The following is a 72089-nucleotide window of genomic DNA, read 5'->3' on the forward strand; positions in this document are numbered from 1 at the left end:
TTTACAGAGAGGGAAACTAAGGCACAAAGCAGAGTCACATAACTAATCTGACTCCAGAGGCTGGGTCCCTAGCCATTCCCTGGATAGATGAAGGAAGACCCCAGGGTTCCATGCTCAGTTTAGTGTGGAATCAGTTAGGTAGAGATGGCCCATCGGGGAGTTTAGGCAGAAAGAACCTGAGAAAGACTGGGGGTGCCAGGGAGAGCATGGAAAGGGGCATTTAAGCCTCAAGGAAGCTGTAACCACACCTGCACCTTGTGCCTTGATACTCCTGAGGACCTCTAGAGCTGGCAGTCAGCCTGGGGGAGAGTAGAGAAATTCCTAAAAGAGAACAATTTTGTTTTTGCCTCCAGGATGGGGGGCCTGACAAAGAAATTAATTTTAGTTGTCAAAAAAAAAAAAATGGAGCAGTAGTCTTTTGATTGCAGCCTGCAATTTTACATGCATACTAGTATGCTCTGGTTTCTGCTGTTGTGAGTAAATAAGGCATTCTGAAGGAAGCGGGGTTAAAATATTAGATTTTCAAGTCACACTACCCTGGGTTTGAACCTTAACTCTGTCATTTAGTTGCTATGTGGCCATGGTGTGAGCCTCAATTTATCATCAACAGAACAGAGATGGGAGTAGTAATGGTTCTGACCATGCCTACCAGACAGGGTGGTGTGAGGATGAGGCCCAGCTCAGTGCCTGACATAGGGCCACTCCTCACTACCGTGTAACCTATGTTTTCAAGTGTCTCCATTCAATGGTGGGATAGATGAGAATGACTTTATTGTTTCTAATCATTGCCCCTAACCCAGCTACGTGACATATTCCATCAGGAAACACAACCTTAGAAGTTCAGCTGAATTCTATAATTTACCAGTTCCTTTACTAAAACTATCACTTTAGTTTTTTTAGGCTCTGTCTTGTACATTTTAAAACATCAGTCTCCTTTTGGATTGAAAGCCCTTTTCCTGCTCTGGCCCTGGGTCAGGCTTGAACTATGATTCTGAGGGTCTGGAGGGAAAGGGAGGATGTTCTCGCATAACCTCTGCCCTCGCCACCCCCTCCCTGCATTGGCTTGTATAGGGGGAGGGGCAGCAAGAAGGAGAGGAAGCACGGTCCATGCCTCGTCCCTAGACCTGGCGAACTTGCAGACTTCTCCCTAGTTGCCCAGTGCTGCCATTGCCCCAGAGTTCTATGGGCTTTGTCCAGTTGGCCTTGCAAGGAGCCTATTTCCCAGCACGCCCCTGCATGCTGTTGGTCCCTTCCTTGATCTGGCCACAACTTTTAGCTGACCTCACCATAATACTCTGCGTGGGGACCTCTTGGTCCCCATGATAAAGAATCCTTGCTCCTCTGCCTTCCTGGGCAAACTTCAGGGCCACGAGGCATGTATGACATCCAACCTCTGTACTTCTCAAGAACTAGGGACTAGGGACTTAGAACAGGGTGTTCCTGGCCCTCTTCTTTCCTGGTGGACTGCACTATGCCATCCTACTCTAGTTCCATCATTCTCTTTCTGGTTACACAAAGGAATGCCAGCAGATCCTCCAATTAGCAGATGGAATTCTAATCTCTTTTGCCTGCAGATACCTGCAGTCACCAGGAAGTCTTCTCTCTGGGCCTCCCTTTTCTGGCTCTGGAGGTGGGAATACAACTCCTCATTGAGGGGAAGAAAAGAAAAGGAAAGGAAAGGGCCTCTCTTAAAAAATCTGGCACTGTCCCAAAAAGTGACTTCCTTTCTCCATAGCAGTGGCATTGATGGAGATGATGAAGGTGATGGTGATGGAGGTTATGAAGGTAGTGATGGAGGTGTTGGAAGTGATAAAGGTGGTGGTGGTGGAGGTGATGGTGATAGGAGTGATGAAGGTGATGGTGGAGGTGATGAATATGGAGACGGTGGTGATGGAGGTGATGAAGGTGATGGTGGAGCTGACAATGGTGGAGGTGATAGTGGTGGTGGAGATGGTGATTTTCCTGAGAATTACCCCAAAGACAGCCCTGAGGTGGCTGTTCCTTTGGATTCTCAAAGATCAAATCCCTGCACCTAGAAGATGGGCATCAATATCCTTTGTCCTTAGCAGACATTTCAGAAAAACAGGAAAAATTCCACTAACCCTTAACACCATCTTGTTATATGATGTGTAGTGCTACCAATAAAAATAGTTCTTTCACAATCATTGTTAAAGTGGTACTGGAAATATGGTCACAGCCTCTTCTTGTGCTGGATGAGAGGTCTGTGGAGTTTGGGGTACAGGCTGTGGTCCCAGAGGAAACACAGGTAAATGACCAGAAAGAGGCTGAACCAAGGCCCCTGGCCTCCTTAACTCCACAGTCTGGTCAACAGGGTGAAGCAAGCTGGAGGTGATTAGCTGGATGAGGAGGGAATTCCGACTCCTGGTTTTCTTTACTAGTGCCTTATGATAGGTTACTTTCTTTCTCTACAACCAGGACTACCTATAAGCCAGGGTTTCTTGACATCGATACTATTGACATGTGGGGCCAGATGATTCTGTGTTGTGGAGGCCGTCCTGTGCGTTGTAGGATGGTTAGCAGCTTCCCTGACCTCTATTCACTAGATGCCAGGAGCACTCCCCAGTTGTAACCCCAGATGTCTCTAGGTATCACCAAATATCTCTTGGGAGGGCTCACCCACTCCCAGTGGGCACCACTGCCATAGACCCTACTAAAGCTAAGGCTGACCTTTTTCCTGGGAGAGTCTGGGTACTGACGTAGCAGGTACAGTATTTTTGAGCCATGTATTAAAGATGCATATCAAATTTAACTTACTTTGTATTTTTGTTCCGCATTCTTATAACTCATTTCTGTATACTCCCTTTTGAGCCTTCATTCTTCCGGATGACATCTATGGGAAAACTCCCTCTTTTAAAGTTTAAAGCCAGTCAATTCAGGATTCTTGCATTCTCTTTCCACCCCTGTGTTGAACAAAGAAGACTTAGGGGGTTAAATATTATCATGGCACTGATTGGGGAAGCGTGAGGATGAATTTCTCCTCTTATATAATCCTTCTGGATGTTTCCTTCATGGGTTACCAATGACTTAATAGGTCACCAGTGAACCTCATGGAACCAACAGTCATATCTGTCCTTATCTTATTTGACTTCATTTGATTCTTCCTTGTCCTTAACAAAAATATTCCCCTGGCGTCTGTGACCCTTATAGACTCTGGGTTTCCTTCCCACCTCACTGGCACCTCCTTCTTTGCCTCTGTGGCTGAATCCTCGCTCTCCTCATCGCTGAATGTCAGAGCCCCTGGGAGCACAGTCAGAGAACCATGTACCATCAGCTGAGTTCTTCAAACCAAAGATCACAGAGTTATCCTCAGCCAGGCAGTCCCACCACACTCCACCTGGGGGCATGTACTTTTGACTCTCTCTCCAACGCATGACGGGAATCGGTTCACTGAATCGCCACTGCCACCACCTTGGTTCAGTTTGCCTGCATTCCCACAGCGGCCGCCTACCTGATGTCTCCTCGCCCCTTCTCTTACTCTCCCCCCGCCACGATTCACTCACTACACGACAGCCAGAATAAGCTTTAAAAATATGCAAATCATCAGATTATGTCACGCCCCTTAAACCTTCCAGTGGCTCCTGATCACAGGAGTGACATCCCAACTGCTTACCCTGACTCACAGGTCCCACCGGATCTAGCTCTTGGGGGAGAATGATGTCCAGCTTCACCCTCTAACCACCGCCCTTTGCTCTACTTCACGCCAGTCACCCTGCCATCCCGAAGCGTGGGGACTTGCAGGAGCAACCGTGGGTCTTTCTCACAGTTCTGTGGGTTAGCTGGGCTCTGCATGGTCTCTCCAGCAATGTAGCCGGATCGCTTTACATGTTGGGTCAGAGCTCCAGGAGGGTGAAAGAGGAAATTGCCAGAATCTTAGGCTCAGAACCAAAACACTGTAACTGCACCACATTCTACTGGTCAAAGTAAGTCACGAGGTGCCCACAGATTCAAGGGGAGGAAAATAGATGAAGAGGGGAGGCAGGTGCGGAGGTCCTATTTTTTCCTTGGGGCCTCTGCACGTATCTTTCCCCTTGGCGCTGAGTGTCCTTCTCCTTAAACTCAGGATAGCTGGCACCTTCTTCCTAGTCAAACCTCAGCTCCCTCTGAGCTGATGTAAGAGTTGACCACGCAATGAAAGATGCCACCAGTTACTCTCACAGTACCCTTTGAACATGCTCTGCAGAGCATTATCACTCTTACTTTATCAATTTGTTTATCTACTTTTCACTAGACTCTGCCCTGGACTGAAAGCCCCATGAGGGCAGGAACCTGGCTGTTTGGTTTGCCCTGGAGCTTTAGCCCTGGCGGAGAGGAGGAACAGGGAAGGCAAAGGCCCCCAGTCGATACGTGCTGGTAAGTGAATGCCAGAGGCCTCTTCACCCTGCAGAGGTGAAGAACCTATCTTTCCGAATGACACAGACTTGGGTTCTGCCCCTTCCTTGCTGTGTGACTGTGGGAGAAGTTACCTAACTTTTCTGTGCTGTGGTGTCTAACACAGTAAGAAATAAGGGAACCCACCTCCTCCTCAGAGGAAGTGTTAGGATAAATGAGAACAATCAAACTTATCAAGGGACCTAGAAGTCCTCATTATGTTAGTGGAAAATCTAATTGAGTCCCTCCTCTTTACTTCCTTTCTGTGAGCTCCAGAACCAGGAGAGAAAAATTCCAAGTAACTCTAGAAGGTAGGAATCACATTACATTGTGATCTTTAAAATGCTTTCAGGTGGCTGCCTGCTGGCTTCAGGCAAGAGTAGGTCCTTATCTTGCGTCCAGTGGTGCAGGGCAGCCTGGCCAAGGTCAGGGAAGAACCAGAAGGTGTTAAGCCCACTCTCTCCTCAAGGAGCTCTGTGCTTCTGCTGCAAGGGCCCCCAGACCACTGAGGAGTTGTTTTCAGATCTGCATTCTGCCACAGGCTGCACTTGACCCTGGCTTCCTTACTTTTATTAAACTGTTTGGCCCATCCCAATTAGAGCCTTTGGAAACCACCGTACTCAATTTACCACCTAATTACTCTAACCTTGTTTGTTTAATGAAGCTTACCTAATGATTCCGGTGATTTTTATGAAATGTTAGGTGGAGATTTTACTTTTCACTTTATAATTTGCGATTTTTATATTAATGTTTTATAATCTTGGGTTCTTAATCATGAAGTCATAAGCAGCTTAATTGATTTGAAACTAGCCATGCCCTGAAGTGTGTACATGTCAAATTGATTCAGATTGATCCAGTGAGTTTAAATAAAGCTTAGGCCAGAGAACATGATGGCACCTGATGGAAATTTTCCTGAAGTGCTTAACTTGGGTGACTCAATTACACTGCCATCTCAACACAGTAAATTATTGGAGAGATACCTTTTTTTTTTTTTTGCATTTATCACTGCTGAGAAGATAGGACAGTTTAAAAAAAAAGCCTAGGAAAAGTTAGACAAGTGTAAAATGTTCTATTCATAGTTCTTCCTTCTGGAAAGCTGTGGGGAGCTCACATTTTGAGGGCATGATGACTTGAAAAAAAAATATATGTATATATATTTTTTTGTGAGGAGGAAATGAGTATATATACATATATATATATATTTACATGTTTTGTTTCAAAGCCTGACAGTCAACATCACCATCTTAAGTTGAAAATGGTTGGAAATTAAAGGCTGATACTAGAAGCCCTGGAAAAACACCAAAGTTATTTGGGATGAAAAAATAAAAAAATTTCCCTAAGGGATGAGCAGTAATGGCCCTTTTCTATAGAAAACTTTCCGTGAGCAAATGAAGTCACAGGAGAAATCCTCAGTTACCCAGAACAGGGTGAGTTCTATTTTGCATTGCTGCCAAATGATAGGTCAGTTTAGTCCTATGTAGCCCTAATTGGCACCCCTACCCTCCAGAGGCTGCATTCTTTTACCTGTCTCCCAGCAGCCTTCAAAAAGGTGTGAAACCCTTTTTGGGCTTTGGAAAATATCAGACGTAATTTCCCAGTGGATCCCTGTAAAGCAAATGAAACTGATTGCTGGGTACAGAGAGAGGAGCTTGACTCCAGGAAAGATGCAGTTCCCGGGGCTCGGGGCTCCTGGAGGTCCCAGTGGTGAACAGTCACACAGAATTTTTCCGTATCTGATCTCTCCAAAACGGTTTTCCTTTGCAAGCAGTTCCAATGGTTCCTGCCTTGCTTTTGTATCTATCATTCTAGTTCTTGCTAAGTCTGTCATTTTGCTTTACTCTCTCTTTTCGAGTCTTTGACGAAATGCTTCTTGGACTTGACCATCCGTAGACAGTCTTGTGTACCCAGGGCTCACTGCTACTACTCACCTTAGCGGGGACACTGTGGGCTTGTGTTCCAGACCATGCTTCCCCCTGTGTGCCCCTTGGGGACAGCATCTCTGTCTGCTCTAGTTGCCCCTGTGTGCCCACGGCTGAGCACAGCATTTGATAGCGCATGCTCAGTACGAACTTATTTTTTTCTACAAAGTGCACAGCCTTAGGTGGTATCTTGAAAAGTGTTTACTCCACAGTCACCATCCCCCATCAAGACAGTGAACATTTCCAGCCAGCCCAGAAGATTTCTTCATGCCCTCTCTCTCATAGCCCCAACTCTACTCATTCTGGAAGTAACCACTGTACTTTTATCACTGAACATTGATTTTCCTTGTTCTGTCATGAAAATGCATCTCTCGGATCTTTGGCCATGGGGATTGACCTACAGCCGATTCTGCTGGGCTCTGAAATATCTCACCTCCTTTGTGGGAGAACGCACTTCCCGCTGGTACTCCTTCCTCTGACTGGGCATGGCAGGAAGGCTGGTGCAGGGCAGTTCCTGGGAGATGGGGAACTCCTCTGACTGGCAGTTCTGGCTCAAGGACTCCCCACCAGCCTTGCTGAGCTTCCTTAGATCTACACGGTCCCTTCCGTCTCCCCTTCCTTCTCTCCCCCCTCTCCCTCACAAGGAGCAGACCTGCATCACAGTCTGATGGTTCCCAGCCTTTCCCAGCGACCTCCTTATTTCCCCTCAGGGATGTTTGCCCTAATCATCTCTTGGACATTTAATCTTGGCAGCTCCTTGGAGGGCGCAGAGTAACACAACTGTTTACTCTTCTTTGTAGGCTTCTTTTGCTCATCATTAGGGCACTGATTCTTCATGTCGTTGCATGTGGAACAATTCATTCTTCTTCTTTATTGCTATGTAGGCTTCCATTGCATGAGGATGCCAGCAAATCAGTTAGGTCTTCTCCCCTTGGTGGGCATTTGGTTTGCTCCCTGGTTCTGGCTATTTTGGATAAAGCTGTTATGGACATACTCGGAGTGATCCTCTGGTGGGCATATGTCTTCATTTCTCTCGGACGTGTACTTAGCTGTGGGATGGCTGGAGTGTAGAGTAATGGATGTTTAGTTTTAAGAGATACTTCAAAACAATTTTCCAAAGTGGTTCTACCAATTTACTTTTCCATGCTCATAAAGTATTTACTGAATGAATGCACTCAGACCAGAAGGGTCTTTTTATTTATTTATTTTATTATAATTTTTTTCCAGAAGGGTCTTTTTAGAACATAACTTTATCTCAGCTGCTCACACACACAAGGCTTTCTCTGGTGCCCCACTGTTATGGATAATGTCCAAATTCTAAACTTATAAGCTGTAGAAGGCCTGCATGTGTAGCCCTTGTGTGAATCTTCAGTGTCATTCTCACCACAGCCAGCACTAGTACTCAGCACTCAGCACCCAGCACCAGCACCCAGCACCAGCACCAACAACATATACTTCATTTACATTGAATCTTTCATCTTCAAATATGCTGTCATCTTTCTCTCCTCCAGGTTTTTGCACATATTGGACCCTCTGCCTTGAACACCTCATCTTTTTTTGTAATTATTTTCCTACTTTGTCTGGTAGATGAGTTAGAAATGCTTTTGATTGCAAGCAATGAAAAAAAATTGGACTTAGAGGCGTTCAAATAGTGGCTTATTTTTTTGGTCACATAACAGGAAACGTGGAGGTAGGCAGCCCCTAGCATGCTGCAGCAGCATAATAATGACAGGGCTGGCTCTGTGTGTTTTCTTTCCTTTTGTCTCCACCCTGTTCCCTCATGGTTATAAAGTGGCTACTGTAGCTCCAGGCGTTACACCCACATTCAAGGCAGGAAGAATGGGAAAGGGCTAAACCAGCCTTTTCTGTCTCTTCATGAGAAAAGTAAACCTTTTTTTTCCCAGAAAAACTTCCAGCAGACTTCTGTTAGAGTTGCATTGGCTGAAATTGGTCATGTAGACCCCTCTGGCTTCAAGGAAGGCCAGGAAGCTACTACCTCTTCAAGCCTCCATTGTGGAGGACAAGAGGAAGAAGAGTTTAGAAATGGCTATTGAGTGAACCTACCCATGATGTGTTCTTCATGAAGCCAACTCCGACTCACCCTCCTGGTCTCAAGCTGGCTGTCCCTTTCTCTTGGAAGCCTTCTTTGATCCCCCACCTTTTAAGGACTAATTTAGATGTTTCAGCATCATACTGATCTCTCGAGTTTTCTCCAGTCTTAAATTTATTTGCTGAACCTCACCTTGACGTATGTGTCAAATCAAGTCCTTAAAAAAAAAAGAAATGACATAACTTATGATAAAATATATACATGGATCCCACCTGAATCCTCACTTCAGCCAAAGTTTTATCTGTTTTATTATCCAGTCTCCGTGCAACTACAAAGCCCACATGGCTTTCCTCCCACTGGATGAACTCCCAGCAAAGTGTTGGTAAAGTTGTACCCAACATTTGTACCTGTTAAATACCCACCAATCCAGACTGGATACTTACAGCCTTTCTTTTTTTTTTTTCAAAGATTTTATTTATTTATTTGAGAGAGAGAGAATGAGAGACAGAGAGCATGAGAGGGAGGAGGGTCAGAGGGAGAAGCAGACTCCCTGCCGAGCAGGGAGCCCGATGCAGGACTCGATCCTGGGACTCCAGGATCATGACCTGAGCCGAAGGCAGTTGCTTAACCAACTGAGCCACCCAGGCGCCCCAGCCTTTCTTTTTGATTGCTGTTTGAAAGCTATAAAATCCCCTCTTTTAGGGTCAGTCTAGTTTAGCAGGTAAGTCCTTGGACTCTGGACTCAGAAGACTGGGGTTCAAATCTGGACTCTTCATTACCGAATACATGGCTATGGGCCAGCCCCTGAACCCCCTGCATCCTCAATTGCTTCATCTGTAAAATGATGATAATAACAGCACTGACCTCCCAGGGTTGTTGTGAGGAGGAAATGAGTTAGTTCTGGAAACCCTGGCATAGGACAAGGGCTCAGTCCCCATCGGCTCCTTTATTCCCTCTGAGCCATCTTTCCATCTGCTGCCCCCAACCATCCCTCTCTCCTCTCCTCTTCTTTAAACTCGGTTAGTGAAATGCCTAATGCAATCACTGCCTAAATCAGTGATATTACATCTCCTTGGAGAAATCTGCAGTCAGGTGGGAGAGCTCCAACAGGCAGCCAAGGAACTAGAACGCAGTAGCCGGCATGAATTGCATGCTTGCGCTGTGCCCTGCATAGTTGAGCTTGTGGCTTGCTCCCACCAGCTCATTGCCTTTTTCCTCAGATGAGGAATCTGAGTCTTGGAGTGGTTCTCCATTAAAGTGTCCCAGCAGGGGAACAAGTGCAGGTGTGTCTCATTGTCTAAAGCCATCGTGCCCAGCTGAATTTGTGACACAGAATGGGCTGGGCAGCCCCAGAAGGCACCAGGTGTCCTGGAGTTCAGAGGTGGGAGAAGTTCCAACCAATCTGGAAGTTTCCCAAAGGACTCCATGGACACACGAGACATAGCGTGGAGGGTGGGGCAGATTTTTGTCAGGTTGCCGGGAGGAAAGGCAGGAAGAGCAAGAAAGGCTTTTTTTAGATGAATGGAACAACAAAAGCAAAGACACAAATTCCAAAAGCGCAGGGTATTTGGGGGGAAATAATGGTTAGGAGTACAGGCTCCAGCATGGGAAGAACCTCGGCTCAAATCCCAGTTCTGCCAATTACTAGCTGTGTGACCTTAGTTCTGTTGCTTCACCTCTCTGCCTCGTCTCCTCACTTGGAAGAATGAGAACAAGAAGAGCACCTCCCTTGACGTGGCTGGGGAGGATGAAGTAAGATGAGTGCTGTGTAAATGCTCCACCAATGCATCGCCCAGGCTGGTGGCTAGAAGTGTCACCTGCTTTCAGGAGATTAGGATGAGAACAGAGGACGCTGCTTTTGAGGTTTCTCTATGATTTAAGTAAAAATGTTGGAAGCGCTTGTTCCTCTTGATTGGCTCTCCCAGCAAATGACAGTGTGAATCATGCTGTGTGCTGTCTCTTAGTCTGGCTTCTGCAAATTGCCCAGATCAGCAAAATGCAGATAGAAATACAACCATAAAAAAAAAAAAAAAAAAAAAAAAAAAGAACGACATTCATCTAAGTACCTGATTACAAATATTTGGCTTCAGCAGATATTTCAGACTGTTGCCTCGGGGAAAGACTGAGAGGTTGCTTTCTGGGAGGAATTATACAAACTTCGTGTCCAGCCACTACTCTTTCCCGGTCACTGACAAGACCCCAACTCAGCCCCGTGGGGGAGGGAATATCAGAAGAAAAGAAACAGGAGGGTTGGGAAAAAACAAAACACTTTTATATTTCCTTCTCTTTTGAGTCAGCTGGCATGTGGTCAACAAACTGTTTTGAAGGACCTGCTACGTCTCAGACCATCCTTCATGAACTAGTTCTGTATACATAAAAATCAATGCTGAATTTTCCAGCCATCCCTACCCTTACCCGGCTCCCGCCCCCATTCTCCCCGAGGAGATCTAAGGAGAATTTAATCCATATGGTTTTGATTCCCTCACTCATCAAAATGCAGTTTTCCAAGAGCCATTTGATCTCCAAGATGTTATGTGAGTGTCTTTTTGTATTTCATTTTTTCCCTTAGAAAAGAAAAGGCGACAGTTTGCCAAAAGAAAATGAACTCCAACCCCCCGGGGTCTGAACTACGTTCAAGCATTAGTTCCAGGGAAGCCAAAGGGGATGTTGCTAAGTCAGAGGGCTCGAATATTCTCTTCAGAAGCCAGGTGAATCCAGGCAAAGCGAGGAGACTTCGTGTCCTTTCTTTTCTCGTGTATGCGCATGCGTGTGTCTGTGCGCATGCGCTCTTGCGTTCACGCATGTGCGTGCGTGCGTGCGCTGCCCACTCTTCTATTCTAATAACTGAGTTATAATACCGTGTATTGAGCAGCTCCTGAGTGCCAGGCGCAGTGCTAAGTGGTTTATGAGAATTTTCTAATTTGGTCTTTATAATCACCCTTTGAGGATGTGCTCCCTCGCTTCCTCCTCCGTCCCGTCCCCCCTCCTTTCCTTCCTTTATTTATCAAATATTTATTGAGCACTTCTTATGTGTCAGGCTCTATTGGGGTCCGGAGACACATTCGTGAATAAGACAAATTATATCCCTGCATTTGTGGAGCATACATTCTAGTTTATGTGCAATTAAACAAACGAATATTTTCCAGGTAGTATCAGCGTTGTGAAGAAAATCAAACACAGAGGTGGCAGAATGACACCAGTCCTGTTTTATTTGCATGGGTGATCAGGGAAGGCCTCACCGAGCTGAGAGCTGAGGGACACCAGGGATCAAGCTGCAAAGATACAGAGGGAAGAACGAGGGCTAAGTTCCAAAGTGGGCACACGCTTGGCACCTCCAGGGAGCAGACTGAGGGCCAGCATGCTGGAGCCATGGAGCTCTCAGGGCAGAGAGTGGAGGTGAGAGGAAGCTGGGCCAGGTACTGAAGGCTTCATGGGCCGTGGTGGAAGCCTCTGGAGCTTAGGCAGCAGACGCCAGGCCTTGATTCTGTGTTACACCATCGCTCTGGGTTCTGGGTGGAGAAGAGGTTGGGAGGGCCAAGACAAGGGATAAGGAAGCAAGGAAGCTACGGCAGACCTCAGGGTGTGTGTCTCCCTCCCCTTCCAAACACAGAAACCAACAGACAACTGTTTGCAGTCGGCCTCCACCGCTCACTAATGGCACCTCAGGAACTGGATCCCGAGGGTACTAGTCATAGTTAATGGTGGCTCAGACCAACGTGACAGCAGGGAGGGTTGTGCTTGGATTCTGGAAGTCTTTCACTGGTGGGCTTGTTGATAGATTGCAGGTGAAGGAGGGGAGAGGGAGGAATCAGGGACAGCAAGGAGGTTAAGGCTTGAGCCACCTAGGCAGCTCAGGGGGTAATCATACCCATTTTACAGGTGAGAACATGGAGGCCCAGAATAGTTGAATCACCTGACAAATCCCATGTAAGGGGCAGAGTTAAGACTCAAGCCAAGGGCTTTCTATCTCTTCGAGTTGATCTCTCAGTTGCCTTTTCACAACTCAAGTTATTGCCCTTGGACTGTTCTGGGTATTTGTGTCTGCTGTATACACAATAAGAGTTTGCTATATGCTATTGATGGACTAATGCCCACATGAATGCTGGTACTTGTATTTGATGGTCAAGAGCTGTAGAAGCCTTTCATTCATTCGTTCGTTCGTTCGTTCGTTCGTTCATCCATCCATCCATCCATCCATCCATCCATCCATCCATCCATCCATCCATCTAACATTTCTGAATACCATTCCACATGTTAAACAGCATGTTAGGGACTCAGAATGAACAAAACAAATCTCTGCTCTCGAACAGCTTTTGATCTGGTTAGGTGTGAGCGTGTGTGTGTGAATGTACAATATGAGGTACTGTTGTGTAAATAAATAATCTTGATACATGAAAAAACCCTTTAATGGAGATAATGTATGTACAAAGTACTGTGAGTCCACAAAAGACGAGAATTTTTGTTCTTGGGCAGTTGGGGGTGTGTGGGTTTCATTAGAGATGGCTGGCTTCATGGAGAAGGCGACATTTCAACTCAGGAAGGGAAAGGAATTCTCCAGGAGTCGAGTGGAAACCTGAAGGTGATTGTGTTGAGGGGCATGTATTTCACCTTTGTACCCCTTCCCCAAGTTAGAAGGAAGGCTGTCTTTTGGTATGCAATTACCCCAGCTCCATTTGTAAAGACTTCTTTCTCCAGTGAATTGCTTTTGTACCTCTATAAGAAATCAGTTAGCCATACCTGTGTTGGTCTATTTCTGGATTCTGTTTTGTTCCATAGATCTATGGGTCTGTCCCTCCAATGGGGGGGGGAGGTGGAGAGAGCAGGTTACATACATGTCCCCAAATCCCTATGTTCATCTTTCTGGCGATGGTACTGATGACTATGGCAGATGGGCTGTTCTTTCCTGTGTTCTTCCCCCTTCTTTGAGCAGCAGTCCTGATACTTCTGTGGGATCTTCCTTTACCCAGCCTCGGTCCACATGTTATAGGAGGGGCCAACCCCACCCTGGCTGACTGGAACACTACATTCCCTTGGTCATAGTGACCATAGGATCCTTGGCATGCCAGTTAGAGCCCAAGAGACTCAATTCTAGGATTTTCATTAGAATTACTGAAGTCAATTCTGCTTTTCTGCTGGATTTGCTGTTGGAAGGGTGTGGTCCAAGTTGCAGCTGACAGTCACTTTGCAATCACATGGAGCTTAAAATGGGGCCCACACCAAGGAGCAGAGTCAAGATGGAGAGGGAAGCTGGTTCCTTGTGACATCCTCTGGGCCCTGAATCAATTGATACCTGAAGCCAGCCTTAGCATAGGTCATGAGCCAATAGATTTTCTTTTCGGCTTTAGCCACTTTGAGTTGGATTTCTTCTAGTTTGTACCAAAAGAACTCCAACTAATACGGTGGCCAATAATACTTGAAAAGTCATGGCTCCAGGGAAAGCTTTTGTTTTTCCCACCAAAAGAGTTTTGGGATGCAAAGAAGGGATGAAAAAAGAAATTTGGGTCATGGTGGCCAGGAGTGCAATTGGGAGGGTAGAATATGGTGGCCTCTGATTTTAGATTATCTGTGCTCTTCTCACTAATGTTAACCACTTCAGTGTCCCTGAATGGAAGAACTTACCACAGTGGTACATTTCACTGGAAAGAGTTTCATAATTTCAGCACAGATTTCTGTTGTTGATGGTGAAGACTTCTTTTTTTTTTAATAACTATAGTATAATATCAATACCAGGAAATTGACATTGGTACAATGTGTGTGCACATTTCTAAGTCATTTTCTCATGTGTAGATTCCAGTAACCAGCACTGCAGTCAACATATAAAACTGTTCCATCAGAATGATCTCCCTATGCTATCCTTTTAGTCACATATCCCCCCTTCCTGCCATCCTTAAACCCTGGCAACCGTTAATCTATCTTCATCTCTACAATTTCATCATTTCAAGAATGTTATATATCAATGGAAGTATATTGTATATAGGCTTTTGAAATTGTCTCTTTTCACTTAACACAGTGCCCTTGAGGTCCATCCAAATTGTTTGATGTATCAGTAGTTTGTTCTGTTTTGTTGCTGAATAGTATTCCAAGGTATGGATATCACAGAATTTGTTTCACCACTCACCAATTAGGGGAGATTTTAGTTGTTTCCAATTTTGGCCTATTAGGAATAGAGCTGCTATAATTATGAATGAAGCTGCTACAGGCTTTTCTGTGGACACAAATTTTTATTTCTCTGAGATCAACCACCAAGAGTATAATTGTTGGGTTGTGTGGTAGTTACACATTTAATTTTAGAAGAAACCGCCAAACTTTTCCAGAGTGTCTCTGCTATTTTATATTCCCAACAGCACTGTGTACAAGTTCTAGTTTCTCTGCATCCTTGTCAACAACTGGTGTCGTCACTATTTTTATTTTAGCCACTCTGATATGTGTGTAGTGATGTCTTATTGTGGTCTTAATTTTCATTTCCCTAATGGCTAGTTATATTGAACATCTTTTCATGTGTTTATTTGACATCCATATATCCTCTTCAGTGAAATTTCTCTTCATGTTCTTGGCCCATTTTTTAATTGGCTTACTTATTCTTTTATTGTTGACTTTTGAAAATTCTTTAATATATTCCAGATAGGAGTTTTTTGTCTGAAATGTGGCTTATATTTCCCTCTAGTCTGTGGTTTGTCTTTTTCATCCACTTCACAATGTCTTTTCCAAACCAAAAGTTTTAAATTTTGTGAAGCCCAGTGTATTGATTTTTTTTTTCTTTTAGAAAAAAAAATTGTGCTTTCATCTCAAGTTTAAGAACTCTTCTCCAAGCCTTAGGTCCTGAAGATTTTCTCCTATGTTTTCTCCTAATAGTTTTAGAGTTTTACATGACCATTTAAGAGTTCATTTTTATGTAAGGTGTAAGATACAGGTAAGATCAAATTTTTTTTTGTCTTTTGGTATGCAATTACCCCAGCTCCATTTGTAAAGACTTCTTTCTCCAGTGAATTGCTTTTGTACCTCTATAAGAAATCAGTTAGCCATACCTGTGTTGGTCTATTTCTGGATTCTCTGTTTTGTTCCATAGATCTATGGGTCTGTCCCTCCAATAAAGCACAGAGTGTTGATTATTGTAGCTGCATAATAGCCATACAATCAGAGTGATTCCTCCCACTGTACTCTTTTTCCAAATTGATTTAGCTTTCTAGTTTCTTTGCCTTTCCATTTCAATTTTAAAATAAGCTTGCCTTTACCTGTAAAAAGTCTTGCTGGGATTTTGATAGAAGTTGCATTAACCCTGTGTATCCTTTTGGAGAGAATTGATATTTTTACTATGTTGAGTCATCCAATCCATGAACACGGTATGTCTCTCCATTTATGTAAATGTTCTCTGATTTCTTTCTTCAGTGTTTCATAGTTTTCACATAAAAGTTCTGTACATGTTTGGTTAGATTTATACATATTTCTTTTTTTTGTTGTTAATTTAAAATTATATTGTATTTTTAATTTTGGTTTACATGTGTTCATTGCTAGTATATAGAAATACAATTGATTTTTATGTTTATCTTTTTATCCTACAAAGTTGCCGAACTCATTTACTAGTTATAGGAGGTTTTTCTAGATTCCTTAAGATTTTCTATGTAGCCCATCATGTCATCTGAAAATAGGGACAGTTTTATTTCTTCCTTTTTGATCTGTAAGTGGGGGCTTCTTGTACTTTTCTAAGTCAAAGGCAATGGTTTAAGTAATCACTGAATCAAAGACTATTTTGATTTCAGAGGATACTAGAGGTATTTTGATTTCAGAGGATCCTAGAGGTCACCTGATTTAATTAACCTCATTAAGCCTCTGCTTCTTCAAAGTAAAATAGAGATAATCAGGGTATGCCTCTCATAAGTGTGTGGGCTGTTAAGCTCTGATGTAGACTTGTGTACATTTCAATAGAAATACCTTATTTTGAGCAGCTTCAGTAATAGGAGTTTACTCTCTCATTCTAGGGAATCCAAGTTGTACATCTTTATAAAATTATATGTTTTAAATATATAAATGACTTCACTATCTCCCCCTCTCTCTCTCGGTCTCAGTTTCCTCTTCTGTAAAATGGAGGTAATAATAGTGTCTACCTCGTAAGGTGGTTGTGGAAGATGAAAAGAATAAAGCCATGGCCCCTCCAGATTCACTCTCCACCCTTTTCCATTCTTCTCTGAATGGTCATGGGTGACACTGCTTTCAAGTTTCTGAAAGGTTTCAGCCCATGATAAACATGAGGTTGGAGCAGGAGAGGACTGAGGTCAGGTTCACTTCTCTAGGGTCAATGTGAGTTGGGTGTGTCCTGCCATTAAAGGCCCTGGCCTTTGCCTGTTGGCTCTCTCAATGGGATCTGGTAACTGCTCTGTGTCCTTATGGCTTTAGGCCAGGGGAGGGTGGGGGGTGACAGCCCCATTGTTACTGACCCGCAGGTGCTGCACTCTCTCTGTGGTTTCTCTACATCTTGCCCACACCTTTGCAAATGGTCTCTCTATTAAGCTCTCAAAATTCCCATTTTGAGTGTACACTCTGCTTTTGTTGGCCCTGACTGACTCACTCCAAGGCAAGACCTAGAACAGAGCCCAGCACACAGCAAGTACTCCATAAGGTCTCCTGCTGTTGTTTTGGTCATCTACAAAGCAAAGAAGGAAACACAAGATGGATGTGTGGTTTGACCATTGATTTCATTATTTGAGTTCTTCTTTCTTTAATCAGATGATGTGGTTTTACTCTCATGAATTAGTAGTGGCTTTGATGAATGGCAAACCCTCCTATCTAAGTGCCACTAGGAAGAATAGCTTATGGACACAATCTCCAATCCCCAGTCATCACATTGAACTTTCATTTATCCAGGATCCTGACTTCCCTTTATCATAACCTCTGGACTCTTAACTATAATCCGGGAAGTTTCCTATTCATACTAATCTAATTTAAGCAAACCAAATGTAATAAAGCTTCTGCTAGGGTCCAAGTGTGTTATGAACTGATGTCCAAGAAATTCATAACCCCCAATGTGATGGTATTGGACGTGAAGCCTTTGGAAGATCATTAGTTTTAGATGAAGTCATGAGAGTGGGGCCCTCATGGGAGGATTGGTGTCCTTATAAGAAGAGGAACACAGACCAGAACTCTCTCATTTTCTATACCATGTGAAGCCACTGCAAGAAGTTAGCCATCTGCAAGCAGGAAGAGGACTTTTGCCAGAAATCGAATTGGCCAGCACTTTGACCTTGGAATTCCCAGGTGCTGGCGCTGTAAGAAATTAATGCCTGTTATGTAAACCACCTAGTCTAGTATTTTGTTATAGCAGCCTGAGCTGACCAAGACAATGTAAATATTTCATATGTGTGTAATGACAGTGTGAACTCCTTTGCTCTGAGAGTTCACTGTGGGTGAGGCACTGGGCTCACTGCTCTACATGAATGGCTTTATTCAATTCCCATAGTAACACTCATAGCTACTTGTATTAGGAATCGCCTTCAGTTTCTTAGTAAGAGACTAGAAATAACAGTTATTTTAAAAGATACAAATTTTTCTCACACACACAAAAAGCCTATAACTTGGCAGCCATGAGCTTAATAGTAGCTCCATGATCATCAGAGTCTCAGGCTTCTTCTGTTTTTCTTCATGGGTTTCATCTTCAAGGTTACCTCATGGTCCAGTATGGTTGCTGTAACTCCTGTCATTATGTCTATATTCCTGACATTGAGAAAAAGGAAGAAATCCAACAGATTTTTTTAAAGTGCCAGCTTGCTACATGAACATGCTTTACAGCCAGTGCTTTCCCAGAAATTCCACCCAACAACTTCCCTTTACATCTCATGGGCCAGAGATTGCTCCCATGGCCACACCTAGCTACAAGGGAAGCTCGTCAAGGGAGCTCACTATGGCCCTCAGAAATGCCAAGACTCTGTTACTAAGGAAGAAGGGAAGAATAATATGAGTTAGGCATTCTCTACTATGGTACAGCCTTTGTCCTCATATTACCAATGAGGGAACAGGTCTGAGAGTCAGGCATCTTGCCCAAGATCACACCAATGGCCAAACAGAGCCAATAGTCAGAGGTCTGCCTGACTTCAGTGCCCACGTTCTTCATCTCTACATGCTGATGGTAAAATTTGCCTAAGAAGAAAGGCTGGAGTGAAGTAGGCAGCCCTGTGTGTGTTCAGATGTCTCCACTGTCACTGTATGGACACCTGCTGAATGGGTCCAGAGTTATAAACGATTCTGGCTTACATCCAAAACTGACTCACAGAAAGTTTTCCAGAGGGAGCCCTTATGTAAATGGAGAACTGTCTTAACTTGTTTGCCTGTCTCTCCTTCCTGGTAGACTGTAGGCTTTGAGGGGGGCTATCTTATTCACAGTTGTATGGTCAAAACTGTGCCTCACGCCCCTCAGGGATCCAATAAGCATTTGCTGAATAAACGAAGGGAGTGAGTGAGTGAACTAATGAACTTGTGTATAGCTAGCAATCTTGAAAGCAAGTCAACTTGTTTTTCCTGTATGGTATTTACCACCGGCTGACCAACTGTGTCGAAACCACCCTGTAAGAGGTAAAATCTCCCTGAGAAAAGCACCCATTGTCAACTGTGAGTCCCAAGAGTGTTGATCTGGGAGAATTAGCATGTGTGGCCCCCATGAGACCTTTTTCTTTTTTTCTGGCAGATTTCTGAATATCCTTTTTTTCTGATTGGCCTAGAAAGTGCACTAAGGAATTATGCTAATGCTGGTATCTCTCCAACCACATCCTACTGAGGATTGAATCTATTTTTCAAAGACAAAACTGAGTTTTAATTTAGTGTCCCCATGACATTTTCCCTTTTAAGCACATGAAGGATGCTCTGCAAAGGGGGAGGTCTTGGGAAATCCTTCACGGATGGCTACGCTTCACGCCTGGGTGGAGTAACCCTCAGCATGCCAGCTTTCAATTAGAAGTAAATAAATGGAGACAGCTTTGCAGTGTGCCCGACAGTCTGAAAGATCAACCCAGGGCCTTGGGCCTGGATTTCTCCCACTGTGGCTGAAAATTTTCATTTACATTTTTTTGGCGTTTTCTGAGCCACTTCAATGTGCTAGATTTAACCTTTAAGACTTTCTCTCCTCTCTGCCACTTATTCTCCCACCCCAGGCTTTGAGAACACTGTGAGCCTCGAGGCACCTTGAGGGAACAGGGACATTCTCTTTTTCCACACAGGTGGATTCTGGACAGAATTCTCTAGATGGAAGTTTAGCCCTGTTGGGGCCAAGTCATGGAGTGTCTTTTTCCCTCTGTGATTGTAATTCTGTTTGAAGCTAGGGCAGATGGGGACATGTGTCTCCTCTGCTTACCACATCCTAAGGGACAGGTGGATTGGAGAAGCTAGGCTATGCTCCTCGGAGGGACTCCCTGCTGTGCCATTTTCCCACATTTTGAGACCTGAGAGCAAGGTCATGACATCATTTTGACATTTTTCTATAGGGAACTGTATCAGTTAGTTGTTGCTGTGCTACAAACCCCTCCAAAACTTAGTAGCTTAAAACAAGACCATTTACTTAGCTCACAGTTTTGTAGGTCAGCATTTTGGGCTTCCCTCAGCTGGTTGGTCCCCTGGTCTGGGCTGGGCTTGGCTGATCTCAGGTGGGCATGGTCAACTGGTGATTGGCTTGGTTGGATGACTGAGGCCATGGCATGGTGGGGATGACTACGATGGCTTTGGCTGGGATCACTGAGGCCACATGGGCTCTCTGATCCAGCAGGCCGGCCTGAACTTGCTCACATGGTGGTAGGATTCCAAGAGCAAGTACAGGAGAGTGTAAAGTCTCTTGAGGCCCAGACTTAGAATTGGCATGATGTTACTTCCACAGAATTCCACTGCTGAAAGCAGGCCTAGCTCCAATGCTAGGAGTGGAGAAATGGACTCCACCTCTTGATGGAAAGAGCTTCAAAGAGTTTTGGCCACATTTGCAATCTATAGCAAGGAGTGATTTTCAAAATGTGCTTTTCAAGTTGTAGGGCTTCCATAGAAGAGCCACAGGAGCCAACATAAGGTCAAGATTCAAATTTGGGCTGCCCCTCCCACCTTCAACCAGAGTAACTCACTTTTATCTGCAGCTTATAATGGACGTCCAAGTAACATTTCACTTAAACAAAAGTTGTCATGGTGAAAAGACATTTAAATACCAATTAGTTAGCAGTAACTGTCAGGATCTCTGCTATATTCCTCTGCCCTCCGTGACTCAGAATTGCACTTCCTCCTTTCTGGTGAAAGAGAAGTCGTGCCGAGAAGGAGGAAGAGTCTAGACTTGGCCATTCACTCATCCTTCTTACCATTTCCAATCCTAAGCAATCTCAGTTTAAAGAGTAGGTGGAAGACAGTAATGCATAACAGATGAGTCTAGAGCCTGAAGCCAGACTTTCAGGGTTCAAACCCTAGCTTCCTTAGTTGCACTATAGCCTTAGGAAAATTACTTAACCTCTCCAAGCACCTCTCCAATTTTCTCATCTATCAAATGGGAATGAGAATCACAGCTGTACTTCCTAAGATTGTTGTATGGATTGAATCAGATAACATAATTGGTATAGCATAAAATTTACTCAATACGTGTTTACCATGGTGGTTATTATTATTATGTAGTCTCTGAATTCCCTTAAAGTTCCAATAGACTATACATCTGTGAGATTCTAGTTGGCAGTGTTTGTTTTTACTCTAATTGAGAGCCCAGTTTCCCTGTCGCTAGGTGATCTGGTTTGGGATTTTTTTTCTAAGAAGGCATTAAGCAAAACAAAACAAATCTCTGCCTACTGACCTGCTACCAAATGGTAAAATTTAGCTGTTGGAGATTCACTTCCCTGGCTTAATAAATTAGGTGTTCTTATTCATTAATACTTAGTATGAATTGGTTGATTAGATCTTTTTTCTTCTGTGACTATCAGGCTGAGCCTAGGCACTGAGAAAATGTGCAATTTGATGAAAAGTTTTGAAGAGGAGGGAGATATAATGTATATGTGTGAGAAGAAGGAGATAGGTTGGACTGGCCACCTGGGGAGTGGAGGGGGATCAGGGAGCAAGGAGGTTGGTGCCTGGATAAAGAAAGAGACCCATTAGGTTGGTGGGAGAAGAGGCAAGAGGCACTGGGCCTGCTTTCCTTCTGTGTCTGGAGCTGAGGGTCTATGTGTCTGGAGCTCATGAAAGGATAATGCCTCCTCCAACCTCACCTCACCCATCACGATCCTCAGATGATTCAAGCCCTCCCCCCGAGACTGTGCAAGAATATTCAAAACCACCATGGCCACCGTCCAACAGGAAGGCACTCTATGACCCTGGATGATGGAGGAGCTGGGATTTTCCCATACTCCCATGGGGCATGTAGCTTTGTTTCCTCGGGGAGAAGAGTCTGCCCCGCAGTGACACTGAGCAGGCTGCCCATCAGGTTGGCCCTGCCCGACAGGATCTGTCACAATCACTCAGCCATCGAGGCTTCCGCTCGGTTAGGCCTTGGTTAAACAGCTCCAGCTTGCCATGCTGGGCCCCAGACCGCAGGCCTGATGGAAAAGGTAGGGCAAGGTGAGCCCCAGACTGACTCTTTAGATGCTATACCTAGACTGGGGGTGCACAGAGTGGTGGTGCCTCATCTTGAGATGACAAGAGGTGGCCAGGAGAATAGCTTGGACTCGGGGGTTGTGTGACTGTCGAAACGAGCAATTACCTGATATTCTCAGGTAACAGATAGAGGGACACCTGGCTGTAAGCCAACCGTCTAAATGGAAATATCCCACCCCTCTTTAAAACTGTACTTCTCTGCCACACATAAAGGGGAGCCATGCTGACCTTTTGCTTTGCAGAAGGATTTGCCTTAGAATTCCTTTATCTGGCAAATTCTCCTATAACTCTTAAGAACTGCACTTTTTCCTTTTTTGGGGAGTGTCTATCATTTTTGTTCAGCAAGTAATCTGTATGCATTATGGAAAAATCTGAGATCGAGCAGAGAAATAAAAGTTTCGTTTGGTGTGAAAAATGACGTGTAAATAATTACTTTTAAATTCTCTCTCTCTCCTCCATTGCTTTCTGTTGAAAGCATAGCCTGTCATTTGTTTATATAATGCCCTATTGTTGGGCATTTAGGAGTGTGGTTTTTGCAGGCTTCCAGCACCTGCAAAAATCCCTATGGGATTAAGCTTCAGTTGCCTCCCCTGGTTGCTGACGGATAACTCACCCTTTGTTAACTGCCTGCCCTGCTTGTCTCATTTCTCCATGTCCCTGCTCATTTCCCCCTCAGCTTCCAATACACCACTTGCACTTAAATCCTTGTTCCTGGGGGCTGCTTCTGAGAGAACCCACACCAGTGCAGTGATTCACTCCCTTCGGGTTTGTAATATGCCTCCCTTTTCCTGTGTTTGACTTGCATACCCCTTTTCAGGAACAAGTCTCTTGTCTGATGTGGGGTAACCAGAGGTCAGGCTCTGCGGATTCTCTGAGGCCAGTTTGGCTGTGTCTCCTGGGTTTGGCAACTCAACCTTTGGCCTCCAAGTTTCTCATTCTTTTGCCGCCCAATTTATGTGAGACTTCCGCCAAGGCCCACTTGTCACTGATGACTAATCCTTGTTTTTCCTCTTGTCACTTTGTCCCCAAGTTAATCCTCTCTTACAATTCTTCGATCTCCTCTCTAGGCTTCTCTTCTCAATAAACCTTTACTGGGGGCGCCTGGGTGGCTCAGTTGGTTAAGCGACTGCCTTCGGCTCAGGTCATGATCCTGGAGTCCCTGGATCGAGTCCTGCGTCGGGCTGCCTGCTCAGCAGGGAGTCTGCTTCTCCCTCTCCCACTCCCCCTGCTTGTGTTCCCTCTCTCGCTGTGTCTTTCTCTGTCAAATAAATAAATAAAATCTTTAAAAATAAATAAATAAATAAATAAACCTTTACTGCTCCTCAGCCTTAGCCTGGAAGCAGGAGGCCCTGTCCACGCTATGACGTAGGTGAAGAGTTTGTTTGAGGATTGTCTTTACCCTGCTCTAAAAGCCCTGCTTTTTCTTATAACCTTGCCTGGAAAGAATATTTTGTTATTGGGCTGTCCCCGGAGGCGCTACCTCGTCTAAGCAGAGAGTTTGGGGGTTCTTTTTTTCCCCTCAAAGCATTGCTCATATTCTTTAACTTCGGTCTAAGAAGGGATGCTTTCCCCTCCATCTCCCCATACTCGCCATTGTGATGGTCCAAAGTCTCGGAACCCTGCCAAAGTGTGCGAAGTAGAACATACTAACATACGTGAGAGCTTTGCCATGTCTTGGTGCTGTGCTTGTTGGAGGACATTTACAATCTGGGAACGTCAATCCAAACACATGAATGTAAAGGTGGGGATTTCAGGCGCTATGGTAGGAAAAGTTTTGAGTGACCCTCCAAATAACAACATTCGCATTTCAACAGGAGAGTGCCTTGGCCTGGGATGAAAATCATAACGCATTCCCTTCCCTCCCTCCTTCCACTCCTTCCCTCCCTCTTTCCTTCCCTGCCTTTTGTCAAGAAAGGTGCTATGGTTGACTCAACCAGTTACTAGCTCTGTCATTTTGGGCAAATTATTCTTTAGGTCTATTTTCCCACCTGTAAAATGGAGATTATTCTTATCCTGCTTCGTGGAGTTTTTGTGAGGATTAAATGAGCCAGTACATGTAAAGCATTTAGGACAGCACCTGGCACAGAGCAGCCCTTCAAAACCTGTTTGCTCTTTTTATCAGTACACTCATAAAATAAATAAAGCACCCACTTCATGGCAGGTCCTGAGGCAACAGAGTGAGTAAGACTCAAAGAGTCAAGTGAGGAAAAAAAACCTTAGAACACATTTATTCAACTTGCCCTCAGGAAACCGCGACTTTATGTTCTTCTTTTTCTTTACTACCTTAGAAGAATTTAGCCTGTTTTAGGAAGGAAGGCAAGCCCTCCTCCAGGAAGCTATGCATGACCCAGTGCAGGCAAGTATGTCATCTCAACGCAAGAGTGGTGGGAGGAAGGAAAGCAGGGGCAACTTTCTGATAACTAATGATTTGGGCACTGGTTTTAATGGCTCCCAAGGTCTATTGGGAACAAAACAGGATTAGGATGTGGCTAAAATAGAAGTGTTAGAACGGACTGGAGTGAGCTTGGGGCCCTGGGATGGATGTCCATGAAAGGGGTTTGGGTAGGGTTGGGTAGACAAGAGATGGAGCCCTGCGAGGGGCTCTGGTCCCATACTCGGCACTCTATGAGCCTGCTGTCCACTCCAGCCAACTGGTCCCCTTCTCTGGGGTGCAGCTGGTTGGCTAAGATCATGAACTCCAGAGCTTGAATATTAGGTCAAATCTCTGCTTTATCCCTTACTGTGTTGGACTATATCTTCCAAAATGGCTGCAACCCCCCATCCTCCCCCCACACACACATGCACACACACCCCAGGCTCTTCTTACAATGTGACTGGCACTTCTACTGAGAAAGATGGGTCTACCCCCTCTCCCTGGACACAAACAGAGGCTTGGACTACCCTGTGACTACCCTGACCAAAGGAGGAGGCAGAGGGGATTCTGTGTGACTTCTAAGGATAAGTCGTAAGAAGGATCTAGGTTCCACCTGGTAATCTGTCTCTCCAGGGACACTTGCCCTTGGAACGCAGCCACCATGTTGTAAGGAAGCTGAGGCCACATGCAGAGGCTGCATCCGGGCATTCCAGCTGACAGCCCTCACGAGGTCCTGGGCAGCAGCTGGCGTTAATCGCCAGGCATGTGAATGAGCAAGCCTTCGAATTATTCCAGGTCGCAGCATTCGAGAGGGACAGCATGGAGCAGGGACAAGCTATCCCTACTAGGCCCTGTCTGAACTCCTGATGCACAGACACTGTAAGAAATAATACATAATTATTGTTGTGTTAAGCCACTGGGTTTGGGGACAATTTGTCATGCAGCAGCTGATAACTAACATACTGACAATGTGACCTCCAGCAAGGTAAATGATTTTTCTATGCCTTAGTTTCCTCCTTTATAAAATGGAGTTAATAACAATATCCAGCAGGCTGGTAAATCAGCTCTCCTCCCTTCCACCACCACCCCCCAAAGCCATAATTTTTAGCATTTGCTGATTTCTGTGGTATAAATACTCCCACAGTGGTCAATTGCAAGCAATCAATGGTTTAAACACCAGATGGTGAAATTCATAAATATTTAACAATTGGCTCTCATGAACCAATATAAGTCACCTCCAACACATTACCAAAATATCTACCTCATAGCAGTGAATGATTTATTATCGGTAAATAATTTAGACATAGCACAGAGTAAGTGAGTGCTACGTGCCCCTCTCTTAAAACTCCTGCTCCTGTTTTTGTCATTATCACACATACCCCAGTTGATCTGCAGTTATCAGCAGCATTGTTCCATCTACAGAGGGCTTCCCCAGTATTGGCTGGCCATGCCCCCTCTGACAGAACCAGGAGAGCTCTGTCCTAGAATGCCCCAGGTTAGCCCTGAGTTGAAGAGGAGCCCTCGGCATATAGTGGGTGATATTGTGGTGAAGGGCTAGTGTGCAAAACTTTCATGCCCGTACTTGTTAGGGGGTACCTGACCTGGGCAGATGTGAGAATCCTGAGTAGGGTTGTGGTCGGTGATTCCTCATCACACACACGGCACAGTACAGTTCAGTAGATGCTCAGATGGGCTACACTTGGGGCGCTATGGGAGCCCACAGTGGGAGCTTCTGTCCATGCCTTAGGGGGGCCACAAAAGGTCTCAGAGAAGTTTAAATGGGGATTTCCCATGTGAAAGAGAAAAGAAAGGGCATTCCAGGTGGAGGAGATAGCTCAAATGAAAGCCTGGTAGAAAGAAAACATCATTTCTGGGGATATGTGCAAATCTGAGTGTGGTAGGTAAGAGTGTAGAGTGACAAATCCAAGGGGATTCTCTGGATGTGCAAATCTGAGTGTGGCAACAAGTATAGTTTAGTGACAAGTCCAGGAGCATTCTCTGGATGTGCAAATCTGAGTGTGGCAAGAGTGTAGAGTGACAAGTCCAAGGGCGTTCTCTGGATGTGCAAGTCTGAGCGTGGCAGGAGAGTAGAGTGACAAGTCCAAGGACATTCCCTGGATGTGCAAATCTGAGTGTGGCGAGAGAGTAGAGTAACAAGTCCAGGGGCATTCTGTGGAACCACTGGTCTGCACTCTTCAAAATGACACTATCATGAAAGAGAAAGAAAGGCTCAAACATAGTTTCTGATGAAAAGAGACTATACAAAAATGACAGCTAAACACAATGCATGATCCCAAACTGGCCCTCCACCCTTCCTGGGTGGGGAGAAGCAGGAGCACTACAATAGACTATTCAATCAGTGAAATCCGAATGTGGGCTGTATATTAAATAATAGTGTTACATTGATACTAGATAAAATCCCATTTTCTCTTAATTGATGCTGAAGTGTGAGGAGTAACGGGGCATGGTATCTACAGTGAACTCTCAAATGTTTCTGGGAAAAATTCTGATTAGACAGAAGGGGTGATAAAACAAAATGGCAAATATTAACCATGGCACATAGGAAAACAGGGTAAAGGAGTTTCTTCTATTCTTACAATTCATCTGTAAGATTAAAATGATTTCAAAATAAAAAGATTCTTTAAATGAGTGGAGAAAAAGAAAGTGTAGGTTAAGAGTCATGGAGGGGAAAGAGAGCAGTCTGGAGGTTGGTTGCTCATTTTATTAGAAAGGGCACTAAGCCATGGACGAGCTAAATGGCTGGCTGAGGTTCAGTGAGCAATTAGCATGGACTTTGTGCCCCTAACCCTTATTTCTGAGACCCAAGTCTTGGCTCTTTCTAGTAAACTGGAGGATCCCAGAGGGGGAGTGTGTGTGTTAATATATGGCCTCTGAGGTAGAGAAGGCCTCAGGGGTATAATTTCTGCTTGCCGTGCATGAGTTATCCACATAGCTCCTATTATTTCAGGTTATCATTAATGTGAGTTGTGACCTGAATTCCCTGTATACTGCCCTGAAATTTGCCCCATATGTTTGTAAAGGTTGATTATATCTTTGGGACCTTTTTCTAATGTGAGCAGAAGCTATAAAGTTTCAATTCGCAGCTTGTTGGGATCAAGCATCTTTTCTTGTGTGCCATAAAAAGGCTCTGCATCTGATATCTGACGTCAAACAAGCATGCATGAATAATCTATTGATTTCAGATGATGTGTGGTGCCATCATCTCTTAGATAGGAAATTAGGAACAAATCTTTCCTTCCCCTTTTCAAAGGAGAACAACTCAGTACAGAATAATGGAATCCTGGCTAGCTATGGGACTAGAACTAAAAAGGGGTCCTCACTCTCACTTGCTTTTGGTGGAAGTATAAATTGGTGCAGCCACTCTGGGCAACTATTTGACAGTAACTAATAAAGCCTACTGTATGCTGAATAAAATAAGTCAATGTTTGTGCATTTATCTAAGAGAATATGAGTGCGTATGTCCACCTGAACATGTACAAAAATGGTCACAGGATCTTTAATAATAATAGCAGAAAATAAAAAACAACCAAATGTCCATCAACACTAGAATAGACAAACTGATATATACTACTGAGCAATGACAAGGAATGAAATGCTGAGCTAACACAACAATCTCATGGCCACATGGACACAAGAGAAAATATTCTGTGTCATTCAATTTATTTGAAGTTCAAAGACAGGTGAAGTAAATCTAGGATGATAGTTGTCAGAAGAGTGAATATTAAGGAAGGTGTCTAGGGTGAGAGAGGGAGCTGTCTAGGGTGCTGGAAATGTTTGCTATCTTCATCTGGGTAGTGGTTACATGACTAAAATTTGAGCACTTGGCTGCATGTAAATTATAATTTAATTCAAAAATAATTTAAAAGGAAAAAAGGGAGTTTCTTTCCACTGGTAGGGTTATGTTGATGGGCTGCAGAAAGAGCCATCCCAATAACAATGCCTGATAGTAGCAACCTACTCCAAATGCTATTTCCGGCCCCATTTGGAAAGAGCCAATCACATGTGCTCTTGCTGAAATGTGCTGCGAAACAGTCACCAGTCAGCCAAGGCTCAGTTGATGCCTATATGCCAAGCCAATGGTATCAGGACTGCTTCCTTCTGCAGGACAGAGCTTGAGACCACTCAAACTCCAATGTGAATCACCTGGTCATGTTCAAAGGCAGATTCTGATCCATGTCTTACATGGGGTCTGAGAATTGTCATTTCCAGTAAGTTCCCAGGTGATGTTGTTGCTGTCAGACCGATTTTGAGCTTCAAGGCTCTAGAGGCAGACAGGCCAGGTTAAGAACTTGGATCTGCCACTTACAAGCTCTTTGATCTCTGCCAAATTCCTCCATCTTTCTGAAGATCTCGTAATTTCTTCTGTAAACTTGAAGAGGAGGGAAGGGAGGGATAGGCGAGACAACAGTCTCCCAGAACAGTGTGGATTCAAAGGGGTAAGATGCAAAAAGTGCTTAGCACAGTCTTGGCCTATAGTAAATACTCACTGATTAGCAGCTCTTGTTATATTTATTATTGTTAGTAAATAAGAAAGTTGGGGCCATGATTTGAGGAAAGGTGAGTGAATGTGGTTTCTAAGGGTAGGAGCTAACCAGCATTTCCCTAGTAGCCTGTTGAAGGAGGACATCTTTTTCTCACTTCTCTTCTCTCCCAATTCATCCCATAATCCTTCCCTTGGTCTCCATTATCAAGATGGATTTTCTCTTCACTCTTCTTCCCACACCAGTCCACCCCAGATCTAGTAAAGATGGAAGAACTTAAGCAGAACTGAAGCTTGAAACCAGGCAGGTTGTCAAATTGTCAAATTGTGCCTGGAGGTGATTTTGTTCAAGAACTATCCTCCCCACTTGGCTCTTCCTAGAGGGGTGGGATTGGCCCCTGGGACTTGAGGTCTGCAGCTGGCTCTCCATGCATGCCCACACTCACCTGCCCTCTTCAGAATCTTTCCATGCTTTTTGGTGCACAGGGGCCCCTCTGGAGGAAGACATCTGTTCCTCAGTCTGTGGGGCTGTCAGTTGGTGTCTTTTTCAAGAACTGAATTAACTTGTTGTCCAAAAAAGAAAAAGGAAATGCTTGGTTCTGTGTTGTCTGGACAGCACCTGGATTGGACTGGACTGGGTCTGGAATTCAGGGGAGCCCTCCTCTTCAGTTGGGAGGTGAGAGTGCCATTTGATTGGAGCCTTGAATAGACTGGAGGCAGGTGGAGCTCCAGATCATAGCATAATTCAAGTCTATGAAGTGAAGCTGTGTTCCGTGAGGGCCAGCCACTAAATCAGGCACCAAAGGCTCAAAACTAACCAGCCTACCAAAGGTACTCATAGTGGAGCAGGGAAACAAAAAAAGAAAGCGTGCATAGTGCCATGAGAGAGATGCTGAGCTAGGGGCATACATGGATCCCATGGGAGCATAGAGAAGGGGAGAGACAGGAAAGTGGTAGCCAGTCTTCAAGATGGCCTCCCAGTGACCCTCATTTCTCAGCATTCACATCCTTGTGTAGGCCCTCCATGTATTGAATTTGGGCTGGCCAGAGTAAGCAATAGAAGTCAGTGGAAGTGACCCTGTGTGGCTTCTGAGGCTTAGACGTAAAAAACCTAGCTTCTACCTTGGTCTCATGAACACATGCTCTGGGAGAGACCAGCTGTCATGCAAAAAGTCTCAGTATGCTGAGACCACCATGCTGCAAGAGATCCCAACTAGCCCTGTGAAGGCCTCACAAGAAGACAGAGAGATACCCACCAAGTGGCCATCTCAGCCAAGCAATGGACAGGGGCATGAAGGAGCAGTCTTGGGTGCTCAGCTCAGTTGAGCCTTCAGACAGCCCCAGCCCTGGTCATCTGGCTGACACTGCATAAAAGACCCCAAGTGAGACCACTCAGCTGAGCTCAGGCAACCTAGAGCACCTTGCATGACCATGAACAATCATACTAAATTGTTGCTTTGAACTGCTAAGTGTGAGAGTGGTTGATTATGCAATAGTAGATTTCTGGAAGAGAAGAGTATGTGGTAGAAAGGGCACCTGAGAGCAGGGAGTTGAAAAGCAGATGGCTCGCTGAGGGGGAGGAGCATCCCATGGAGAGGTATGTCTGGAAAAACAGAATGGTCTACTGAGGAACCTGGAGCAGTTAAGTATCAACAGAGAACAAAAGGCCAGGCAGAGAGAAGTGGGGGCTGAGCTGTGAGAGGTGGGCAGCGGCTGGACTCAGAGATCCAGAGCAAGGGCTTGTGCTTTGCAGGAGCTTTTGAGAGGTGGAGATGCGACCATCCTCTAGAAATCTCTCCCTGGTGGCTGTTGTCCTCAGCAGCTGTGACAAAAACCACTCCAAACACTGGGTGCAAGCAAGCACTCCCGGTCCTCATTGGTTCAAAGAAAGAGGGGAAAGGGTTAAGCTCTATTCACAGCTCTTCAACTGCTCTTGCCAAGTCTGAGAAATGCGATGTGCCCAGGAAGTCCTAGATTCTATTTTAGCAGAAGCCAGGAACCACTTTCCTTGGATCGGCGATGTAGCCACAAAGTACCTACGCACAGAGTTGGGAAATGTGTGAATTAATTTAAACTACCACCAAGCTGGGTTTCCCCTGAAGTCCGGGCTGTCTCTCACTTATGTCCACTCCCACCGCCCCCTCCAGCTAAGAAGGGAAGAGCCAAAGGGAGGACAATCCCCACAGCTGCTTCTTCCCCTCTGTGAAATGGAAACAATAATGCCTACCTCGCCGTTGGCTTAAGAGAATTAAATGAAATAGTGTGAGTCAGGTAGGCAGCTCGGAACCCATCCACATGATATACTCCACAAAGGCAGGCTATTGTGAATGTCATCCTTGTCTTGGTGCGCTGATCTCCCCCTGAGCCTGCTCTTGGGGTAGCAGATACAGAATAAATGAGCTGTCATTGGCCGACATGGCTAATGGACCAGGTCACTCTTTGCCCTCGTGTGCAGACAGCCTCTCAGTCTCTGGCTGCCACTAATCATAATTAATAGCTAATATTTCTTGAGACCTCACTATGCTACAAATGAGTTTTTCCCTTTAATCCTCATAAAAATCCCTCACTCTGGGAACATTTTACATTCACAGAAGTTGAGGTGGAGTGATGGTAGCTTGCCCAAAGCTTCACAGCCAGGAAGGGCCCAGGCTGGGGTTTGAACCCTCCAGAGGCTGCTGCCTAACTTCTGCCCTGCACTGCCTCCCAAAGGAGCCTGTCTGAGAAGGGAGCCCCACAGAATGGAGATGTGTACCACTGCTCATTGTTCTCAGAAACGGAAATGACCTGAGCTTGGTCTTTGCTTAGGCGCAGCCCTTTCAGCTAGCATGTCCGGTGGCTGTCTTTTTCTCCCAAGTCCAGGTGTAAAAGGAATGAAGAAAGAATCCTTTTAATCCTGGTTCCCTGTGATTACTAGAGGGGAAAAAGCCTCAGAAAATTCCATTGCTTTTTTTGAGGAATGATGTGGAGCTTATGCCAAAAAATTAGCCCAGTGATGGGACTCTGTTTTCTCACCATTGTGTCATCTGTACTTAGAGAAGTGCTTGGCCCCATAGTAGATGCTCAATAAATATTTATGTAATGGGTGCAGGGTCGACCTCTCCATTAGGCCCAGTAGATGCAGTACCTAGAGCCCAGAAACTGTTAGAGGCCCATGATAATGTTGCAACTTTCATGTATTATGAAAACAGAAGAGAAGAATAAATAATTTTAAATATATAATAATGAATCCAGCCCAGATTATGTTTATCTTTATACCAATGCAGTTATAAAGTACAACTTTTAGCATTTTTTTTTTTTTAAATGGAGGAATGGCCCACAGAGTTCTAATGCAGCCCTGAATGGGTGAAGATTATGTGTAAATGCCCAGAGTCTGGTACAGGGTAGAACTTAGACAAGGTTCATTTCCTTCCATCTGTGCTTTAGAAAGTAGAAGTGCCACCACACACACATAGGGGCTCAATCCATGCCCATAGGCTCCTTCCCCCTCCTCTTCACCCTGCTAAGGGGCACAGCAAAGTGTGTACCATAGGCCCCCTCTCCTGTGTGCCACGGCTGATTGGACCAGAGGGCACTCTTGGCCAGGGACAGCCAATAGGAGTTGCTCAGGGGAAGGAAATGCTGTCCAAAAGGTTCTACCATGACCAGTGGCCAATCCAAAGGATTTGAAGCAGAAATATAAGGAAGGAGTTTGCGGGTAGAGAGAGGAGAACCTAGAGAAGACACAGAGAAATGGAGATGGAGTCAATGAGTAGTGGAAATGGTGGTAAGGAATAAGGATCCATCAACTCACACTGTGGGTAGGGCTAGGTGATCTGGTTCCTGGATGAACTTCAAGCACAAAACTCACCTGCCTTTACTGAGCACCTTCCATTTTCCAGGCACCGGGCTAAGTGGCTCATATATATATCATTGCATTTAGCCTCCCAATAACCCTATAGAGTCTGTTTTATCTTTATCCTATCTCCCAAATGTGGAAAGGAAGTTTAATTCATTTGCTCAAGCTCAGGCAACTAGTAAGTGAAGAACCAGATCTCAAACCCAGCCTGTTGGATTTCAGAGTCCACAGTTTAACCAATAAACCATCTTGCTTTGCCAAATCTCAAAGTCCTTTCCAATCTCCATGAGGCTCAACAGTTCACCTTTCCTGGGTTCTCTTAAGATCCCAGGCTCCCACTGTGTTGTATGTGTCTTTGCAATCCACTCCCCACCAGCCATGACTTGACATAGTCATGTTCTTTGTCTTCAAAAGACAACAGCCCAGGGGAAGGTCAAGAGGGAGAGAGTAGGTGGGGTGAACAACAGGGAGTAGACAGGAAAAGAGAAGCCAGTGAGAAGCAGTGTGTTGGTGAAGAAAGATAGCCCCAGTTTGCCAGGTCGTTGTGAGAATGAGCTTCAATGGATTAGAAAATGCCAGATCACGAAGAGCCTGCAGGGCGAGCAAGACCAAAGAGGTTGTTTTTCCCCCATAGACAGTGGCTTAAATGGCAAGAAAAGTGTACAAAGTGGATTTAAGAAGCTTCATCTGGTGGCTTAATGAGGATGAATTTGTCACAGAAGGGACAATTTTTACAACAGGAGAAATAGAATGTTTGAACTTAGGCGGTAGCATGATGGGGTGGGGAATAAGGGACATTGAAAAGAAAGACTGCCCAGGAGTATGTGTGTATGTATTTTTTAAAGGTTTTATTTATTTATTTGACACAGAGAGAGCACACAAGCAGGGGGAGCTGCAGGCAGAAGGAGAGGGAGAGGGAACCTGATGCGGGGCTCGATCCCAGACGGGAAAAGGGCTGCCACAGTTCCAGTATCACACCCCACCCCATAAACCAATGGGAAAGAGCATTTGCCATTTCCCCAATAGGCCTAGTGAAAGCTTTATTGTGTATCATTGGTTCTAACTGTGTCACGTGCCCACCTCTGACCCAATCACTATTAGTAGGGAAATATACCTTGCTGATTGGCTAAGGCCCAGACCACAAGCTCCAATTGGGAAGGAGGAACGACACTGCACAGTCGGGCTCCTGGTAGGTCCCCAGTCAATAACGGAAGAGCGGGGAACCGACGTTGGAGAGACGACCACAAAATGTTCTCGGTAATAACATTCAGTGTCTTTGCACTTATTTCATTCCATTCTAGAACCCTGTTTTCAGAAAGCGTTTTGCAGAGTTATGTCTGCAGAGCACAGAGCGAGAAATGCTGCATCTTAGAAATATAAGAAGTGTATTATATCTGCACAAGTACACCTTCTGGATATTCTTTGGAAATGGGTCATTTGAGTGAGGGATGTTAGCAAAGAGAAAAAGAATCTCCAAATTAAATGAGGTCACATGGTTTATTGAAACATTCACTTGTCCTTTCTCGATACATTCTATTCTCTTAGAGATTGTATTACAAAACAGATGCAAAATTTGCCAGATGTAATGTGTTTTTAGGAGAAAGGATACTTTGACCCCATACATTTCCTCCACAGTGTCCTTAATCACTTTTCCATTGCATCCTGAAGCTTCCAAAGTAGGAATCAATTAGGGGTCTTCATTCTCCTCTTATTACAGATGACACCTATGGGAAAAGGGGTCATGCCCTTCCCCTCCCTCCTTCCTCTAGGGAGTAATGCCCAGATGAGTTCCTAACAGAAAGAAGCAATTCGGATCCAGCAGATGTGAGCCGGTAGGACTAGGTGGCCAATATTTCAACATGCTATGTCCTAGGTGTGAAATTTTATCTTCATTCGCTCTGAAGAGTTACATGAGAATAAAAGCACATTAAAAAAAAAAAAATCCGTCACAGGGAACTGTACTTAGCAGACTCCATTTTAAAGTTTATAAAAGAGGGGCGCCTGGGTGGCTCATTCGTTAAGCGTCTGCCTTCAGCTCAGGTCATGATCCCGGGGTCCTGGGATCGAGCCCTGCACTGGGTTCCCTCCTCGGCGGGGAGCCTGCTTCTCCCTCTCCCACTCCCCCTGCTTGTGTTCCCTCTCTCACTGTGTCTCCCTCTGTCAAATAAATAAATAAAATATTTAAAAAAAATAAAGTTTATAAAAGACAAATAGTACCATTCTTCATGTTCTGTAGTTTCTCTTTAGAAGAAACGATAAGATTATCAATAATAAGAAAAAGGATACGAGAAACAGCTATCATTTATGGAGTCTCTTTCTATGTGTCAGGCACACTGCTGAGTACTTTGTATGCATTATCTTGTTTAATATTCACAGCCATCCAATGGGGTAAGTAATCTTACTGTTTCCCATTTTAAAGATGAGGAAATTGAGACCTAACAAAATTAAGGGGCAAGTTCAAGACCACATAACTAGTGAGTAATAGCGTCAGAATTTGAACTCAGATACTTATAGTTTCAATGCATGTGTTCTTTAAATTAACATGCTACCCTGCCACTTAATGAAGGGATCTTGTCTCCACCTTGCATAGCTATCTCATAGGGATGCTGGGAGGATCAAATGCATTAATATGCGTGAAGACATTAGATACTTCCTTACCTGCAGGGATTGGCCCATTGGAAGCTGTGGGTTTTATTGGGACTAAACACTTTTTCTGTATTATCATCATCTTTTAACTTATGTGGAATGGCATTGCCAAGGATCTCTGATGCTCATGTCTGCCTTGAGCTGCCAGACCAGCACTAGAGACAGGTACCAGGGTTTTGTCCGCTCTGCCCCCCACTTATAAGTCAGGACCCTGACTTCTTACAGAATCTCCTCCTAATGAGCATTCATAGAAATCACCATGTTCATGTGCTCATGAATATGACCAGTCAGTACTTCATAGCATAGTACTTCATAGCATAAGCCATTCTATGTCCCTTCTGCTCTGGGTCCCTTTTCCTGGGCACCCTTGGAGTGCAAGGTACCATTACTGCTTCCTCCTGGTGAGTGGAGGGTGCTCTCACTCCCTCTGTCTGGTTTGCTGGTGGTCTCCCAGGAACCAAAGCTCCATTGTCCTCAAAACGCCAAATGGAAGTGGGGGAGCGTGAAGAGAACATTTTTGGTGTAGTCTTTACTGAAGTGTAGCATGCATATAGAAAAGTACACAAACTGTAAGTGTTCAGCTCCAGAATTTTTTATAAAATGAACCCACCATGTAACCAGCACTGAGATCAAGAACCAGAACCTTTCTGGAGCCACGGACTCTTCCTTGTGCCCCCTTCCAGTGAGTAAGGTTATCCTCTGCCCAGGTGTAACCCCTATCCTGACTTCCAACACTAGACATTCATGTTGCCTGTTTATGAACTTAATCTAAATAGGAATCATAGAGTATAGGCTTTTAAAAGTCAAATTTCTTTTGCTCATAAATTATGTTTGTGAGATATATTTGTATTAATGAGTATAGCTGTAGTTTATCATTCTCATTTCTGTATAGTATGCCATTGTATAATAACACACTTTAGCTATCCATTCTACTGTAGATAGATATTCGGAGAGATTCCAATTTTGGACTATTATGAATGGTGCTGCCATGCCATGATAATCATATCTTTTGGTGAATATATATATATTCAGTGAATATATGTGTGTGTGTATATATAGATAGAGACAGAGATATATATTCAAATGTATGCATTTTGGGGGTGTGTGTATGTGAGGGAGTGGAATTTCTGGGTCATGGGCTATGCATATATTCAGCTTTAGTGGACACTGTCAAACTTAGTATCCACGAAGTTTGAGTGTTCGTATCCACTAAGTTTGGCAAGGCTTTCAAAGTGATTGTACCAATTTACACTCTCCTCAGTGGTATAGGAATTTGGAAAAAATTGTATTGTATTAGGAACTGTTTTTTTTTTTTTTTTTTTGTCCAGGGGTCCCCCAAATACCTACATTCTGCCCCAGACCAAGCTGCGCCTCTCCCTCAGCCTCTTGAGTATATCAGTTAGAGTTCGTGGTTGCAAGCAACAGAAATCAATTCCAACTAACATATAGGAGAATGATGGAAGGTAATTCTCCGAAGGCAAATCTGGATGTTGTTAGAATGGAAAATGGGTTCCCAGTCAAAGGATAAGACATGGATTTGGACACGAAGCGGGGCCCCTTGAGAGGCTGACAGCACGAACTACAGCAGTCATCTCCAAGCAGGGGCTGTGTTAGTACATCACTCTGGATCAGATGGCCTCCCTCTCAATCCTTCATGATGCAATAATTCAGGAAAGAAAATCCAGTTGACTGAGCTTACACAGTGGGCCTGCTCTCTGGCCACATTAGGGTAGGGAGAGGGAATGACCGTATGTCCCTTTGACTTTCGTAGTGGGAGTTGGTTGCCCGGAATTTCCCTGCATCAAGGAGAAGGTAATTTCTCCCAAAGAAATCTTGGTGTGGCTGGAATGAAAAATGGATACGAGGTAGCCAGAAAATGATGGCTCTTCACACATCTAAGAGAGATGTATGCATGAAGAATAATGGCCAATAGGAAGCAAAGTCATACTTTTTGGTAGCTGGGGCTGGCGTCCCAAACTATAACACAGACAACTCTAGCAGCTCATGTGTTCCAGGATCATGTGGAACACCTTTTTTCTAAACTGGTGTATGAGTTTCTTAGGGCTGCTATAAAAACAAAACAAAACAAACAAACAAACAAAGACCACACACTAAGTGGCTTAAAACAACAGAAATTTGTTCTATCTAAGTCCTGGAGACTTCATAGGAATATGAAATCAAGGTGTGAGCAAGGCCACCCCTCCTCTGAAGGCTCTAGGGACGATCCTTCCCTGCCTCCTTGTCTCTTCCTAGCTTCTGGACTTTCCAGCAGTCCTCGGCATTCCTTGGCTTATAGCGGCACCACTCCCATCCCTCCCTGTCTTGGTCTTCTCGCCTGTGAGTACCTCTAAGTGTCCTCTCCTCTCTTACAAGAGGCCCACCCCAATCCAGTATGAGCTCACATTAACTAATTACACCTACAAAGATCCTGTTTTCAAATAACTTCAGAGTCTGAGGTTTTGGCGGACATGAATGGAGAGGGGGACAAACTGTTCGGGTTTCAAACCAGAACTAGTGGTTTCTGCCCCTTTTAATTCCCCCCACTACCTGCTGGTACCCAAGTCTGATAGATTTTTTTTTAAAGATTTATTTATTTATTTTAGAGAGAGGAAGTGGGAAGGGGCAGAGGGGAAAGGGAGAGAGAGAGAATCCTCAAGCAGACTCCCTGCTGAGCGTGGAGCCCAACACGGGCTCGATCCCAGGACCCTGAGATCATGACTTGAGCAGAAATCAAGAGCCAGCCGCTTCACTGACTAAGCCACCCAGGCGCCCCCCAAGTCTGATATGTTTTGCATCCTTGCTGCATGAAAGGAAACAAAGATAGGAATTACGATCATGTCCTGCTCTTTTAATGACCTCTTGTAAACCCACCGGACTGTAAACTTGATCCGATCAGATCCAACAGCTGACCAGTCAGATCTGTATGGCTCCGTGGCTAAGGGCCAGAGGCTGTAGCCAGACTGTCCAGGTTCAAGCCCTGGTTTGACCTTTCTACTATCTGGGTGACACTCTTTGTGCCTTGGTTTCCTCCTCTGTAAAATGTAGTTGATGAAAGAAGTCCTATTTCGTGAGGTTGTAGTTGTAAAAGTTAAATGAGCAAATGCAACGGTATTCTCAGTTGAGTGCCCGACACAGCATTAGCACTAACTACATGTTCTTCATTTGTGTCTGCTGGGGGAAGCAGGTATGAGAAAGGAGCCTTAAAAATACTTTCCCCTCTGAAAGGCCTTTCCCCAACAGCCTCTGCCCCCTCCTCCCTTCGGTCCCAGGACTGACCCAAACCCATGGGACACTGGGCTGGAATATGAAACCTACAAGACCTCCTGGTCTCCATGCCCTTCTGAACAATCAAAGCTTTGTTCTGGGGCCAGACTTAAGGCTCCCAGCTCTGTTGTCCCTTCGGGTGGGTCATCTCCCAGAGGCTCTCAGAGCTCACGAGCAAATAGACTTCCTGAGGCCCATCCCATCAATCTACCAAGCGCACTCAGACGGGGCTGGGGCTCAAGCCGGGGCCATGGCTGTGCCCACTAACAGCTGAACACACCGCTGCCGCTAGGTTATCCCTACCTTGGGCTGGAGACACAGCCCATCGGGGGCTCCTGAGGCCCGAGCAGCTCCCCAAGTTGTAAATCAGGCCCTGCCAGGATCACCCAGGAAAAGGATTTGGGGCTTCCTCCCGTCTGAAGGCTCCTACCCTCTGCCTTCATTTGGTGAATGGCAAATAAGACTGGCTTCTCCAGAGTAATGGGAGGCTGGCCGGGGGCCAAATTGCTATTGATTTTTCCTGATAGGGTCTAGGCCGAGACAAGAGGCTGCTTTTTGCATCAGCTGCGTGGGCCAGCTCGGGGAAGGCCGGGGGCGGGGGTTGTGTGGGGAACTCCTTTTCGAGAGCCTGGGCCCCTGGCTGATGTCAGTGGAGGAAAGGGCACAGGGCACGTGTCAGAAGCAAGAAAATGACTCTGGAGCCGTTGTGTGTCTGGTGCAGTGGGGGATGGCTGGGAAGACGCTGCCCCGCTGCACTCCAGCTAAGGGGCCAGTGGGTTTTTTGTTTTTTTATACTTGGCAAAAATACCCTTCCGGGTCTGGCCTCACAGTGGGAAAGGGATTGACACTTCCAACGGCCCTTCCTTCTGCCCAGATGATGGCCGCTGAGAGGAGCAGAAGAGAGCAGAACCTCAAGCTCGGCTTTCAGGCTCGGTCCCTCATATTGTGGATCCTGGAGCAAGAGTACACATGGGGGCCCGCATCCATTATCTCTGAGCATTCTCAATTCTAAACCTCGCTAGCAAAATGTTATGTAAAATCCATGCTACCCTCCAACCTTGACAGATAATACCTTCCCGATCCCTGAAGCACCAGGACCGAATTTAGATTTCTCGGGATCCTTGGCGTTCCATGCCAGAATATGGAATCTGGGGAGAACCACTCCCTAGCGCCTGCCCACTCATCTTGTTTCACCCCTGGCCCCATCCTAGGTGGTGAAGAGCCTCGCTCACGCCCTTGTTTGCTTATGGACACTCCCAGCTGCACCGTAATCGACTCAGGCTTGGAGTGTCCATGTTGGCTGGCAGGTTTAGTCTCCCAAAAAAGAAAGAAGGGAAGGCATGTGCTCACATCCTGGAAATAGGGTCAGGGCCACTGGGCAAGACAGTTTGGAATCCCAGGTACCCAGAGTGGGGACTAGAAGGAGCAGGGCACGGGACCCAGATGGGCACATCCCCTCATTCCCGGGGACTCTGTGGAGGGAGGCAGGAGGCCAGGGGCTGCCCTTTAACACAGGGGCCAGGGCACGACCCTCTTGCCTCATTTTAAAGACTGTTCTGTCCATGCTAACAACACTGCGAAATTCCAATCCTGTGCCAGTGTGGAAACAAGGCTCGTATGGCAGGGAGCGGCGATTTCTGAAGTTTGGGGGACACTAATCCTTGACTTTCCCCCAAGGAAGAGGGACCACCTCAGAATCAGGGAAACCAGAGGCCAGCACAGCAGCTGCAGGGCGGAGAGCACCCCGAGAATGGCCCGTGCCTTCCTTCTGGCCTGTTCTGGTGGGCAGATCTAAGACAGCGCCTCCCTCCACCATCCATGTGTTTTCTGTTGTTTCCTAAGCCTCAGCTTGGCAGGCCCCCGAGGGCTGCATCCTTAGTTTTATCTGCTCTTTTGTCTGATGCCTTTCTTCCTACCTCCCTGAGCTGGCAGCAGTCAGCCCACGAAATGAAGCTCCTGCACCTTCACAAAAAGATTCATCCTGTTCTTCTCTGAAAAGGTCTTTCCAGCCCTCATTTTACTCCCTCTGGCCTGCCATATCCCTTTTCTCTGGGTCCTATTATATATTTTTTAGCAGCCTCGGTGTTCCTGCATTTTTTTACCGCGAAGTTGACGGTTACATAACAGTCTCATGGACCTGCCTCCCAGAAGCTGAAGTGTCTGTTGCTATAACTACAATGCTCATAAATTCAGCCTCACTTAAAATTATGCATTTTCCAAACTCCCCAAGTGAAGACTCAGAAGGGTTGGGCTAGCCGGATTTTTAACCGTAAAGTTCGTGTCTAGCCCTCCAGAGCTGTGCTGTTTAAAGGGAGCTGGGTTTCTTTCCATTCCTGCAGGTGTCTTCCAGGCTAAGTTTTATTTCGGCATCTGGAATCACAGACATTCAGCACTGTCCAGGAAATAGACGTCACTTTGCCACCAGGTCCTATAAGAAATGGGATCGATAGGGTGGGAAAAGAGGAAATGTGGGATTTTTTGAATGAGGCAGCAGGTTGTGTCCGCAGTCTGTTTTCCTGCTACACCTGTGTTTCTGATTTGAGCTCCTGTTCAGGAGCTCTGTGTGGGAACCAGGTCATGTCTGAGGGGCTGAGGGGACCTTGCCAACTGGTAATAAGCAATTGTTACTGAGGAAAAGGAAGCCAGTTCTAAAAGAACTACGGGGTCAGGAATCCATTCACTACCTGTCATTCCTGCTGCCACGGTCCTGACCCAAGACTTCAGCTTCTCCTCTCAGGAATACTTCCATGGCTTCTAGGAGACAGTGCTACTTGGCCAAAAATATGCATTCTCCTCTTCCTTTATAGACAACCGCAATCCAGTTGGTAATGGCAACATGCCACACTAAAAACTACCTTCGCAGCTTCTCTCGGAGATTAGTGAATGCATTTGCTATCTGTTGCTGTGTAACAAACCACCACAAACTTGGCCCAAAACAACACACCGTTGTTATCATAGAGTTTCAACAGGTCAGGGATCTGGGCGTGTTCTCCCTGGATCCTTTGCCTCATGCTCTTTCACCAGGCTGCAGGCAAGGTGTCAGCCAGAGCTGGGGTCAATGGAAGGTTCCACTGGGGCAGGCTGTGCTTCCAAGCTCACATGGCTGTTGGCAGAACTCCGTTCCCTTGAGGGCTGTTTGATGAGGGACTCAGTTCCTTGCTGACTGTTGGCCAGAGGCTGCCCTCGGTTTCTTGCCACACGAAAAAGGAAATAGTCTCTCCAACAGGGCTGCTTGCGTCATCAAAGTGTGCAAGGGGAAAAGGCAGTAGAGTCTATTAGCAGGACAGAGGGTAGAGTCTCTTGTAACCTAATCATGGAAGTGACATCCTATCGCCTTTGCCGTGTTCCACTGTTTAGAAGCAAGTCGCTTCTAGCCACCACGGCACGCTATTGTTTAAGCTTCTGGACTCAGAAGCTATGTTACAATCCTTGGACTTTCCAGCTACAGGAGATAATAATCCTCGCCCCCCTTTTAGCCTTAAGCCCACCTGAACTGAATTTTCCATCACTTGCAAGCAAAAGAGAATATTCTCATACTGTAGGCTTTAATAAATATTTGATGAGTGAATTTAAAGGAAGTGCTGAAGAATTGATAAGCAATTTTAGAACTTTGAAGGCTGGAGATCCTAGAAATAACACCCAGGGGTTGGCAAACTTTTTCTGTAAACAGCCAGCTAGTAAATATTTCAGGCTTTGCGGACCACATGGTCTCTGTCACGACTAATCAACCCTGCCACTGCGGCGCGAAAGTGGCTGTAGATGATACACAGCTGAGCATGGCTATGTCCCAATAAAACTTTATTTACAAAATCAGGCAGCAGGTGAGATTCATCCCACAGGCTGGAGGTTCCTAACCCCTGGCCTAGGGCACCTCACAGTGTGTGTGGCCAGGACTGTTAATGGCATCACATTAAAAAAAAAAAAATCTGGGTGGACTAGTGACCTTGGGGAATGTAGCTGCAAGGTTAGGTTATGTTTCTTCCCAATCTCCTCCTGTCCATCAACCCTCTCTTCCTTTCTTGGTGCATTCGGTACCTGGAGTGATTTGGCAGAAGGGCGAGGGCAGCCAGTCCTTTTTAGCCCCATGCTCAGCCTCCATCAGGAAGTTGGCCACGAGAGCCATCATCCTGAGCCTTTCTCTCTTCCTTCCCTTCCTCTCTCACACACAACTGTTGCCTTTCTTCCCTCTTTCTCTGCATGCACATTGTATTCCTTCCCCTCTTCTCCCCGCTTCTTCCATCCAGATAGGAAGAGGGGGGCCTTCCCCAAGGCCTGACCAAACCTTGTGTGCTTCCCCTAAGTCTGGGGGAGTGAAGAGGCATCTGAGCTGTTCTCCAGGGGAGAGTTGGGGAAACACCCGGGAAAGCTGGGATTCCTGACAGAGTGGGCACTTTCCCCTAGAGCGTAAGTTGCAGGAGGGCAGGGGCCGTGTCCGTAGTCTATCCCCAGGGCTCGGTGCAGTGCGCACACTCGGGAGATGTGCAGCAAATAGTTGGTGAATGAATCAATGAGCCCTTGCAGCTGGTATTCTGAGTGATTTCTCAAATGAAGGCTCACTTTATTTTCAGGCTGCTAAAGACTCTGCTTCCTTAGCTTAGCTCCAGGCCAGCTGCAAAGTCTCCCTAAGCTGAAGGCGGGAGGGGCAGTCCTGTCCTCTGTAATCTTTTTAAGAGACTTCTTTGGAAAAGGCTTTGCATGCATTAAACACTGGGTTGGCAGCGTCTTAAGCATCTTTCAGAGACAGTGTCAGGCAGCTGCTGCCAATAGGGACCACAGGAGGCTGGGTGAAGGATGGATGGGGGATTAGCTCCGCTCTCTGGAGCCAAGGACGGGCAGAGCCAAGGGCTGCTCAGAGCACTGTCCCGAGTGATCAGGCCCCTCACGGTTTCCAGAAAGTTACGAGTGCCCCTCTTTCCTCGGCATCAGGCGCAGTGTGGCCCTGCCATGGGGAACGCAGTCATGGTACGTACTTGGCCCCAGTTTACAATTCTCCCACCTCCCTGATGAGCTGTGTAACCCTGAGCAGTTTGTGTCCCCTCTCTGTGCCTGGGCTCTCTTGTCTTTGTGATGAGATACTGTGCCACGGATCTACACTGTAACACAGGGCTGGATTCTACAGTCAGCTGGAAATCATGTATAGTCCAAAATACCCTTGAAAATGACTTAAATCGCCATAAAATTTGGTCTATGTGATTTTGTGTATTTACAACGCTGCACAGAATTTTCCAGGCCCATTAAAGGACCAATGGAAAATCTGAGTGCAAGTTTTTGGGAAATCAGATCTTTCTGCCTTCCAGATAATTATCAAAACCCTGGCAGTGAGTGGAGGTCTGTAGGGTGGGTGGGGTGAAGATTTCTCAAGGGCTCTGGCTCGCCTGAAGCCTTTTCTCCCTTCTGGTTTCTAGTAAGCTTCTACAGCCGTCATGCATGTTAATTGTTTTGTTTACAATTGGAAAGATCAAAGAAATAGTGGTGTTGTGTGGGCTGGGGGTGGGAGTTAGGAAAGTTGAAAAGCCCCCAGAGAGTTGTCCCGTCGATTAAATGAGGTACTGTGTAGTTACTGGGCAGGACACTGCTTGGCACAAAGCAAGTGCTCAATAAAGGAGAAGTTTCAGCCTCACATTATTATAGTTATTATCCCCTAAGAACCTCAGTTCAGCCCAGCCTATAATTATTTAGAGAGCAGAGTGGTTCTAGTCAGCGAGGTATCCGTATCCGTACACCCGGATTTCTTTGCGCTTCTCCTGTACCCCAGGTCCCCTGGTCTCGCTGGCCCCCAGCCTGCCCCAGAGCCCCCATGGGACTCGCAGGCCGTCCTCAGGCTGCTGGAGCCAGCTTTGGCTGTGCCTCAGAGAGCTGGAAGTGCCTGGGGACTTCTGGCCCACCTTGCCCCCTGGCCCTGGCAGTCCCAATAAGGACAGCTCTGAGCTGCTCCTTGCGGGATGCAGCCTCTTTGTCCCCAGTCCCAGTTCTCACACCCCACTTCCTCATAAGTCACTTTCACATGAATCTTCATTTTCATGGTCTGCTTCTGGGAACCCAGTCTAAGACAGAGAGGGATGGGGATTCTCCCTGCTTCAGGGAAGGCAACCAGAGTGAAGAGTAGTGGGGGAGGGGCGGGAGAGGAAAGCTGGAAGTACCTGGAGAGAAAGGGAGCGGGGAACAGAAGTGTTTGCAGTGGAGGCGACTTCAGGTACTAAGACACAATGATCTGGACTTGACAAATGGAGAAACCGAGGGGCAAGAGAGGGGGTGACATGCCTGAGGGCTAACACTATCACTAGGGCAGAACTCGGCATGGCGTCTGGCCCATGAAAGTGCCTCCAAAAAGCCTGTGGAATAAAAGAGTGAGTGGGTGAATGGCCAAGACTGCACCCCCGTCCCCTAAGCCAACAGGCTCAAAGGCAGCTTCAGAGAATATCCTGTCCTGAAACAGCTACCCTCCAGTGCCTCTGGGGCTCTGCTCCCCACACACCTGTTTCTGGGAGCATGCCCCAGCCAAAGACCTGGCACGATGCCCTTGTCATCAGTCCAAACATGCAGGGAGGTCATCCCTCCTTCCGTTCTTTCTTGGCCAGAAGGGCATTTCATAGAGATCAGAGATCATCAGCCCTTAGCGCCTCAAATCCATGTGCACCTGCCCCTCCTGGTTGTTCAAATGCAGATTCTGATTCAGTGGTTCTGGGTGGCCCTGAGAGTCTGCATTTCAAACAAGCTCCCAGAGGGTGCTTGTCCCCAACCCTACTTTGCAGAGCAAGGTTCTAAGAATATGGCTTTGTTTGCCCTGTTCCCTCCTCCCAAAATGACCCTTTTGCCTTACCCATCCTTTGAGGTTCAGCTCAAATGTCACTCCCAATCCCCTTGTCTTCCTTCTTCTTTCAGTGGGAAGAAATCTCTTGCCATGCCAGTTCTTCTGTGCCTCTTAGAACATCAATGCCCTCTCCTTGGGGCATGGTTACTTGTGTCCTAAACCGGGAGCTCCTCAAAGAGCTCTGTGATTTTGTTCTGAAATTCCTGTAGCTCTTACTTTACTCCCTGGCACACTGCTGCGACTGCTCACTTGTTTACGCCAGGCACCGGGCTCAGTCCCCGGTGGGCAGGATCTCAGTAGTCCTCGAAGAGTCTTGGGAGGTTGGCATTAATATCCAGAGTCTCACAGAGGTTGGGTGAATTGTCTGAGGTCATAGCTAGTAAGTGACCAAACCCAGTGAAGGCATCTGTCAACTGCCAGAGCCCAAGCTTTTATGCATTTTGTATGTGTTGAATGAATAAGTGGGCGGATGGATGGATGGATGGATGGATGGGCATTTCAGATGCAAGGACTGATTCTGGGTGAAATGTTCCACGTGAAGTTAGGAAATTCACATGCTTTGGCTCGGGGCAGGGCTGAGTCTCCCCGATCCCTCCTTCTTTCCAATGCTGAGATTCCCAGGAAATTCTGATTCATAATGAGACCCCGCCTATGAAGAAAAGGAAACTGACCTACTCAGCCCCTATTGCACTTTCCTACACCCTCAGGTTCAGTCCTCAGTATCTCATCTGTCACCAAATGGGGTCTCCCTCCTCCCAAAGCGTGCAAAAGCGCTCTGCTCCCTGCCTCCCGGGGCTGGGGCAGGTGGGGGTGGGTGCCGAAGCACAGAGCAGCCTTTGAGAAAAGCACAGCGGCTGACGTGGAAGCAGGCAGCTGTTGGCCTTTACTTCACTGGAGCAGCTTATCTCAGATCATCTCCTCAATCACAGGCCCTTCAACAGCTTCTGACAATCAATTCATATCCCCCTGCGGCTGGGAGGCAGAAAGAATTACCATATTTACCTGTGTATAAGCTGCAGCTTTCCTGTGGCCAGTGGCTCCCTGAGGGGACCCACCTGCTGCCCCTGCAGGTTGGTAGGAAAGCCAGGTCATTCCTCTTAGTCCTCTTTGATCCTGCCATTTCCTCATGATGAGCCTGGAACAGGGTGGAGTTGAGGACCGAGTGAGATCAAGCATGGAAGGGGTCAGTGCTTCCCAAGCGGGCAGCTGGAAGGTGCTCAGCAAACGGGAGGGAGGTGTGCTTGAGACTGATTTCTGGGGAATCACAGTGCATCGGGCAGCTTCCTTGAATTCATTCCCCTGCTTCCAACTCATCCTTTAGGAATCTTCCCCCAGGGAACTCCTCAAGTGGGGTCAAGCACCTCCATGGCTGAGTTTCTCTGTCTGCATTTCAGAGCATCTGTCTCTCCTGCTTCTCTCTGCTTCCTGCTACTGTCATCTCCTTCTCCAGGTCCATGTGGGACATGTTGTGGGATCACTGTAAATACTTGTGTAAAGTATATCAGATGCCTTCCAGTGAGGGCAGAGGGGCACGCACAGAGGGAAAGCACTTTGGGTGGGGGTTGGGGTGGAGGAGGAGGCTGGAAAAGGCCTTTTCGACCAGATCCCAAGGGACGGGCTGACACCTGTATGGAGTTAGGACTTGACTCCTGGGAGAATGAGAGGAGGCCAGTGAGAAGCTCAGCGCAGGGTTTAGGAAGCTCTTTGGCATCTGGGTGAAGGGTGGACTATGGGGTGTGAGGGACAGAGTGGAAAGAGGGAGAACAGATAGGAAACTGTTGCTAGAATCGGGATGAAATATTTAACTGTTGGTCCCAGAGCAATGGGACGGCTGGTAGGTTATGAGATCAGCCAATCGGAAGAGGCTGGAGCAAGGGCTTGGTGCCCCTGCTGTGCTCAGCATTAACTCTTGATTGGCTAGCCAACGGCAGTCTGGGGCTTCCAGGAGAGGGGCCTGGGTGGCCTGGGTTGGGAGGACTCAGGTCAGTGGATACTTACCAACAGATACAGCAATAGCGCAGTATTTTAACAATGATAATGGCCATGTCAGTGCATATGTGGTGGTGGTCAGCACTGGCTGGTGCCCGGGGCTTGGAGAGGCAGAGACAGATTTCAGAGAGATTGCTCAGATAAAATTGACAGGAAGTTTCGGTGACTGCTTTGGTTCCCATGTCATCATAAGGCAACTGCCTTGTTCAGAGTTTTCAGGAGTAGGCAGAAGGCATGGCATCACCCCCATGGCCGTGTTGGTTTTTAACTTCTGCCTGTTCATATCCACACTTCCTTCTTCTGATACCAGCCCCTCATTTACCTTTGGGGAAACATCCTTCTCCCACTCTTAATCCATTTGGTCCCAGAGTTCACATGGTACTAGGTCTGGCCCACCATCCGCTGGACCGAGTGACTGGTTTAGCGATGAGTTTGTGATCCTGGCCAGCTCCATAAGAGTCAATCTTAGGAATTTGATTGGAACTTCTGGCAGAAAGAAGTCCTCTTTCTACTGAGACTGCCAAACTGGAGGATCTAAACTTAGAGGGAGCTTGTCTGAGAATGAAACCCACACAAAGCAAAATAGGGCTAAAAGTCAAGAGTTCCCATTGAAAGAGCTTGAGCCCTTGGATCCAACTATGCCTGAAGACTACACCTACCTGTAAGTTACTTGAGCCAAGAAATTTTGTTTTGTCCTAAAGCCAGCTTGAGTTGGGTATTCCATTATTTACCAATCAGATTACCCTCTCCTGAGAATTAGGAATTGAGACAAAGACTGAAGGCCATTTATATTGGCTTAAACTAAAGCCAATGATGCCAGGTCAGAGTCACCATGTGCTCACCTAAGCAGAAATCCCAGAGAGAGAGGAGAAAGGAATAAGAGCAAGAGAGAGATGGAACCGATGGACAGAGGGAGGTTAAGATGTGAGCCCATGGGGCTTCACAGAGAAAAATGAGAAAAGCCTTCTCTCTCCTCTTGGGTGGTGCTGGGGGGGTGGTGTCGGTCTTCATGGTCCCTGCTTCTGAACCAGCAGGGATCCTTACTGCATTTCCTTCCCTTGGTTCCTTCCCCAGCCTTAGTTCCTTCCAATAAGTTGGGCTCCTGGACTTGAGTTAGAGTGGATTTCTTCTCCTTGCCCTGAATGAATTCATAAAAAACAGAGCAGCTGATTTGATGGGGCTTGAGAAATTGGACAGGGAAGAGAAATGGACCAAGGATGATGTCAGGGATGATATCATGGGGAGAGGAGAGAGAAGGCATGAGGTTGGGGCTGGGGGAATAACCCAGAATTAAAGCTGGTTCAGAATAGCCCATTAAGCTTCTTCGTGAGCCGGCTACAAATAACGCAAAATCCTCCCCGCTGGAAACCCAAGGGTCCAAGAAGCTCCAACAACCAGAATTCCGTGATCCTGCCCTGCATGGACACTCAGAGGGGTGTTGGTGGGCCCCTGCCCACAGCTGTGCTGCTCTTACCCTGGGTTTTAAGCTTCCCTTCTAATGGCTCATGCCCTCCACCAGCAGCTGTGAAGTTGCCCTCCTCCCTTTGCTCCCTTTGCCTCCTCCTCACCATCCCCACCCATCATCCCACACTCACCAGCCTCCCCAGGAGTAATTGACCTCAATCTTTCACTCCCTAAGTCCTTGGGTAAAGACATCCTCACAGCTCTGTGGCAGTTCTGCACGGATCCCCTTGGCACTCACTGTTCTCACATACACAGAGGGCTTCCTGTAGCTCGTGCCTGGCACTCTCTGCCAGCGAGCTTTCTTTGGCCAGAGCATTCTTGAGAGCAGGGGCGGGGCAAGCCAGAATGCTGGGGAGTTAACCCCCAGAGGAGCAGCCTCGGACCAATGCCAGGCAGGAGTTGGTGGGCAAACACCCCAGCTTCTTTGGTCCTTAGGTGGGACAACTCTGACACCTTCCCACGCCATCTCTCATGGTCTGCTCCTGGGAGAGCCCTACCTAAGTCAGACCAGTACATCCCTAGTTACAGCCACAGTCATTTCTCACCTGGATTCCAGTCTGGCTGCCCTCCAACCCATCCTATAGCCACGGAACTTTCCAAAATGCCAAGCTAAGAATTTCCCTTCTGAACTCCCCCTTGACCTTGGGCAAGTTCAGACCCCTTAGGTGGATGACGGACCCTGCCAGTCCCTGGGCACCAACCCTTCCAGCTTAGTCTCCCCCATCCCCTGTGGCTTCTCTCCCCCTAAACTCCAGCCACATGCAATTCCTGGAAAGTCTACTGGCAATGCTCATCGTCAGTCTGGGCCTTTACCTGAGCTGTTCCCGTCTCCTAGAATCTCCTTCCCCTTTCTCTTTTCCTAACGCCTTGCCCCGGCCCACACTAACTTGTATTTGTAGGTCTCAGTTCCTCCTGAGAGCTTGCCCCACTCCAGTAGTTAGACCCTTGTCTGCACAGCCCCCCACTCCGGCCCTCTTCATCCTGGGGGCATTGCTGTTTGCTGTCTGCCCTTCCTGGGGAGCCCTGATGCTCAGCCCTGATCAAGCATCGGAAGGAATGCAGACCAATTAAATTGGAATCACTGGGGGTGGGGCCCAGCATCAGCATTTCTTAAAAGCTCTCTTGGTGATTCCAATGTGTTGGCTGCGAGGAAAACCACATTCTGAGAGCAGGATCTCTGTGAAGGTAGGGGCTAGGTCTCATTTATTCGTCTCCAGTTCCTGGCACACAGTAGGAGGCCCCTGGTAAATGTTGGCTGTGAATACGAATGACGCCTACGGACACACTGTCCTTGTGTGCCAGGCACTATTCTAGGAAGCTGGGAGAAGGCATATAAGGCCCACCACATGCATACGGGAACTGGGGACTCCAAAGAACTGTCTGTCACTAAGACGTCTCATTGTCTAGCAGGCAGCAGCCAGCCTCTTGCCAAAGCAGAGATGAAGTCGTCATCTAGCTCTGGGGCATGCCCGCGGGGGGGGTCCCTGCTGAGCTGCTAAGTCACCTGCAGGTCCCCTCTGGTAGCAGCCATAGAGCTGGAAACTGAAGGCTGGGGAGTGGGCCCCTGATTTAGAAGTGAGTTTGGGGGGGAGGGGTCTTTCCAATGCATCGTTTCTGGGTTTGCTACAGAGTTGGGTCCAGCATTGGAGTGGGATCATTGGGGGGGCCACACTCCTGCCAGGGAAAATATGCCGGAGAGAGTGCACCAGAGAGCCTCGAAAGTCCTCTCCCAGCTTCGCTGGCAAGAATGAAAATATATGGTTTAATAAAAAACGGCTGATTCAATTTCAAACAAGTGGCTCCTACCCACCTCTAAGTAGCTGCTGGTAAAAATCCAGGCTCTGGCCTTGTTTTAAATGAAGCTTGAGAAAGGGAAAAAAAAAAAAAAAAGGCCGATGCGGTGGGGGGGAGGTCATGGATCTTTGGGTGAAGCCTGTTTTAGCTTGAGTTTTTAAAATGGAGTCAAAGCCAGGGGTTCTTGTTGTTTATTATTTTCCCTCCTGCACAAAGTAGGCTCTAAATGGCATTAGCTGTAATGAGGCAGCCCCCTGTGCTGCCAGATGGGGGGCCTGGGGTGGGGGGAGTGATTACAGGCGGGGGTCCCTGCAGGGCTGGTTGCTGTCCTGGGAAGGGGGGGCTCTCTGAAGTGCTGGGGGGGTGCGGGGGGGCTGCCTCCCTTTGTTCCAGCTTTCAGGCCAGACGGAGCCTGGGCGGAGCAGGGTGGCATTCCGCGCGCCTAGCCCCAGCTGCCAGTTCCCTGGTTATCTGAATTGAAGAGGTCAGAGGTTAAGTGAGAGATCAGAGTCCTCGGGTCAGGGAAAGAAAAACAAATCCCCAGAGCCTTTGGCTGTGCTCTTGAAGCGTGTAAGCCGTGCCCTCCAGTACAGATGGGGGCATATTTTATACATGACCCTGTCCTTTTCTGTTACCATGTAAATTGATTGATTTTTTTTTTTCTTTAATCGAGTTAGGGGAATTTCATGGAGGAAAAACAAGGGTTGGTGGGGCATTTAGATTTTGTTGGAGGCCAGGAGGGGCAATTCCAGTCTGGCTCCCACTTCTTGAGAGGGAGCCATCCACAGTTGCGTCCCTCAGTTTCCCTGTTTGCAGATGACAGAGTCGAAGAGGTGATAGGACAAAAAAAGGATCTGAGAAGCCCATGAGCCGATTCAGAAACCGGGAGGTAAAACTGGCCATTATGAAGGAAAGAGGCACATTTAAGAGCTTGTTATTCTGTGGTTCTAATAAGCTCCTCGTCACTAAGGCTCATCAGTCAGGAAGCAGTTGGGGAATCTCTACTGGGTTCTTAGCCTTGTGCAAAGGGCTGGAAGGGGTACTGAAGGGTAAGACGAGATAATGCCTCGCAAGGGGCATGGTACGTTGCTTTAGAGCCAGAAAGACTCCAGCAAATCGTGGTGCTGCCAGTTCCTAGCCATGCATCCTCCAAGCCTCACTTTCCTTATCTGTAATATGGGAGCAATAAGCCCACTTCAGTGCACCCCAGTGCTTGTGTTTCTTCATCTGAGGGCTTTCTCTGGCTGCTCGCTCCCAGGTCATCTGCCCCGCAGGGGCCAGAAGTGCCCAGGAATTAATGCCGACCCCGCCTTCACACCCAGGCTCTCAACCAACCCATGTCTGATGGGAGCTGGTGAGTAAGTCCCCTGACTCCCTGCCCCCGTGGGTATCATGACTCCGAGGTGTGTGCATTCCACACCATTGCCCAGGATTTCCCCAGCGGGATTAAGCTCCAGCTTCCCAGGAGGTTAACTTGCTTGATACCACGACTTTTACTGACTCCCTTCCCCACCACTCTGCCCCGATTTCTTTCAGTTCATGAATAAACTGCTTGTACCCGAGTCCCTGCTCAGGATCGGCTGCAACAGTGGGGGCAATGATGAGAAGAAGCAGGGTTATCGTGGGGGTTGTTGTAATTAGTAAGCAGCACTGGTGCGTATGGAGAACCTGACACACACTGAGCCCTCAGATAAATAACTATTATTAACAAGCCTCTTACAACGGATCTGCGAGAGACGGTGCTTTATAGTAAGAACGCTTGGAGGAGGACGCAGAGGACTCAAAAGGCAGGAATGCTTAAGTAGAGCCCCCCAAAGAAAGTGGGGTCTGAAGACAGAGGGCAGTTGATATAAGCAGTCATATCCATGGCCTTGCGAGAGTGGCCAGCTCCTGGAGGGTGCTTAGTACTGCTCTATTGGATGTTTTTTAAGCTCTCAACACACCTTGAGCCTCCCTCTTAGTCCTGGGAAAAGTTTTGGCAAATATTTGAATAATGTCCGTGTTTCTTGTTAGAGTCTAAGGCTCCAAAGGGAGCAGACAGGCCAGGTCTGGTCAGCACTCTGTCCCCTGCACCTAACACACAGACTCACATATATATGTATATATATATTAGGTCTGTAGTAAATGAGCAGATGAGTAAGTTAAGAAATGAAGAATGAATGGATAGGCACAGTCAGGCAGCTAAACCGAGCGAGTCTAGAAGCAGGCTGGAGCAGGCCAGGTTAAGGTACTAGCAAAGGGAGCTGTCTGGCAGGAGTGAAGAAGGAAGCATTGTGAAAAAGGAGACTCAGGACAAAGAGTACAGGGCTGGATGCTGACTTAGGCCACTGGGCTTTTATTTTGATGGTAGTGGGATCCATGAGAGGTGTTTGAGCTAGGAGGTGACATGGCAGAAACAATTCTTCTAGGAAGACTTCTGGCATTTTCCTCAGCAATTAAATGAAGTTTAAATACCACTGAACCATTGAGCTTCTGAGAACTTAAATGAGATCATATATGGGCAGTAGTGAGCACAGTGCCTACTATCTATGATAGCAAACACCCAATAAATGTTAGCTAGGTTCTTGGTTGGTTCTCCTCGGTAGTGATTTATAAAAAGGAGACCGCGGAGCACCTGGGTGGCTCAGCCAGTTAAGCGTCTGCCTTCAGCCCAGGTCATTATCCCAGGGTCCCGGGATCAAGTCCCTCATAGAGCTCCCTGCTCCCTGCTTCTCCCTCTCCCTCTGCCACTCCCCCTATTCCTCGTGCTTGCTTGCTCTCTCTCTCTCAAGTGGATAAATAAAATCTTAAACAACAACAACAACAAAAAGAAGCTTGGCAACAGAGAAGAGCAGGAGGTCATAGATGGAGGCCAGGGGTAAGGGGTCAACCATGACCAGGAAGCAGGAGTGGGAGAGAAGGTAGGTACAGTGAAAGCCGTCCTGTACCACCCACATCCCCCCCACCCCACCCCTGTTAGGGAAGGCTTGGTTCTCCCCGCCACTGGGATTGCTGTCAGAATGCCCTCTGTTCACCCAAGCCCTCACCTGCTGCCAGGGGCCGCCCCCATCCAGGGGTTGATCTACAGAGACTGTAGGATCTGGCTCTTCTGCTCCAATCTGAGGCTCTGAAAGTCTGTACCAGCAGCTCCCCAGCTCCGTGTGGGGCTGGCTGAGGCCTTTTCGGAGACTGAATTGCAGCTTCCCAGGGCCAGGGCCTTGTGGGTGTCGAGCTCGGTAGGAGGACAGGGGCCTGCAGGCCTTGGAAAGAGAGAAAGCCAGGAGGGGCGGGGGGGCAGGACCCAATGTGGCCCCAAGACCAGGAGAAGCAGACCCGAGAAAGGCTATGGGACTGAGCCACTAGCCAGCCAGCAAGGACCCCAGAGCCAGTGATGCCAACTAACGGGAGAGGCAGAGAAGAATGACTGCAGGGTGCAGAGGGTCTGCAAGGTGGGCCAGGAAGGGCGGGGCGGGGGGGCGCTGTGAGCAGGGAGCCTGTCAAGTCGCCTCTTTACTTGGCTTGTGTTACATCCCATCATGGATTCCCATCAGAAAAGCCACTGGCCAGTGCTCAAGAGACATCAGATACCTCTTTAACCGTGACATTTAAAAACAGCAATTTGTTTGGCGGGATTGCGAACGCAAGCCTTAGAGCTGTCTTTGTCCCAGCATTGAAGAGACACTGCCATCCCGATTCGGGGCACTCTGTAAAATGACAGTCGGTGGCAGCCCTGCCAACACGTTTCCAGTCCTCTCTCACGGGCTCTTTGCTTTCTGTCCTCAGACCCCGAGCCCCATGCCTCTTCCCGTTCAGCCTCCCCTGACCCTCATTTATTCATTCCACAAATATCTATTGACACCAGCAAAATTGCATCGCCAGAGACGCTCCTTAGAATTCTCGTGCCCCTCTGCTTCTACAGCCGCTCACGGGCTGGGCTCACCAGCTCTCGGATCAGACGGGCCCTCCCCACTTCCCTGTGGGCCCTGCTGGTTCCCCCCTGTTTCTAACCGTCTCTGCTCTGCAAGATGCTTGCATCCAGGGCAGCCCTCCTAGGGACTTCTCCCCGGGTTTAAAATGAAGTTGAGACCCTCACACCTTGCAGTTTGGCTCTTTCTTTCTTCCTTCCTTCCTTCCTTTCTTTCTTTCTTTCTTTCTTTCTTTCTTTCTTTCTTTCTTTCTTTCTTTCTTTCTAAGATTTTATTTATTTATTTGTCAGAGAGAGAGAGAGAGAGAGAGAGAGTGAACACAAGCAGGGGGAGTGGCAGGTGGAGGGAGAAGCAGGCTCCCCACCAAGCAAGGAGCCAGAAGTGGGACCTGATCCCAGGACCCTGGGATCATGACCTGAGCCAAAGGCAGATGCTTAACCGACTGAGCCACCCAGGCGCCCCTTGACAGTTTCTTAGAGGTTGAACACACTTACCACGTGATCAGGCCATTCCACTTCTAGATGTTCACCCATGAAAAAGGATAGTGTATGTCCATACAGAGACCTGTATGTGAATGTTCATAGCAGCTTTGCTGCTTTTTATTATTATTTATTTATTGAGAGAGAGAGAGTAGGGGCAGAGGGAGAGGGAGAGAGAATCTCAAGCAGACATCCAGCTAAGCACAGAGACCGATGCAGGGCTTGATCTCATGACCCTGAGATCATGACCTGAGCCGAAACCAAGAGTCAGATGCTCAACAGACTGAGCCACCCAGGTGCCCCTAGCAGCTTTGCTTCTAATAGGCCCAAACTGGAAATAATTCAAGTGTCCATCAACCAGTGCATACATGAATAAAATGTGATACAACCCTGCAATGGAATACTACTCAGCAATCAAAAGGAATGAATTGCTGACACTGACAGTAATGTAAGATTCTCAAGAAAGCAAACTAATCTATAGTGACAGAAAGCAGAGGTGGTTGCCTGAAGGGATGGAAAGGAGAGAATAAGAGGGCATGAGGAAACTTCTGGAGGGAATGGATACGTTCCTTATCTTGGCAGTAGTTATAGTTACACAGGTATACCAAGGTATCAAAACTCACCAGATGTGCGGTTTATCGTATATCAGTTATACCTCAATAAAGCTGTTCAAAACAATTCTTTTAAACCAAAGTCCAGGAGGAGGAGGGTCACATGGTTTACTTAAAGAGTAAAATCTCTCTCAGGGAGAAAGCGCTTCGTTCAGGGGTTGACATGAGTTGATGCTTCAGCCTCTTCTTCCTGGAGACTTGACTGGGTGGTATATCCTTGGAATCACCCTTACCCTTTTGGCCTTAAGTGGATTTGCTTCCCACTTGATACTTATGTTCTGAAATAGCCAGCCTAATAGGAAGTATTAGGTTTGATGAACTGAATAAACAGTAGTAACATGAGTGATTTTTAAGAGAAGAGAGTATCTGTCCCTTTTGGTCAGAGTCCTAGAGTTGGCTGCATGGCCAACTAAATTGGGCTTACTTGTACCTGTAACTCTTTCCTTAATGTTTACAAGGATTCATTTCCTCCTTTCAAGATCAATGTGCATTTACACTGCTTTAAATGCACATGTCGCACTCATTCTGATGAGCCATGATTTATGTAGCTTTCTTCACTAACCTTCTTGTCGGACGTTTCAGGTTATCTCGGATATTTTCTCGTTACACATCAGAGTAGACAATTTGGTCAGAAGCAATTTGGCCAAAAGTAAATTCTTTAAGCTGCCAGTGTGGTTGGGATGTTGAATTCATTGATAATGAAAAGTTTTAGTCATTCTGTTTATGCAAAGAACAGATTTTTGTGTGCCAAGGGGAAATTTTGCCTGGAATGATTTTGCAGCTTTTTATGCATCTCTCAGCAATTCCTCTCTGTACTTTTTTTTTTTTTAATGTGAAGTTTTTGTTTGTTTCATACTTTTCTACTTTTAAATGTCTCCACATTTCCAATCAGGGATGCTCTGTTTGGGATCGGATTAAGAAGGAAACAACATAAGCTACCATCACCTGCATGCTGGAAACAATTTAAGTGTTCGTCATTGCATGCCTTGCATAGAGCCCTCAAAGTCTATGATTGTGCATCAGTGATCGAAAAATTAGCCTTTGTTCACTTTGCTAAATAAAAACTTTCAGGAAAACATGGTTAAACAAACAGAGAAAGAATCAGTTGCTAAAAATAAAGCTGGTCTTTTTTTTGAAGTGCAAATAAAGCTCCTACTCCCTTCCCTATCTGGGTTGAGAAAAGAAAAAAGCTACTTCTGACATCTGGGAACATTCACAGCTAGGCTATATTGTTCTCTTTTTGGACAGACCCAATCTCACAGAACACCAACATCAGATAAGGTCACTCTGTGGCCGTAATAAAGTCAACCAGAAAACATGGTCACTGTGCAACCCACAAAATGCCGAACAGCCCCCTCTCTCAGCCGACAGGAGTGACTGCTGATGCTTTATCCGTTACAGCTTTAGTCCACCTTCCATATAGATAGGATTTATGGTTATGCCCAATCGTAGAATTGCCCCTGATCTCTGAGTGACCTTGCTTCCTTCACCTTTCCCCAAATTACCCATCTGAAGCCCAGATCCTACACTAGGTTCTTTCTAACATGCATGGTCTGTGTTTTTCCTCACCGCAACGGTAAACCCAGCTTCTTCAATGACAGGTGTATTCCTGGTGGGCTTGGGCTAAAAGGCGTTGGCAAGATTCATTAATTCAGTGTTTCTTTTGTGTATTTGTTGTCCTTCAATAGCAGAAACTTCTCTTTACAGGCAAAACAAAAAAACCAGACAAGGAGAAAAGAGAGAGACCAACAACTATCCAAGCCTCCCCAAGACAACCATTGTTAACATATTTGTGTATATCTTTCCTGATTTCCTTTCTGTAAATAAATGTTATTATTTTTATCTTTAAAAATAGCCCTAAATTATTCTATTTTGTAACTTGATTTTTATTTTTCAACTTACACCATGACAGTGATGATTACCTTTGATATGTTAACTTGGTTAGGCTATGAAGCCCCGGTGTTTGGTCAAACACTAGTCTACGTGCTCCTGTGAAGGTATTTTGTAGCTGTGATTCTTATCTACAAGGAGCTGACTTTAAGGAGATTATCCATGATAATTTGGATGGGCCTTATCCAATCAGTTGAAAGGCTTAAGAGCAAAAACTGGGATTTCCTGAAGAAGAAGGAATTCTGCCTTGACCCTGTAATATAGAAGTCTTGCCTCAGTTCTCAGCCTGCCCTACAAATTTCAGGCTTGGCAGCCCCCACAATTCACGTGAGCCAGTTCCTTAAAACTCTCTTTTCCCCCTCTTCTGTTTCTCTGGAGAACCCTGACCATCTTTTGATGTAAACAGATATCTACCATATCTCTAGCATATTACATATAATGATAAACATTCACTTCATGCTTGTGTAGCCATTTAACTAACTTGTTTTCTGCTTCATCTTATTAGCAGCCCGGAAGCATGATTAATTGGCTGAAAGGGAATTCGAAATTTTTAAAAGTAGAAAAAAAATAAAACCCTAATATTTTTGAAAAATAGATAAATATTTTGTGTCTAAAGATACGAAAAGGTCATAAAGGCACCTTACTATGAATCAAAATTATTTATACCCATGGTTGGTAATATTCTTTCCAATCAAATTGTCAGAGATGAAACCACAATTGCAACCAATGTGTTTTCAACAAAATCAAATGAAGTTACTGTAAACAAGGCTATTATAGAACATTTTTGTAATTACATTTTTGCATATGTCTTATTTCCTTAAATTCTCAGAAGTGGAACTGCTGAGTCAAGCAATATGTGCTTTTAAAGTTTGAGGTCTATAATTCTCCCCGTGGGATTTATTCCAAGTCATGTATTTATAAGACAAAATTTTTGAGTACATCCTATAAGCCAGACTACATTAGGCCCAAGATACAGAGACAAATAAGCTACATCCTTGGTTTCAAAAGGCTCATGGCCGAAGCTCACTTACCTTTGTGCCTAGCACGGTGACCCAATAGGAGACACTCAACAAGTATTTGTTAACTGAACAAATGGACAAATGAATGAAGGAATGAATGAGTGTGTATCAGTCAGCTGTTGCTACATAACAAAGTACCTTACTGGCTTAAAACAACAAACAGTTGTTATTTTGTATGATTCCGTGAGTCAGTTGGGTGTTTCATCTTGTCTGGGCTCCCTGACTACTCTCTGCTGGGGCTAGCATGGCCTCACTCAGATATCTGACAGTGCTCAGGCTAGTTGGTCTTGAAGGGCCTTGGGCTGGGATGGTTCATCTCTGCTCCCCAAGGCCTCATATCCTCCCGTGGGCTAGCCTGGGCTTGTTCACATGGGGCTAGCCTGGGGGTTCCAAAAAGCAGCAGAAGAGAGCAAGTGCTAAGTCACAGGCACTTTTCAGGTCTTTAGCTGGGTCACACTTGCTCCTGCCCAATTGGTCAAATCGAGTCTCATGGCCACACCCAGATTGGCATGGACAGGTATGGATCTAGGACTGGGAACATCAGCCGGTCGGAATGGGATTGCTTCTGATTCTAAGCCCGTGGTCTGTATCCATTTACCTAAATGCCTGAGTTGGAAACTCAGTTCGGAGTTTCTGAAATTACACCTTGGGCCCTGAACTTTTCTACTAACATGTGTTTAACCCAATGTGTCTGATTCTGGAGGCCACGGCCAAGAAAAGCATTTCTGGGGAGCCTGAATGTGAGCCTTGAATGCATGATCACTACCCTGCGTTCTGACCTTTTTCTTCACAAGTGTGAAGAATGATAACTCAGTGGTGCTGGGGCCGCCACCAGTGACTCATTCCATCTCTCCTCACGAACACAGATAAAGTTCATCCGTTACTTGGGTCCCCCAACCACATAGCCTCTTGGCTCCAGGGACCTCATTTTTCTACTTGCTCAGCACTTGGAGGCTGATTTAATATGAAATTCCTTAGCATCAATTAAACACTGGCCTCTGGATGGCACCGTGAGGGACCACTTGGGGAGCAAAGCGGTACCTCTCATTACAACAACTTTATGCGGATTTTCAAAGAACAGTTACCGAAATGATGCCTTCACTACCACTTCTGTCCTGGAAATCTCTGCCCCTTTTTAAATGCACATGGCATGTTCAAACCAGGAGAAAATAGTTGATGGCAATCTCCTGCATTCTTTACTTGCGAGGGCACAGAGGTTAATTCGTGAAATAGTTCTCTAATGGAAGCCAGATTTGGGGAAAGTGAGGAAACAAATTTAAAAATCATGTCTCCGGGGTGGGGGATAGGGACACATTTGGAGGGTGTGGGTCCCCTGACATGGGTCTGTCTGGGTCAGTTAGGCAAATAGGATGATCTTAATAGCTACAATTTATTTTTCCTTTGGGGGCTCAGGGTTTAGCTGACTGTTCTATGAGCTGTTAATTGTCTGAGGTGTTGGATTCTGAGAAAGCTTCTTTGAGGGCATCATATGGGAAAGCATTCCCTGCAAACTCATATTCAGGCAGTTTTTGCTTCTAATCCTTCCCTTTCCTGTTGTTTCCCCACCCCACAAGCAACACACACACACACACACACACACACACACACACCCCAGATTATCTGCCCCCTTCCCCGCTTCCATGTTGTCATCCTAGGAAAGGTGTAGAACAGCGCTTCTCAAAATATCTGGATAAAGGACCATTTTTTAAGATTTTTAATCCACTGCAGACCAATACTTTCATAAAAGAGAAAAAAAAGGTATGTATATAACAAAGGTATCTTTGTTATGTATGACTATACATAACAAAGGCATACAAAATACAAGCCCGGCATTTCTACCATTCGATTGAGCAGGCATGAAAGTGCTCAGTTAAATTGTTGTAAAGGTTTCTGGAACACTTACTCTCCATTTCTACACTGAATTTGTTGCAAACTGGTAACCAGTGGGCCGAGCACACTCCGCACAGCTCTGGTGTAGAACCCCGTCTCAGCAGCGGACTGAATGCCTAGCGTTCGTTTGTTTACACACTTATCCTGCACACACTTACCGAGCCTGTGCCCCACACCAGGAGCTCTGCGAAACAGTGCCAGTTAAAAATAAGACAGAGAGCCTGTCAAGTAGAGGGTGGCCCCGGGAACAGGCAGCGATCAGGTCATGGTAGTGGTGGGAGGAGCATCTCACCCAAGTCTAAGGGCTCAGGGAAGGCTAGCTGGAGAAAGTGGCATCTAAGCCAAGTCTTTTTGTTTGTTTGTTTTTAAAGATTTTATTTATTTATTTGACAGATAGACAGACAGCGAGAGAGGGAACACAAGCAGAGGGTGTGGGAGAGGGAGAAGCAGGGTTCCTGCGGAGCAGGGAGCCCGATGCGGGGCTCGATCCCAGGATCCCAGGATCATGACCTGAGTCGAAGGCAGACGCTAAATGACTGAGCCACCCAGGCGTCCCTGAGCCAAGTCTTGAAAGAAGAGGAAAAATGGGTTCAATGGAAAGAGGGGTCTAGGTGGTAAGAGGGACTGGAAGGGAGAAGTCCTTTCCCTGGAGAGGGAAGGACATTTGCAGGTGTCTCGGTGTGTGCAGGGCAGAGCAGGGAGTTGAGTTTGCCTGAGTGCAGAGGTGGAGGAAGAGAGAGATGAGGCTGGGAGCTGGAGCACGGGGGTTGGAAGGGGAGCTTTGAGGCTGTGCCAAGGAGTACGGGCTCATCCCAAGGAGCACAGGGAGTGCTGCAGGCACTGGGCAGGGAAGCCCCCAGGAGCAGATACGCATTTCAGGAGGCTCCCAAGACTGTTGTACGCAGAGGTCACGGGGCGGTGAGGGCCAGCTGGGGGCTGCTGCTGACACCCAGCTCCCGGTGACTGGTCCTGGCCCAGCTTTGTCCGGGTGACCCTGAGAGGAGGTGCCCAGCCTGCACAGATAGATGCAGGGCCCACAGGACTCAAGGCAAATTGTTTGCAAAAGGAAGGGAAAAGAACCTTCGAGGAGATCATTGAGCCCAAAACAATGTTGGGTGTGGGCTGCATAGAGCCGGCCCAGTGAAGGGTAGGGCTGAGCTGACCTCCCACCGCTGCTTCTCCCACCCCCAGCCTGGCACCAGCAGACCCCACTGCCTGACCCAGACGGATGGCTTTTCCCGAGATTCTTTTTAAAACCTGCTAGACCACCCCCCCGCCCAGCCCCCAATCCAAATTACAGGAACGCAGTGAAGGCATGACCAAAAGCAAGGGATTTACTCCACATCACGTTGGGAAAAAAACCAACCCAGAAGAAGTAGGTTTGCAATCCTCAAAGTTATACCTTCTTCCTCTCTCTTTGTTGTTGTTGTTGTTGTTGTTGTTGTTTAATAACAGCCCAAAGCCCAGGGTTTGATGTCTGTAACATGTGCCACAAGCGTATCCGTCTTTGTTTCCTGATGGACAGATGCTATGACAGAAGACCAGCGTTTGAGGCTGAGATCACACAACATTCTGCCAACATCAGTTAAATGATGAATCTCATACAAATAATTCATTTGGTGTTTAGGAGGGCATTGAGCCAGATTGTGGTGATGTCTCCCCTTTTTTACATGCTAAGGGGGCAACGTTTCAGAGTGCCAGAGGTAGCTGGGCAGAAATGGGAGGGGGGGTGCGTGGGTGGCTCAGTCGTTAAGCATCTGCCTTCAGCTCAGTTCATGATCCCGGGGTCCTGGGATCGAGCCCCGCATCGGGCTCCCTGCTCTGCGGGAAGCCTGCTTCTCCCTCTCCCACTCCCCCTGCTTGTGTTCCCTCTCTCGCTGCGTCTCTCTCTGTCAAATAAGTAAATAAAATCTTAAAAAAAAAAAAAAATGGAGGGGGGTGTGATTTCTGCAGGTGGACCTGGGTACCCTCCTTCCTCTGAGGCCATCAGGGCTCTCTGCAGGTGCCACCCCCCGCCCCCCGCCCCGAGAAGCCAGGGTCTCAGGAATGGAGCCAGAGTACATCCTTCTGCCACATTTCTTTTGGGAGTCTGCCATTCACTGAAGGACATTCTCAGGGTCAGGCTCACAGGCTGAGGTAGCACCCTGGGTGCAGGGAGGGTAAGGGGACGGGAGGAGAGGGGCTTCTCTGACCAAATGTAAATGATGGGCCCACTCATTGTGTGTCCCTGCAGCTGGATTTCAATGCCTCATCACCCATCTGGAGCAGTAAGGACGTTTTTTCCTTAATAATAAAAAAAAAATCATAAGAACAACAACAAAAAAAAATATAAGAGTTGCTTGAGGGCTCATAATTTTTGCCTCATCCCCATGTTAAGAATTAGGACCACCACATGGTAGGTGCTTAGTAAAAGTTCGAGGACTGATGAATGGCTGAATTGTCATTTCCCCACTGTTGTCAATTTCTGTAGACTCAGTTTTTATTTGTCTCCCCACTTTTTATTCCCCCTGTGGGTGTGGGGATTATATCTGTCTTAATGAAGATTCTTTCCCCAGCACCTAGCACTGGGCCTGGCCCCGAGGTAGAATGACTGGGTGGATGGATGGATGGTGGTGGTGAAGGTAGGCCCTCCCGTGCGTGGCCATGCCCAACCCAAATGCCGACTCCTGCGGAGCCTTTCTTGGGTGCTGCAGCCTTCCCTGTCCACACCCACGGGGCAGCCCACAATCTGGGACTGCTCTAGTGTAGATAGACCCTGTCTCTCTTCTGGGAGGTTCTGCACAGCTCCAGTGTTCCCCAGTAATGTTTGGCTTGGTAACATTCTTTTTATTGTCTTCCTCCTCTCATCTTGCTTCCCCCACGATCACCCCCAAATGAACAACTTGCACTTGAAGCTTTATCTCAGGATCTACTTCGGGGGAAACCCAAAGTAAGACAGATGGACCACGTCCTGCCTCCCCATGATGATAACCTCACCCGGAGAGATAGCACACATCTCCTCCCAACGTTTCATTTAGAAAAATAGCAAACCAGGGCGCCTGGGTGGCTCAGTTGGTTAAGTGACTGCCTTCGGCTCAGGTCGTGATCCTGGAGTCCCGGGATCGAGTCCCACATCGGGCTCCCTGCTCAGCAGGGAGTCTGCTTCTCCCTCTGACCCTCCCCCCTCTCATGTGCTCTCTCTCATTCTCTCTCTCTCAAATAAATAAATAAAATCTTAAAAAAAAAAAAAAAGAAAAATAGCAAACCAAAGGAAAATTGAACATTTTCAACCAGCTTCACCAGTCAATATTTTCCCACAATTGCTTTATCTCTTCTTTGCCCTCTTCCTCTCTCTCAATCTTTCTCAATATATATGTTTGTATTTTTATAAATACCATGATTATATAATGTATAATTATATTATACTTTTATTTTGTTTATTATAATTATATTATACTTGTATTATATTTTATAATATATTCAGGAGAAACATGTGTTTAGACTCCTAGTGGGAAACATTTGTTAAATAAACATGCCTTTTTCTTACAAATCTGATACATTTTATGACTCCATATAATGTACATATATATATATATATTTTAGAACATCTGCAAATAAGTTTCAGACTTCATGAAATTTCACCTGCAACTCCTTTAGCATGTGTCTACCAGAAAAAAAAGGGCACTCTCCTTCGTAACCAGAAATTCCATGATCACACCCAAGAAACTTAACATAGGTATAATAATACTATCTCATATATAGTTCATGCTCAAATTCTGCCACTTGTTCCAATACTATCCTTTATAGCCATGGGACTGCGTATACACCATCCCACTGGCCCTGACTCAGTGCCCTGTGGACACAGTGAATAGCCATTACACTGAGGCCAAATGAACAGAATAGAATGGATTCCCTAACAGTAAGAGGTGGAGAAGTTTCGGTCATGTGCTTCTGGCGGAGGGACAAATATTGCCACCAGAGGGTGGGGCCTTGCAGGGCTCCCTGAATCCTACGTCACATAGCTGAGGGTGCACGGCTGGTGCCACCACAGCCCCCGACCTCGATCCTCGGACTCCTTTCCCAGAGAGCCCGGGAGCAGGCAGGGGCGATTCTTCTCTCTGTGCCCACCACCCTTGTACCTGTCGGTCCAGTTACTAATTTTTTTGGTCCCGTGGTTTCCGGAATTTTAACTGGAAGGAAAAGAAAGCATCACTGAAAAACGAGGTCAGGGAAATCCCATGGCTATCCATGGTTTTCAGGACTGGTTGCATCATTTGCAGGGCCCAGAACAAAATGAAAATAAGGCTGCTTGTTCAGAACTTATTTGGGTTTTCAAACAGCCACAGCAGAGCACTAAACCCAGTGGCAGGGCCCTTGTAAGAGTGGGGTGCTCATAGGACACACGCACATGAAGGTGAGGGCTGGATTGACTGAAGGCCTTTTAGAGCTTGAAGGTTGACACCAAGAGCAGGGAATTACAGACCAAAGGCTTAAAAGTCTTGTGGAATTAGGGTCGCCTGGGTGGTTGAGTTTGTGAAGCATCTGCCTTCAGCTCAGGTTATGATCTCAGGGTCCTGGGATGGAGCCCCGCATCGGGCTCCCTGCTCGGCGGGGAGCCTGCTTCTCCCTCTGCCCCTCCCCAACTTGTGTGCACTCTCTCTCAAATAAATGAAATACTTTAAAAAAAGAGAGAAAGAAAAAAAAAAGTCTTGTGGAATTAAAACTAAATGACTTAACCCAATGCCCAGCTGGTCAGCAATGACTATAGCCCGTAGCCTCCATGGTTCTTACAAAGCCATCTGTGATTGTCATGTACTCTGTCACCTTGGAGCGCGGCAGATCTGAGAGTGTTTCCCACCGTAACCTGGCTGGTTTGTATACTCCTCCGACAGCCATTCTGCTGCATACCATTGCCCCTGTCTCCCATCAGGGCTGGTTGGACCCAAGGCCGTCCCTCCCCACTGCTCCTCGGGTCAGCTGCATCCTGCTCCCTTCCCCCACTTCTGACTCTTCAGCTCTCCGTTGCATTGAATATTGCAGAAGTGGCATCAGCTGCATCGGGGAAGAAGGGGGTTCTGTCTCCCCAGATCCCTTCTGCACTGATACAGTTCCCAGGGAAGGAGACTGCAGAGTCCGCGCCGGCAGAGTAACACACCCCGCAGTTTTATTAAAGAAAGGCACGTCTCTCCTTACAGCTTTTTCCCTCCAAGGACTCAAAAGGACAGAGGTGCTGCCACTATTTCCGTGTGAAGCCAGGACCCTGGGAGGGGGAGATGGGGGGGGTGGTGGGGGCACTTGGTAGGACTGGGAGCGGAGAGCTGTGGGAGGAAGGGGATCCAGGGAGCCCAGCATGAGAAGGGGTTCCAAGAGGATGATGTGCTGGGGAAAAGAATGTTTTGCTCTTCCTCTGGAGGCTACCCTTGATTGTAAGACTGCCTTTCTTGTGATGGCCTCTATGTAAATCTGCCCCCCGCACCCCCCCACTTGCTGGTTATAACCAAGAGGATGAAGCAGAGACAACCCCCCCCCCCACTGTGGTAGTAGCCCAAATCAATGTCATCCCCTGATCGGAATCTGTGGAGGGCTGGAGGCCTAGCACCCTCATGCAGGTGTGTGGTCAAAAAGCAACTGTGAGTTCCTGTCGCCAGGCCCTGTCCTCCGCAGGGAGCTACAAAGCAGAGATTTCAACAGAAGTCTGGAAAAGTAAACATTGCCAGAGGGAGAAACTCAAAACTTCTAGTCAACAGGAAACGTTTCCCTTTTGGTCTGTCAGAAGCAGTCAGGAGCAGTTCGTGGAGCCCTACTTTTTCTTGTCTTGGGATGTGATAAAAATAGCCACTCTTTGGGTGTAAATAAATGGCTCCTCCCCCCTGCATCATCACCACTATTTAGAGCAATAATGAGGACCGAATGCCGCTCTGAGCTGGAATTTTGCAAAGTCCTGTTGCCGTTTTCGATTGTGAGGAGATTTCTGACGTGTTGTCCTTCTCCCTGGGACTGGAAGGAATTTGTGTCTGGAACAGAGAAGAGGAGGGCTCCAGGGATTCAAAAAGAAGAGAGACCTGGGGGCAAACAGATGTTATCACTGGATCCACAGCAAGACCTTCCCAGGCCTCTAGACTCTTCCTTTCGGAGCCTCTAGCCCCCAGTGTTGTTTGCCGGCGCTGACAGACCTCCACTACACCTGAGAGTCCCTTCACCTCTGAAAGCCAGTTGACCTCAGGAAAGGTGGGCAATGAAGCCCAGGGAAGCGAGAGCACAGACAAGTTCATAGCTAATGCGTGAATGACAGCCAAGGTCATGAGAAGAGAGACCGCACGACCTCAGCCACTGTGGAAAGGTAATTCCATCCTACAAAGGAGAGGCATGCTCACCATCTGAATTCCAACACTGAGGAACCCAACAGCCCTCAGAAGCGCCAGAGGCTGCAGAGGACAAGGGTGTAGGCAGAGAGGAAGTGGCTTGGGGAGGAGGACGCAGGGATGCCGCGAAAAGATCACACGCACAGTCATCAGCTCCATGGTTCCCGCGTATGTAATGGCCATGTTAACCAGAGTCATGTGTTTCTTGGGTACTAACAGCGCCTCTAAGGTCAACTTCGAGAAGCAAGGCAGAATCCTTGCCCTCAAGATTCTTATACTCTGGGAGGCGGTAGGGAAGCAAACCTCAAATGAAAGATGCACCCCAATAGTCAATCTGCTGGTTATCGCAAACTTACTGACACCTACTATGTGCTGTCCTGAGGAGGGTAGAGATGGAGGGTGTGAGAACAGATAATAAAGATTTTAAAATGTTTTAAAATAATAAATATTTTAAATAGTAAATGTTTAAAACAATAAATATTTAACATTTAAAAAGATGACTGTAGGGGCGCCTGGGTGGCTCAGTCAGTTAAGGGGGGGGCTCATTTGGTTAAGTGTCTGACTCTTGGTTTCCGCTCAGGTCATGATCTCGGGAGCGTGAGATGGAGCCCGGCATCCACTCCTTGCTCAGCAGGGAGTCTGCATGAAGATTCTCTTTCCCTCTTTCTCTGCCCAGCACCCCCTCACACGCGCGCTCTTAAATAAATAAATAAATAAATAAATAAATAAATAAATAAATAAATAAATAAATAAAATCTGGCTCCGGGGGTGGAGGGTGGCATGCAGGTTTAGCCTCATTAATCAAAAGATGGTGAGAAGAGCAATAGCAGGAGCGCTGCTGGGAGTGTGTTAGAAACGCGGAGTGTCGAGCCCCACCCCAGGCTTGTAGAATCGCAATCTGCGTTGTAACAAGATCTCTACGTGATGTAGGGATCCAAGGTAGGCTGGTTAGGGCACAGTCTTGCCCATCAAAAAGTCATGCGGTGCATGACTGTGGACAATCCGTACAAGCTTTCTCAGCTGCAGTTTCCACATCTGTAAAATGGGCATCGAAGAATAAATCTGTCAGATAGTGTTGTCCTCAGTGGAATAAAAGACCCATGTGCAGCCTTTACCACAGGGTCCCCAGGGTAAGTGCTTAAAATATTGTCGTTATTAACCAGATGATGACACCCTCTGGCCATGCGACTGACCTTGGGCCACTTTATCTTTTTCTAGGGTCCAGCTAAGGGCACTGTTTGCTGAGTCCTTGTATTAATAAGTTCTTGCTTCGTCATAGCCCCTTCTCCTTAGCTTAATAATTGGTAGAATTACAAAGGGCTGGAGCTGGAAAGAAAGGACATTTGAGTTTCTAGTGAGTCTGCCCTCTTTCCTTTCCCCCTGAGGAAGCTGGGGCCCAAGACTTGTCCTGCCTGGAATCACAGGGCGAAGGGCTGGCCTGTTTCTGAATTCCCTGTTCAGAATCTCTCACCATAATAAAAACAACAGCTTCTGTGCTTTGGCGCCTCGCGCACCCCTGCCAGACACCAGACTCAGGGGTTTATTATCAAAAGAAGCATCTCATTTAATCTACATAACCATCTTCCACTTCAAAGACAAGAAACTGAAGCTCTCACAGTTATGTAATGTGCCCAAGGCCTCAGAACCTCAAAGGGCAAGCAGGGGCAGAATGGAATTCGGGGTGGGATCTGGTTTGCTGACGCCACTATTCCCAGTGGACCCGCCCCTTCTGCTCCACCGTCCTCAGGAAAGCTCCCTGCAGGAAAGACAGGCATGTGTGGGGGTGCTTCTGGATATCGAATGTACTGTTTCTTAGCCTGGGTGATAGATACAGGGGTATTCATTTTACTATTCCTCTGTAAACTGTGCAAATATGTTTTCTCACACACCCGCACACATTGTATACATCGAAATATTGCACACCCGTAACTTAAACTCAAATAGAAAAGAATAGGGGCGCCTGGCTGGCTCAGTCGATTGTGCCTCTGATAACCAAACGTATCAGGCTCAGGCCTCTATCTCAGGGTTGTGGGATCGAGCCCCGCGTTGGGCTCTACGCTCAGCATGGAGTCTGCTTGGGTTTCTCTCCTTCTCCCTCTGCCCCTCCACCTGCTCATGCTCTCTCTCTCTCTCAGATAAATAAATAGATAAAATCTTAAAAAAAAAAAAAGAATAGAAGAGGAATCTCACAAGTGTTTGAATACAACCCTGGGGTATCTCAAGGTAGGAAGAAGAGGGTAGGCTTGACATAAAAGCAGAAAAAAAATATCCTGGATTTAGCCTAGGAGCCTGGAGTTAGCACCTTGACTAGGGACCAGATAAGCTAATGCCTGGCAGGCCCTGATGGGGCATGGTGGGTGGGGCCTAACATTTAGAAATGTTTCTAAAACCAGGCCATGAAAAAAAATGATTTGTCTTTTGCTCCACAGGTTCCTGGTTAGGACAGATGGGTTAACGTATTCGATTTCATTGGTTTCCCAAGACCTCAGGAGAAACTATGATTATATTAATGGCAGGGTCATTTATGATCCTGGAAATTAGGAAACCACCTAGAAGTCCACCAAGAGGGACAAATTTAATAATGTATGGTGTCTCCATGTGAAGGGCGGGCACTAAAAGTCATTTAAAAACCAGGACCTCGTGAACATAACAAGGATTTTACCTACAGCTGTGCTGGGTTGAGGGCCTTCTGAGTGAGGGGCACAGGTGCTGGTTCTGGTAACTCATTCGTACAGTGCATCCCCATTCTACAGATGAAGAAATGGAGGTCCAGGGAGGTGGGATAATTTGGTCAGCATCCCACAGCTGTGAGGCGCATAGAGGTGCGTGACATCTTCAATTTAAAAAGCAACTTATAACTCAGGGTGTGTGGGATCATTTCAGTATTGTGCGTGTGTGTGTAACAAGTGATTTTTTTTTATTCTTATGTTAATCCCCATACATTACATCATTAGTTTTAGATGAAGTGTTCCATGATTCATTGTTTGTGCATAACACCCAGTGCTCCATGCAGAATGTGCCCTCCTCAACACCCACCACCAGGCTAACCCATCCTCCCACCCCCCTCCCCTCTAGAGCCCTGTTTGTTTTTCAGAGTCCATCGTCTCTCATGGTTCGTCTCCCCCTCCGATTTCCCCCGCTTCATTCTTCCCCTCCCGCTACCTTCTTCTTCTTCTTTTTTTTTTCTTAACATATATTGCATTATTGTAACAAGTGATTTTAAACTGAGGGTGATATGCGCCTCAGGGGACATTTGGCAATGTCTGGGGATATGTTTGGTTATCACAAATGTAGAGGCCAGGGATGCTGCTAACATCCTAAAATGCACAGCATAGGGCCCACAACAAAGAATTATCCCACGCAAAATGTCAGTGGTATTACACACACGCAGAGAGAAAGAAAAGTCTACAAGGAAGATTGCAGAATAACAATTGTTATCCTTGGGTGTAAGGAGATTTTTTTTTCCATATCTCTATTTTCTAATTCTTTTATTGTCAACAAGGAACATGATTAAGTGTGTGCGCGCGTGCGGGCGCGCCTGGGTGGGGGGTATCATCTAGTTACAATTGCCTTAGAAACAGCTCCGTTGAAGATGAGCAGCCGAGGCGAGGAAGGTCTGGGGTTAGTTTTCCGGGGGTTCAAGCCGACGACCCGTCAGGCCCGGCCTCCAAGGGTTCGTCTGATCCGAAGCTTGGGTAAAAACCGAGCCCCCCCCCCCTCGCCCCCGCAACGTGCGGGGAAATGTGTCTGAGTCTGAGGGCGGGAGGCCCTGCGGGGGAGGCCACACCCACCCTCGGGGAGGTCAGCGCCGAGCGGCGGAGGTGAACTTGCAGGAGGCGCGAGGCCCGGCTTTGTTGCCGGTACTAATGATGGGGGGGCAGTCCCCTCACCTGCTCCTCATGCTGTGTGAACGGCTCTGTTTGCTCTTTGCCCTGTTCCGCGCTGAGCCGCAGTTCTGTAGCCACCTGGGTCACGGCTCCTTATGGGAAATAAAGAGAGGGACAATAGTGTCCCAGCTTAAAACAGAAAGGCCCCGACAGCTGCTGAGCAGCTCTTGTTGGAGGCTCCCTCCCAGGGCTGAGGAGCAGACATAAACCATCCCATATAAAGAGGGCAAGAGGGGCCCAGACAATGGCTGGAAACTCCGAGGGGCTCCTGGCAAGTTTCCTGAAAGCACGGGTGAAGAAGCAGACAGTGCTAAACAAAGGCCCACCCCCGGGGCTACCTCATAAACCCCGCTCCTCATCAAGGGGGAAGCATGTGCCTCTGCTCCAAGCCCCTCACTGAAGTGTTCCAACCTTTGAATCAGACCACAGGTTCCCAGGGCTAAGTGCTGGTCAAGTGCCCCTCCCGCCCCCCTGGGTCCCATCCCCCCTCCCATCCCATCATCCCCATTCAATGCTGGAATAGAGAATAGCTCTGCTCAGCGCTTTCTCCGAGCAGGCTGGAGAAATCTCTTTCTTGCCAAGATTTGCCAAATCAGTGTTATGCGTCTGAACTAAGCAGATTCCCGGACCTGTGGCTGTAGATCAAGTATGGCAAATAGGCTTCTAGTCTCTGAATGATGGGAGGTGGCTGTCTGCAGTGCTGGGTCAAGAAGCTCCCTGGGACTCCATCCAAGAGAGTGAGGACTGAGCTGTGATTGCTGAGCTCTGCCTGTCACGGGTGTGTGTCTGGGGAGCTGTGCCCGAGTGTGCCTCCGAGCCTGCTTTAGCCCTTGACCAGACTATCCACGTGGTTATTCCCAACTGTATCAGGAACTGCCTTTCCAGAGGGCAGTTATTACCAATTCCAATAGCAGGAATATGACAGCTCTCCAGCATCTGAATAACCTTGGGGACTTGTCAAATGCAGATTCCTGGACCTCAGTAACCTGTGTTAGTATCCTGGGAGACTTACCTAAAAATGCCAGTTTCTGGGTCTCACTCTGGGCTCCTAATATGGAATATCTTGGAGGTGAATATGGAAATCTTTGCTCTTAACAAGCACCCCCAGATGATCTATATGCACACCAGAATCTGAGAACCATTCATCTAGAGATATTGTTTCTACCTGGAACAACTAGAAAGATTCTTAAAATCGCGATTGGGTTATGGTGGTTTTAAAATGTGCACAATATTCTTTTTTTTTTTTTAAGATTTATTTATTTGAGAGACAGAGAGTGTAAGAGTGGGGGGAGAGGCAGAGGAAGAGGGAGAGAGAGAATCTCCAGCAGACTCTCCGCTGAGCGTGGAGCCTGACACGGGGCTCAATCCCACGACCCTAAGATCATGAGTCAAGAGTCAGATGCTTAACCAACTGAGCCACCCAGGCACCCCTAAAATATGTCCA

Source organism: Mirounga angustirostris, unplaced genomic scaffold (genome assembly GCF_029215605.1).
Source record: "Mirounga angustirostris isolate CCGP_5_RB_7025 unplaced genomic scaffold, mMirAng1.0.hap1 SCAF_1, whole genome shotgun sequence".
NCBI lineage: Eukaryota > Metazoa > Chordata > Mammalia > Carnivora > Phocidae > Mirounga > Mirounga angustirostris.